The 70,497-nt window shown below is 37.0% G+C and overlaps 3 protein-coding genes across 4 annotated transcripts; all 3 read right to left on the bottom strand.

Annotated features, from left to right (window-relative positions):
* Positions 1-3,292: 3,292 nt before the first annotated feature.
* On the bottom strand, positions 3,293-4,279 carry LOC120417221 (uncharacterized). Its single transcript, XM_039579182.2, has 2 exons — positions 3,899-4,279; positions 3,293-3,832 (listed from the first exon to the last, which is right to left on the bottom strand). Exons 1-2 carry the CDS (start codon positions 4,218-4,220, stop codon positions 3,360-3,362), a joined length of 795 nt encoding a protein of 264 aa, XP_039435116.1. The 5' UTR covers positions 4,221-4,279; the 3' UTR covers positions 3,293-3,359.
* A 4,373-nt stretch (positions 4,280-8,652) lies between these two features.
* On the bottom strand, positions 8,653-9,903 carry LOC120417241 (uncharacterized). Its single transcript, XM_039579201.2, has 2 exons — positions 9,568-9,903; positions 8,653-9,232 (listed from the first exon to the last, which is right to left on the bottom strand). The coding sequence occupies exons 1-2, from the start codon at positions 9,613-9,615 to the stop codon at positions 8,762-8,764; spliced, it is 519 nt and encodes a 172-aa protein (XP_039435135.1). The 5' UTR covers positions 9,616-9,903; the 3' UTR covers positions 8,653-8,761.
* A 4,500-nt stretch (positions 9,904-14,403) lies between these two features.
* LOC120417227 (uncharacterized) lies at positions 14,404-69,435 on the bottom strand. Of its 2 annotated transcripts, none has more exons than XM_039579187.2 (5): positions 68,532-69,435; positions 40,288-41,053; positions 36,346-36,579; positions 31,957-32,359; positions 14,404-21,115 (listed from the first exon to the last, which is right to left on the bottom strand). In XM_039579187.2, the coding sequence occupies exons 1-5, from the start codon at positions 68,607-68,609 to the stop codon at positions 20,614-20,616; spliced, it is 1,983 nt and encodes a 660-aa protein (XP_039435121.1). In that variant the 5' UTR covers positions 68,610-69,435; the 3' UTR covers positions 14,404-20,613. The 2 variants fall into 2 exon arrangements, with proteins under 2 accessions (XP_039435121.1, XP_039435122.1); XM_039579188.2 differs by having other exon boundaries at positions 20,613-21,115; positions 31,947-32,359.
* Positions 69,436-70,497: the final 1,062 nt, after the last annotated feature.

The following is a 70,497-nucleotide window of genomic DNA, read 5'->3' as shown; positions in this document are numbered from 1 at the left end:
CAAAATCACCAAGCGCGTGCCTGCAGATCGAAGTTCTCCTGCAGGATATGCCAAGCGAAGCACCACACGCTGCTGCACGACCCAGGTGCACCGGACCACACTCAAGACGCAGCTGTGGCTTCCAATTCCACAGCTCCTCAACACAACCCGCCTACAACCATTGGAACCTTTGGATTAGCAAATTCTTCTGAAACCAGCCTGCCAATCGTAGCGAAGCAAGATACGGTTCTTTTGGAAACAGTAAATCTTCTCATCACCGATAACCACGGGAGAGAACTCCTAGTCAGAGCGCTTCTAGATTCGGCATCGATGTCCAACTTCGTCTCGAACAACCTGGCGGACTTGCTCAACATTCGCAGAAAGAACGTGGATGTCACCGTAGCTGGACTAGGAGAATCTGCCAAGAAGATCGACCAACAAATCACCACCACAGTCAAGTCGCTAACAAGCCAATTCTCCACCACCCTCGATTTCTTGATCATGAAACCGCCCATGGTCAATCTCCCAAGAAGCGCAGTAGACATCGCTCATTGGAACATGCCCGATGTCCGACTAGCCGATCCTCACTTCCACAGGCCAGGAGCGATCGACATCCTGATTGGTGGAGAATTCTACCATGAACTTCACACCGGACAACGCAAGCCAATCGGTGACGGACTTCCTTTACTTGTCGAAACTCATTTCGGATGGACAGTAACTGGCAAGATTCCCACCAAGTCCGACGGAGCGTCCACGTTGTGCTGCTTCTCCACCACCACTCGAACTTTACTAGTAGCTCCTCAACCCATTTTGGAGCTCGAAGCTGCCAAACCAAACGCAAGCCATTCTACCAAACAAAGTTCCTCCACTCCCACTCAAACTCACAACGGAAGATACGTCGCATTTCTTCCTCGGTCAAAAAATCCGCAAGTCACCCACGGCAACTCCCGCGAGAGTGCCGCGCATCGCTTTTCTACCCACGCAAGCCGCCGTAAAAAAGTCCCATCTACGAAACCCGCCAAGAAAGCTCGCCTCAGCCACATGTGTAAGGACAACAATACCAAGCCCCACTGTTGTTTCGGATACCCGCTCGCCAGCTCGTTCATGCATCTACGATCGTGCTTCGGTCAAACATCTCCAGCCGTCAACGGTGCAGGAAACGAGATGATCGAACGGCAGACCGAAATGCAGCTGACCAACAAATCGCCAAAGCGCACATGCCGTGCCATTCTGTCAAATTCGCTCACGTTCTTCAATCAACCAAACCTCCGCAAGTTGGCCGAAGCTGAAAGCTGTCCGGTGCCAAGGCAGAAGAAGCTCTACAAACAGCACGTCTACAAAGGAGAAGTATCAACCACAGGAGAAGGCTTGCAGAAAGCTGAATTTGCAGCATCTTCAAAGATCGGTCGAGCTGTCCGAAACATGCTCAATGCGAAATTGGAATGTGAACAGGTGAGTACCGTTCCATTCGCTCCATCTCCACCCGTCCGTTCTACCGGGTCTTTTGCTGTTCCAGATGATGCACGCGAGTCAAGTCAACCACCACCAAGAACTGCAGAAACTCCAAAGACCGGTAGAGCACTCCGAAACTGCTCGATGCGCATAAGGAATGCGAACTGGTGAGCACCGTTCCATTCACTCTAACCCAAACGTTCGGTCTACCGGGTCTTTGTTGTTTCAGATGATGCCACGTGATTCAAGACGGTCGAGGCGTCATTAATGAACCACCCACGTCCGGAATGAATGTCATCAATGGATCGTGTCATGGCGACACGAAGTCTTCCCGAACGTTGCCGAAGATAAGGAGAGAGGAGAAGAGAGTTTTGAAACAGCCACGGCTATTTCAAGGTGGCCGGAATGGTCAGATCTGAACTGACCATGAAGGTGTTGTACAGATGTAAATAGTTCGAATTAGTTTTAGTACACAATTTACACAGAATGCATTCGAAGACACACACACACACACACACACTCACATTTAGGGTTAGTTATTTGAATGTTATGAACTAAACACACAAAAAATAACTGCATGCAAAATACTGAAGTTGCTCTACCACACGGTATCATCATCCTCGCTGATATCTCTCAGTTGAGAGAATCTGTATCTCTACCGTGTGAAGCAGAATTGGAAAAAGGAGCCTAGACAGAAGATCGATACAAGACCACAAGCAGTACGAAATACATCTCGCAAGCACAAACGTCGCGTTCTTCTTGTTCTTTACGTTGCCAAATCCCAATATACAAGTCGTGCAATAACCAAATCGAGTTTGTTCTTAATCCGAAATCATTCGACAATTTGAATCCAAATCGTAAAGATTCGCCGTGTAGTGATCTGTTCTCTAGTGCCGCTGAAACAAGTCCAGCGGACTGAGTGTGATCGTTGAGGTGATCGTGAAGCAACAACGACACTTTCACGGTGGAAAGTGCGAAGTGCGAGTGCCCATAGTGTACGGTAGTGAGGTGTTACCTGTCTCCGAGGTCTTCAGGTGCCACCAACGAAGGTGGGAAGCAAAACCTCCAACGTCCGGCACAAGTTCGAGCCCCGGCCCGAACACCATCTCGAGATATCGTGGCACCCGTAAGTCAACTCGGTGTTTAGAGAAAAACGCTCGCAAAGTTTGACAGTTCGCTTTGCGCATGGCAAATTGTTTAGCTTAAATTGTCTTTAACTTACTTTAATCATTAAATATCTTCATGAAACTTTCAGGAGTGATTGAAAATCATCTTTTTAGTAAATTTAGTGAATTTTCTGTAATGAAATTTTGTGATTTTCTACATGTATGTAACCCCTTAAGCACTGGGTCGTGCTAAACCGAGGCACCTGAACGAATCAAAACCGGGGCAGTGTAAAATCTAGGCGTGCAAAACCGGTGCATGACTGTAGTTTAAAATTGGGTCCTTAAATAAAAGCATAAATTGCTGATATTATGGTTCAAAACGATAAAGCTTATTTTTTAATACAATGACCCTGTTTACGACCACAAAGGGTTCAAGGGATTTTGGAATCAATTTTTTTTATAGGAAATAGCTCTTTCCAAGGAGACCGTCCATCCATTGTTTAATATTTTCTTGACATATTTTTTTTTGCAATAAAACCAAAAAAGGGTTAGAAATGGTTTTTAGCATGTTTTTTACCGTTGTACATAAAAAATGTACATAGGGCTTTAGGACCCTATTGCAGAGAATTCTGGAGACCTTCAAGTTTGTGTTTCTCATGATTTATGAATGTGATTTTTTTTCTATTCTATTTATATTTTTCATTGTTTAAAACTGTGGTCCCCAAACAGATAAAGCCACAAAAAAATATTCGCAATTTTCGGTTCCTAGCATGCCTGTTTTATTTTGAAACGGTAACCCATTACACTGTATCGTCGACAACCTTACAGCTGGATAACTTCCGCACGTGCGTTCCACGGAATGCAAACGCCCAGATTGATATCGACCACCCTTCCCCACGGGCACTTGTTCGTGATGGACTCCAGCTGGCCGGCGTCGTTTCGGATGCACTCGTACCAGATGTACTGCGACCGGACATCGGCGAATCTGCCCTCGGTCTTACAGTCGTACACGCACTTCTCGCCATCGAACTTGGTTCCCTCGGCGCACCGGAACACCCGGACGGCGGTCGCATAGCCAACCTGCATGGCGCAGTACCCGAAGAAGCGCTCACTGGTTCCGTACTTGGAGAAAACCTCGTTGGCCTTGCAGTTGATCACCATGCACTGGGCGTCGTTCTCGCGCTTGCGGCACTCCAAGGTGTCCGGGTTGAACACGCTATCACCGGGGCACTGGTACACCTCCGACGGGAAGCCTCCCTTCTGGCAGTAGTGGAACATCTGGCACACGAAGGGATCTGTCAAACGGAACGCATTTGAGATTGTTCAAAACTGTTGGTGTCACGCCCACGACTTCAACTCACCCGGGAAGAAACCCTCGTCCGAGCACCAGATCGGCTGGGGCTGGCAGGCACCCTCGAACGTTGGAACTCCCGAGCACTGGCCGTTGTTGCAGTACGGCTTGTCCGGCGACAGCGATCCACAGTGCCGCGAGGTCACCTCGGTGCCCAAGCACACCTGCACGGTGTCACACGAGGTACACGTCGAGTAGTGGCCCAGCCCGTCGCATGGTTCCACGCTCTTCTTGATCGCCGAAACGGTCCGGTTTAGACGATAGCCGGGAAAGTCCGCACGGATCTGTGACAGCTGAACCAGGGCAACGAAAACCACCAACTTGGACAACATTGTGAAGCAAGCTCCGATACTGAATGATTGACGACCCGCTGGAGCTTTTATAGCTGATTGATATTGAACACCGTTGGGAGTTGCCTTTTTAAACTTAGGGAAAGTGAAAAATCAAACAAAATTTCGGCTTGTACAACATTGAACTCTCTAATTGAACATTTCTGATTACATTCGTAGATAAATTTGTAAAGTGTGCTCAAGGCAACCTTGCATTGTTTTATCACCGAAAACGTCTTCAGTAAGGAATTTCAACCAGCACATGTAAGCTTAATGTGGGCAGATTGTGCAAACATCAGATGGTAATTAGTGATAGGTGAATGTCCAGACAGTCGCGTGTTTAGAAACTGACACGTGTTTGATCGGGTGACTAAATTGACTGCCAAAAATATGCCATTTAGAAAGTGACATCATAGTTTTTATTGGCTATGAATCATTGAATTAGATCAGAAGCAAGTAATATAATATTTGACGCTATGATCACACCACTATACGACCATTTGAGCATATAAGCCAAATACGTATATCCCTGGCAGGTTAAGGATTCGTTCCAATTTCCATGCAAATTGTCGTTTTGATTACACAGTAAGTAAAAGATTTATTTGGCCGGTTGGAAAAATGAATGGTTGGATTTTTTTCGTATTCGTCACAATTTTACCACACTTGAAATAACTCATGAAAGATATAAATTTACACCTCCAACAGGTGAAATGAGTCTGACGCAAGATTTGAAAACGTCTGAAATGTGATGCTATCTTGATTTACTTTTCTATGCTTGTGAACAAATTATTTTGTAAAACTTTTGGTAGAAACTAGCAACTCACTTTCTACTGAGCTGTCGATTACTTGATTTCAGTTTAAACGCGCTCCAAATGAGTCAACATTAGGTGCTCGATGAGAATACATGCTCTTTTCCCATTTGTTGACAACCCAAGAAAAATTATCGAATCGTATCATTTAGCATTGATACACAAATTAATGCACCTTTTCATTTAATTTTGCTCTTTCCATATCTAAAAGTAATCCATCGGAAAAAGTAATCAGAAATAAGTTTTGGCGTGCTTTTAATAGTTACACATGAAAATCAACAGAGGGCTATTACTTACCTGAAACTTGAGTAATTCCACATAACCTTCCACTCTAAGACGAAGCAAGAAACCCTTTGCTTATTATTTAAAAAAAAATGGCAGATTTTTTCAATGACAACGTTTTCAATATCAAGTGATATCATATTTCCGGAAAATTATGAATACTTGTGAAAATATAAGTTCTAAACTTTTTTTGGGGCAAAGGTACCAAAAATGTCGAAATAAAACAACATTTTTCTGAATTTTTAAAGACTTAAAAAGAACATTGACACATTCTGGCGTTGAAACGTCAAGAAAATTTTGGCATTTTTTTCAAGATATGTCTCGTACGATATCGGGTCGGGTCCGGTGGTTTAGTGGTTAGCGTGGTAGCCTCTAAACCCCAGTATGGCCTGGGTTCAATCCCAGACGGACCCGGTGGCATTTTTCGAGACGAGATTTGCCTGACCACGCCTTCTATCGGATGGGGAAGTAAAACGTCGGTCCATTTGCGTAAAAGAGGTTTTGGGTGACTCACCACACATAACCTTCGGACGCCTAGAAATGAGCAGAAACTTGCAACAGAGACCACAGAAGACCCGGGGGTTACTTTGCTTTGCTTTGCTCGTACGATATCAAAAGCATTCCAAATCTTGAATAAGATGCCAAATCTCAAACTCAATTTTCAGGTCAACTCAATTTTAAGGTCAGATAAACATGTGAGATTTTTAATCGAGATGCGATAGAACATTTAATTCATGAAAAGACGAGTAAATATCAGCCAAAACGTGGCGTTTTTGTCAATGGAAAATGTGTCATTAAATATTACCCCTCTAGAGATACATACAAATAAAATTGACCAAATATTCGAATGATTGAAATAGAAACACCGCCAGACGAGCTTTGATCCCAAAATACACCAAAAATAAAAGTAGGTGACATATACTCATTTTATGCCTAATAAGCGGTCGTGTTTGAATGATGCTGCATAATCTGGAGTGTTCCTTGAAATTCACTCAAACCAAGTACACCAACGAGTAGAGCAACTTTTTGTGAACATTTCTGTTTATTTTCACTTTTATTAAAAGTTATGCTATTCCTTTTACAAGCATTTAAAAAAAATATTTCAAAAATGCATTCTAATCATTCGAGTGCATTGGGCCACGCCCATTTTCCTATTTTCAGCTTAGTTCTTTTTTTCTTCCAGCGCTCTTTTGGGTCTGCTTAGTGTTGCCAAGATTGATGTAATTTTAAGCGAACACTCACGAAACGTAGCATTTATAGAGATAATTTCCTGGCATCACTGGCTTACTACAACAGGCGCTGCTGGTGGTGTTGTTTGCTACCCTTTGTTTCAGCCTTCGATTGGAATGGGTCGTCAAAATTGAAACGTCAAAAGACTTAGCGCGTTTGTTTTTTTTTTATGGCGCTTGCTAATTATTTACATTTTTCGGGATTATTTTTCAAGTGAGTGACTAACTAATGTGCAAAATCACATGTTGCCGGTAGTTGGAAGCAATTTTATATCTTAAGCGCTTTGAAATCGTTAGCGCAAGTGAAAAGATATTGATGACGATTTCCGTTAAGAAGTTAACCTCTGATCTTGCGTGTGGATGTGTGTGCCACCAAAATTATGAGAAATGGTCTCGCTAAATAGAAATTATGATCAAAAGTGCATTAAATTTGATCTTTTTGACCAGTAAGTAGCATAAACTTGCGTGCTTACTCGAGGCGGTGCTGTTGCTGGTAAGTTCATAGCCTAAATTGTATTTTTGGAGCTTGAATCGAGCATCAAACTCTCCATATGACGAAGATAGGTGTTTGATTAGAAAGGGTATATTTCCCCTATTCCTTAAATTTTAAAACAAAAAAATATATGAATGCAGTAATTTTTGTAATGTCTTATCCTATGTTTTAATACACTTTATTTTCTATTAACAAAAGGGTCTTACTTACCATAACGAATAAACGAAACTTAAATTTAAAAAAGTGGATAGAAAAAAACGCAACATGGGCAAAAAGATAATGGAGTAGAGTCACCCTCTACTCCATTATCTTTTTGCCCATGTTGCGAGTGGGAATTCCCGGGAAAAAATTCCCGGGAAATCGACCATTTTTGGACCTCTCGATTCCCGGGAAATTTGGTCAAGACTCCCGGGAAAATTTTAACTTATAAATATCGAAGCAAAATTATATAAACTAATCAGAAAATTATTTGGAAAACTCTAACTTGTTTTGAACATTGGATGTTCAATGCTCGATGTTCAAGTTCGAATAAACCAATTTTTCTCTAATCTTCTTATTCAGTAAATTTTAATTTTAAATTACAATAATTATAATTGAGAGAAGCCAAAAAAATGATGAACCCAAAATTTACCTTAAAATTAACTTAGCAGTTACACCCCTGAAATGAAATTTGAAGTTTTTTAAACATGATTTTTATTTATTATTTCTAAGCGGGAAAAGCTTTTTCAAAATAAGTTCAATTTTCATATCCTCTTCAGTATAGCAATCCTCATATTTTTTTTATTATTCTAAGTCCCTAAGTTAATTTCGCTGTATCAAGCTATTTTTTTAAATGTCAATGAGTCGTTTTGTGTTTCACGTCAACCTCAATATTAAATTACTCTGGCAACCTTTGTAAAGTTATTGTCCGCCAATTGTGAACTTTTGCGTTTTCCTAATAACTGTAAATATTTCTTCAATGAATATTTACACTTGACCTTAAAAGGAAAAAACAAGTTTAAATTGTTGTTTGAGTCGTTATTTTTCATATTGCAAAAATCCCGATACTGGGAAATTATACATTATTCGTAAACATTTTAAACTTAAATTCCCAGTCAGTCCCAGAGTCCCAAAAAGCTCAAGAAACAATCTTGTATTTGCAGACATAGAAAAAAAAATCATAAGGGTGATATAGTTCCTCTAAATAATGTGGATACTTCAATAAACGTTTCATAGAAATAGTAAGAATCAATTGTAAGTAAATTCATTAAAAAAAAACTTATTTTTAACTTTTCTTTCAAATTATTGCCACTATTGCCATAGTCAAAAAAATAACTCCCGGGTCCCGGGAATTCCCGAGAAATAGCCAAATTCAACTCTCGATTCCCGGGAAGTTGAAAATCTCGAGAATCGTCACCCTCTATAATGGAGGTTGTAGAATATGCCTAATACTATCAAACAAATCACTTAATAATGCATATAAAAAAAACAAAACAAAAAAAAATAACAATGATACTTTCAACATTAGATCTAATCAAAAGTTTCCAAATAGAGACAATAACATTTAAAAAACGTTATTTGGAATTTGTACTGAATCAAATATTTCAAATAACTATAATTTTTATTTCCCAAGAATATAAAAAGCACAGCACTGCAATGCATTTTTTCTCCTGTCAAAGTTGTTTATTAAATCTTAAATTTATTTACTAAAAATAATACTTAGTAATCAACTCGGAAACAAATCCGTTCAAATCAAATATCTTCCAATTCCAATGCTGGGTACACCTTCTGCTTCGTACTCCACGTAACCGCCACCGATTCCGTCGTTCCACTCAACGTCCTTGCCTCGTTTGATCTCGTCACTGCATCGGTTGGCCGCGATTTACCAACATCGTCATCGTCGGGTTCCGTTGCCGGTGGCCGGATGTTCGGTTCCGCCGCCGCCGCCGCCGCGAGTATTCTCTTCAACAGTGCATCAATCAGCGCTGCACTTCCGGCACCATTATTGTTGGCACCACCTCCTCCGGGCTCTCCTCCTCCACCGACGGCCAACCTCGGGGCCTTGTTCGCGCCGTTCCCGCCGACCCAGTCAAACACGGACGGATTATTGTTTCCGGCATCGCTGACCACGCTCACCAGCCGGTTGTTGCTGGTGTCACCGGACAGATTGATTGTGATATCACTTCCGTTCGCCACCAGCACCAGGACAGGGGCGGGGGAGGCCTGGAAAGATGGGTGGTGAGAAAGTCAGGGAGCGCGGGAAAACCCGGATCCAATTTTCCGCTTGATTTCAAGTACGTGGTGGTAGTGTCGGGTGAAGCAATTAATTTCTAACTGATCAATTTGTTTTGCATTTTTTTTAAGTTTTGAATTTGAAAAGTGGCAATTGAAAAAAAAACAGTAATCAATAATTCCTTGTAAAGTAGAACAGTTTCACTAAATTTTGAGAGTTTACCCTAAGTGCCTGAACCCACATTTTTTCCAGTTTATTCAGGTGTCCAGGACACCCTCTATCGACATTATTTTCACCGGCACAGTACACATTGAATTCTATTTACCCAAGCCAACCCCATCAGTCCGGTGAACGTAATTAAAACGTAACGCATGGCTGGAAGTCAAGATTCGGTGGATTTCCTATCAACTATACTATTGTGGTGGTAGATCCTTGTCACCACAGGACTCTTTCTCTCTCCCAGCCAGCCAGACCGACGTCCTTCGTAATCCCGTTTCGAATTTATGTCTCACTAGCCCCAAGAAGAAGTGACCAAAACCACAGCATCCGCACGACTGAACGATACCCGACAAGTCCGGCCAAGCAACAAGTTAGAAATTTAAGCTAGAGATAGTGCATGCCCAACTGCCTTAGTAGCGCTGACTAATCTAAAGAGAGTGGTCTTACGAGAAATGGAAACTGAGTTTTACGAGGCTGGATCTAGCTCTCGAGGGGCACACTTTGCTGGTGGTACCTTGGGAACAATGTTTACTGCCCTGGCTGGCCTTTTTACAGCCTTTTTCCCCTCTGGAATGTGTACTTGGCTGCCTCAGTTGCACTAACTAGCCTGGCCTGCAGCAGAGATAAGAAGGGCAAACACGGCCAAAGGGATTTGGTTGCAACTGGCAAAAACACAAACCAATGCAATGAGTGTGTTTTCGTAGCCGGTCATCTCTTCCGTATCTTTCTGGGACCGATGCCTTTTGGATGGCCTGAAAAAGAACATTAGAGATATGTCGAAATGTGACTGGAATTAATCGACTAGAATTGTATTTCCTTTTCCATTTATCTTTGTAATTCGTGACCAAAATTTGGAGCTCTATGGAACTAGATGTTGATTTCGTCAACCAAATTAGATATTATTTTTTAAAGTTTTGCGAAAACTTTAAAAATGTAGTTCCTCAATTTCCAAAGAAGCTATTTTGCACTAAAAGTTATCTATATGAAAATGATATTAAATTGTGAGTTAAGTTCGAGGTGTGTGATCCAATAGGGTGTAATATGGTTGTATGGAAAAAAACAGTTGTCCAAATTTAGCTAGCACAGCAACTCTTTGGTTCCTTATAGGGTCCTTAACAATCCGGTTTTAGTATAGCGTTAAACTTGGATTTTTTAAATATCAAAATTCAAAAAAAATATTTTTCCCATACAAAGGAGAATGGGCAGATTTGGTCCAAGGATGTACACGAACGGGACAAACTTTATTCGAAAGATCTCGCCGAGACATGAAAAAAAGTCTTCTGAACGAAATCGTATTTTTGCTATTTCTAAAATCACTCATAAAATCCTTATTTTATTATCGATTTCGATCATCTTGACTTCATTCGACGCGTATCAGCAAAAACTATAAGTTCTAATATGTTTTAGCATGATTGAAACATGATTTCTCTTGTTTTTATCCGTTTGAACCGTTTGTGCAAGGGGCATTCCATAGAAACAAGTCGAAACTTGAAGATTTTGAAAACGGATCCTACCCAGACTGCTTCAGAGAGTATGGAAGGCTACAGTGCGTTGGTGTAACAAATTATTGAGATTTTCTGGGTCATCCAAGAACTCCTTGGATTTAAGACCCGTGGGTCTACCGCCGTAACAAGCAAGAGGTCAGTGATTTTTTACCACTGATAAAAATCGCATAGCTTCAGTGAGTATAGTAGACTACCTTTTCATGTTTTGAAATGTCCAGTGTCATCCTAGGACTCCCTGGAGTTTAGATCTGTAGGTCTACCACCGTAACAAGCAAGAGGTCAATGACTTTTCACCCCTGATCATAACCGCATATATGGACTCACTGAAGTTAAGGTCTGTTGCTGTTAACTATAGTGAGTCCTAGAATGACCCAAGACATCCCAACACATTAAAAAAGCAGTCTACCATACTGACTAAAGCACTGACCTTGGTCAAAACAGGTAGATATCTTGATTGTCACGGTGATAGACCCACAGATCTTAACTTCAGTGAGTCCTAGGATGACCCAGGACATTTCAAAACATCAATAAAGTAGTCTATTATACTCACTGAAGCTATGCGGTTATTATCAGTGGTAAAAAAGCACTGACCTCTTGCTTGTTACGGCGGTAGACCCACGGGTCTTAACTCCAAGGAGTTCTTGGATGACCCAGAAAATCTCAATAAGTTGTTACACCAACGCACTGTAGCCTTCCATACTCACTGAAGCAGTCTGGGTAGGATCCGTTTTCAAAATCTTCAAGTTTCGACTTGTTTCTATGGAATGCCCCTTGCACAAACGGTTCAAACGGATAAAAACAAGAGAAATCATGTTTCAATCATGCTAAAACATATTAGAACTTATAGTTTTTGCTGATACGCGTCGAATGAAGTCAAGATGATCGAAATCCATAATAAAATAAGGATTTTATGAGTGATTTTAGAAATAGCAAAAATACGATTTTTTGTACATTTTAACCCAAAATACTCAAACTTCAACAACTTGTAACTTTTGAACCCCGGGGTTTAGAGAGTTCGTTCAGAAGACTTTTTTTCATGTCTCAGCGAGATCTTTCGAATAAAGTTTGTCCCGTTCGTGTACATCCTTGGACCAGCTCCCATACAAATTTGCCCATTCTCCTTTGTATGGAAAATTAAATCGCTTTGCGCAAAGTGAGGACTAAACCAATCGTTCCCAAACTTTGGGGGGTTGTTTAGGACCCCAAAAGGAACAAAAATAATGCTGTGCTTGAAAATCGATTTTGATATTACACCCTAGTGATCCAAGCAGGAGAAAAACGACACTTAAGAAACCATGTTTTAATATGCCTTAATTTTTTTTGTGCCACAAGAAGAAATTGCCACACGTTGTGTAAATAGGGCGTCCGATTTTCCCAGGTTTCAAAAAACGTAACCAAAGCCTAAAAATGGGAAATTTTAAGCTTAGTTTTAACAATTTGGAAATAAAAAGCATACAAAGCGCCAAAGGGATGATTGCATGTTTTTCCTAAAAAATTCCTTAAAATACATATTTCATTAAAATGTCAATCTGTGGCTCTAAAGGTCAACATATTCAAAATGTTTTTAAGTATAACATTTTGTTTTTATTGAAATTATAAAGGTTGAATTTTTTTTCCTAAAATTGTATACACTTGTATATGTTTTTTTTAGATATAAAATATCCCCATGCTCATGTTCAAGGTATGGCATATTAGGGTAGAATCGAGTTTCATGGGATTATTAAACATTAAAATTTGTCAGATCAAATCAGCAACATGCTATTTTGGTTCTTTCTGGGGATCAAAATAACCTCCCAAAATGTTATTGAATTTTGGGAGTTTGTATGAGAAAAAACTATTTTTTGCATTTTGATTTTTATAATTTTAAATCTTAACCAAATTCGAAAACCAATACAATAGGATTGAAATTGGGGATATGCTTTGAAACTTTACCGAAAAAAGTATGGGTCTATCTTGCTCCTGTCAAAAGATACAGCTGTACTCTAGAGTACTAAAAACTGGTCTAAAACGGGATTTTTGCATTCAAAACACCATTTTCACAAATGAATTATAAAGATTTTGGAAAAATATTAAAAATTCCGAAAATACAGAGAGAAAATACGAAGAATCCCGGGATTCGGGAAACTCCGAGAATTCTCTCCGGAATTTGTCGGGATGGACGCTCCAGTTGTAAATATTTTTTTGACTTTTTATTGGGTGTGATCCAATTTCAAATCAAAAACAAAAAAAAATGAACAGGTGGAACATTTTTAGGTCACAAGGTAAAACCTCGGGTAAAACCATGCTTGACTAACTTTAAAATTTTGTATGAAGTGATTTCAGTGATTTCGTTCACCTCTGGTATACATGGTTGAACAGTGGTCACTCTTCAACAAAAACTAATCTGCTGTAAAAAATGTTTTAACTTATTTCAATGTGTATTTTCAAATTGTACCGTGTTACCATGAGGAATTTTTAAGATTCAAATTTTAAAATGCAGAAAAATGTATCAAAATAAAATTATTCCATGTCACAAGCATTATCACATTTCAAATTAAATCAAGTTGATTTAAAATTGATAGCTTTGATTTAGTTTTTCAATGTTATTGAACATCATCAAAATTGTTCGTCCATTCACCATTGAAATTGCCTTGGATTTGGTGACGAACACTAAAAGGCATTTTTCTCGGAATACTTCATTTTGCATAATAGCCGAATCTTCAACTATGGGCACTGCCATTGGCTTGGGAAATCTATTTGAAGTTTTCTTAAATGAGTTTTTTTTTATGATTTTGAAACTAATGATTGCATGACGTTTGATAATTATGCATTTTAAAACACTTTTTCATTGAAATATTGAAAACATGATTTCTAATTTCGATTTTAAAACCTTTTTTTTAAACCGAGAACCTTAGTGAGTAGTACAATCTGTAAAATAAACTTACCATCATGATTGATTGAGAAATCTCATACTTACCATTGCATTCAATATCGCATGTTCTCCCATGCAGATAAACCAATCCAATCATACAGACAGACTCTCGTAGCTCATCCAATTTTGTTGTCGTTGTCACAAGCAAACGCCCCCTTTCCTCATCCACCCTAGGGCAATGTCACCCGAGACCAAACCCAATAGACCGGTGAGCATGTGCGAGTTTGCAAGTTTATCTCAATCTTTATTTGTATTCAATGTTGACTTTATTCTCTGTTTTAGAAGTGTATCTGTGTGTGTGTGTTTGTGTGTTTGTGTGGGGAGAGTAAATACAGTAAATATATGTATTTTTTTCTTCATTAAGATACACAAGACTGGTTTCTTCATCGTTCGATAGCCAAGTACTTGATACACATCATCCTATCCTTTATGTTTAACTTAGTTCACTTGACTCGCTTCAATTCACCTATTTTTCCTTTCCATCGTTTGAATTTTTCCATCCCTTTCTGCAGTTGCCTTGTTTTCATTTTGTTTTTATTTTTCTATTGTTTTTATTTGCAGCGTTATCTACAGAACTCCACGCCGGAAACTTTTCTCGCACTTGAAAATTCATTATTGAGCAAGTTTTACTCCTTCTCATGTGGTGGGGGTGACTGCTTGTGTGTGTGTTGCTGTGTTTATGTCTATGAGTTTGTTTGCAGTGGGTGTTGTTTTGCCCAAAAGTTCAACAAGTGCAATCTGGGGGAATGATTTTTGTGGGAATTTTGTATGTGAATTTGAGCATAAAAATGAAACAAGTGCTGATGTTCGTTTTGAAAGTGTAGCTGTCTATCATAAACTGATGTATTGTGAGTTTTATTGTCCTCAGTTTGCAAAGTAGTTACAATCAGTTACATTTTGTTGTTATGCTTGATTATTGTCTTTAGGTTTTATCTATTTTTGGCTCGTTTCTTCCAGTTCTGTTGGAACATTCATTCTCGAAACGTACGAAAATATGGTACTTCTTCACGATTGATTTATTATTGTCAGGGTATTATTGTATGGTTTACATTACTTGAAGCTTTATTTTCCCATTCTGTCACCTTTTTACCTTAACTTCTTTAAGTACAACTTATTTGTTACATTTTTGGGAAATTCGAGTCGGCCAAGGAGTTTCGGTGGTGATTTTTTTCAGTAAAAATCATCCCAACGGCACCCCTTGCAGCAGATTTCCTCAAATTCCCAGTTTAAGTAGTGTATATAATATTTATAATATGTATTGTCCATTGATTTCTTAGCGCCTTACAGTGTCTAAAACTTGTACATTTTTTGTAACAGAAAAGTGAAAAATTCTCAATGATAATGATAATAACAGCAAATGGCGTGTTGAAAAATTGTCATACACAGCATACACACATTTTTTCTTGTTTCCTCAGTTTATTATTATTGATTTTGTTATCATTATGATGGTGCAATGATTTTCTCCCATTTTCCGTGCACTTTTCATCTTCTTCTTAGTAACTAGTTAAGCTTAGCTCGGTTCTAGAGTGTTTCTTTCCGGGTAGTTTGGTTGTTTTGATCAACTTCAACTACTGATTAGTTGATTTCTTAACTGTTAAATGCCACAACAAGGTTACATGAACCATTAGAAATGAGTGTATGTTTGTAATTTTGATGAAGCTTGAAAACCGTTTTGAGTATGATTTGACCAACATTGCTGTAGGTTGATATATAGTTTTGATGTAGTTCCTTCCGTTCCGCGGGTCTCGAGTCAGCAAGTTGGAGCTTTTGAGCAAATTTCATATTTTATTTTACGTGACAATGATTTCCAAATTCAATCAGCCACGATTGGCATAACTCAAAAAATGATAAACCTTTCCTCAATCATTGCCAATAAGCGTTAAAAATAGATCAATCCCCCACTCCATCGCAAGCGCTCACTCTGCTAGGGAGATTGATTACCATCATCAATGGCAAGCGAAATATGATCGAAATTCCATCAATCCAACGACCCATTTCGTAGGGCCATAATGCCAGGCTCCCCCCTTGGGGAAGGAAATAAAAACCTGCTAACGAGGCAATTTAATTCGAAATTTATTTCACTTCGTCTCTGGGACGCCTCCTTTTTATAAGGAAGGGGTGACTCTCAGTTTAATGTTTCCGAATCAGCTCTTGTCGTCCTTCTGACTTGATCAGGGGTTGTGACTTTTGAGTAAATTTTCAAATCTGATCCAGTTTAACTATTTAACTTGATAGAATTCCTAGGAAATTCAACAAAAATAAAAGTTTGCTCGGCAATTTTCTTCAGCAAAACGACAGTTCTCCCCTAAGCTTCATTTGCACACGTTGATTCATCTTTGGGACTTTTCCAAGCTTTCCAGGTATCATATCCACCTGGTAAACGCCTTCCCGGAAGTGGTTGGCTACAGGATCGTCTACGTCCCTTGAAAAGGGACAATACCACATTGCGGCGCGTAAATGTCAGACATTCCGCGCGCGGATTTTGAGGTGAAACTCGATCCAAAGGAGCGTGCAAATTTCCGGTGCTGGCCACTTTGCGAGGAGCTTTGTTTTAGGGTTGACAATACAAGACAAGCTTTATGAAAGTTCTTGAAGTGTTTAGATGAAGTTGGGATGCTCAATAAGTTTTATTTTATTTTCAGTTTATTATTTATATAAATACTTAACAAATTATTTCGAATCTTCATTATTTCCATGAATAATCAATATTTCTAAGCAGTTCATAAATCTGATTCTAACAATTGAACACAGAATGCACTGAATAATCTTTTTTGTTTACCTTCCTTATTGAGGAAAGGCATATAACAACTATAAAATCGCTCGACATATGAACTTCTAAATCAATCCACCAGATATACCTTCACGAATACATATCGAAATCAACAGTCAGACTAAGTAACGTTTTTTTCTAAACTTGGTTGTGCTCAAAACATCTTTTGACCGATTCTTCGGCTCCTTTTCAAAAAAATCCCAAGTTTTTTTCAGCGTTTTGGCTGTAGTGACACAATTAAAGAAGAAACCCCCCAATGTTATTACATATTTGAAAAGATAATTGATTTTCCAACATAGAAATGACATGCATAATGAACAATATTATACCTGTGCTTCTCCTGAAATGAAAATGTAGCGTGACGGGACAACATCGTAAAACTGGAATTTTAAAAGGCACACCAAAAAAATCGACACAGTTTTGCCAGATTGATTTTTTAAAACTTTTGCTCTTCTACACATTATCACAAATTGAAAAACGAATCTTTTGCTCCTTGAACTGAAAGATTTGGTTGAGATTTGAGTTTTTGCCAGCCATTTCTTTTCGTGACGGGACAACGAAAGGAGCAGATTTATGAAAAAACTCCTCTCCCATTCAATGACTTGCAGACCTCATTTGGTCAATATTTTTGGCATTTCAGATAAGAAAACGCATTTAAAGCACATTGCAATTATTAGATCATAATTAAAATGAAATTTTTCATATAAAAAATCACACTGAAAATTGAAAAAAGTGACATTTTGGTGTAGCTTCGCTAAGAATCGGTCTTTTGAAGATAGTTTATCAGAATAAAATAATGTATTCACCAATGATAGAACAACTTGACATTGGTTGGTGTCAGTAAACGCTTCACATTTGATAGATTTGACATTTGATAGATTTGACCTACCTGATCACGCTCCAACCGACAGAATTGAATTTTGAATAATACCCTGCTAATAAATAAAACTGGTCAAATGTCATCGAATCATCTTAACACTGGAACGCCCAACGCATGTCCAACTTACACGGACGCCCAAGCCTCCCAAAAAAGTTGGAACGGTAACTTCAACTCGCTGGATCTCGGCCATAACTCAAACAATCGGGACGATTCTTATTTCCAGCGATTTGTAAAAATGTCTAAACAATCCTAAAATTTTGCAGAACTTGATTTGAACAAATCTGTAATTTCTGCGACTGAAATCATCGTTCCAACCTTTTTTAAACCAATTTCCTCCGCAGATTTTTTGGCGATATTTTTTTTACATGCGAAAAAAAAGTTGGAACGATGTTTTCGGTCGCAAAAATTACAGATTTGATCAAATTGAGTTCTGCAAAATTGTAGGATCATCTAGACATCCTAACAAATCACTGGGGTAAATAATCGTCCCGATTGGTTGAGTTATGCCCGAGATCCAGCGAGTTGAAGTTACCGTTCCAACTTTTTGGATTCTTGGGAGTTGGAATGTTAAGCAACCTTTGCGTGGATGTACATGGTTTCTTAATATGATTATATACCATTTATGCACGAAATTTACAATTTTATTTATTGGCAGGAAATTCATTAAAATTCAATTCTGTCCAATAAAAATTGTTCAGTGAGCCTAAATTTATCATACCTTGACGAAAGTGAAGCGTTTGCTGACATCAGCTTCACATTTTCGTGCAAAACATGCAGCATCGATAAATCTTAATTAATCGAAAGATTGTTTAAATTTTTCTGTTGTTTAATCAATTCAAAAATTTTGAAAATTTGTAATAGCTTACCAGAGAAACGATTATTTATTTAAAAAAATCTGCAAATGAAATAGAAATCTGACAACTTTTTCTTGATTTATAAAACTTTTATGAAATTTATATAATTTTCAAAGATTTTTGTTCTGAATTTGTTCAAAAAAATTCCATGAGTAATAAATCTCAACGATTTCGTAAATCAAATCAATTTTTAAATTCAGGAAAACAAGTCATCAAATTTTCACAGAAGCTTCTATTGTTTTTCAACTGTTCGGCTCAGTTTAGGTCAAAGTTATAACTAACTTTAATGCAAGAAAATTGCAATGCAATGCATTTAATAAAAGGGAAACTCCATTTGCTATTTGGCAAACAAATAAATGTCGTAACCCGAGCAGACGGAAATAACTTAGTAATAAAATTTTTTGATATTGGAAAATACTAGGCCAATAACATTTTATGTTATTTATAACAAGATTTGTTATTCGTCGTTATGAAATTTTTGTTATTGGATTGTTATTGCAATAACAGACTGATAACATTTTTAGTTATTCTTCGAACAAATCTTTGTTATTACTTTTTGTTATTTTAACAACTAATCCGATCATCCAGATAACAGTTGGAAGTATTCTTCCATAACAAAAAATGTTATTCCAAAGTTGTTTTGGCTATCATCCAATATCAGACCAATAACAAATTTTGTTATGATAATATAAACTGTTATTAAACCCTTATGCAAAAATGGATTTTTCAAGAAGATTCCATAACACTTTTTGATATTTTAACAGTATTTGTTATTGAAATGGCATGAATTTTGTTATTACCGTCTGCCCGGGAAGTAACTTTATTTTAAAGTCAGTGATATCATCAGAAACATTTTTAAGTCACTCTTTCGTCGTTTCTGACAGCTCAGATTTTATAGCATTTTTTTGTAAATGCTTTTTAAAAGACAATTTATACGTTGTCTAGTCACGATATTTTAAATTCGTATAAAGCACAAATAGAATATTTTCCAAATTGCACTATGATTCTAGGAAGGAAAATCGATAATATTTTCAAATATGTAAAAACTAACTGAGGTTTACTCCGTAATTCAGGCCAATACATACGGTAGAATCGGTCATAACTGAAATTTCCTATTTTTGAGCATCCCTAACCCCACAAAAAACACATTATAACCTTGTAACCCGATCCCACAGTCTTTAGAGCCTAAACCACGTGTACCCACTTCGGAGACTTTTTGCATAACTTATCCCACCCCCAAATCCATAGCCTATGAGCTCGCTCGCGCCCATGTTTGCTTTGGTTTCTGTTTGTGCTTGGAGGAGGCACTTCCTCCCAAAAGCTGCCGCACTGCTTGAGAGTCGCTCTCTAGCTTCCGTTTTGCTGCTGTTTATTTGATTTTATTTTTTGTGTTCTGTATACACTCTGTGTAAAGTCTATAAATATATGAGGATAAAATTTCATATAATAGGGTTTTTTTTTGTGTGTGTTGTTCAAAAAGGAGGAAGGAAGATATACTTTTTTTCTACTTCTTTAAAGTGCTGCCTTGTTTTACGTTTCTTAAAAGTAGAAAAGTGTGTGAGTGTGCTTATTTTGTCAGTTTCTTTTAGGTTCTCAACTTGATATGAAGGAAGGGATATGGGAATAGAGAGATATTTTTGTTTGTTGTTGTTTTTTTTTTTGGTTAAATATAGTTTAGAACAGAGTTTTAAAGGGTAAACTTTAACCGTCTCGTCTTGATCGGCGGCTTGGTTGGCTAAAGGGGGAAGAGGTTAGCTATCTGATAAATACATCTTAAAAGGTTTTGTGTCCAGTAGTTATTGTAATCCTAAGTTCTACACTCTTTTTTTTAATACAGTAAAAATGCTTTTATAAACACTTACGAGGGGGGCTCCTGTGTTTGTTTTGATCTCTTAAGTCCATGTACAATGTATAATATAAGATTTGTTTTATTCTTGTTTAACAGCATTGGTTGAGTTTTTGTTGTTGTTACTTGTTTCCATACAGTTTTGACACACTTTTGTTTGCTCCATTTAATTGATATATTTTTGTTGGATGATGGAAACATGTCACCTTGCTTCTCAGTTCGAAATGAAACATCTAACTCTACAGTAGTGCTCTTACCTTGCTTCCTTTCTTTCGCTTTGAACCGGGTGCAAATTATTGTCCTGCGTCAGCTCGTCGTGCCTTATCGTTTAAGTAGTGCTTAAGTTGAGTTATACAGTTAGTGAGTACACGGTTTTAAAGCGCAGTTTAGTTGTATCGCGGAGCACCTCCAGCACCTCCCGGGTTCCGTCCGTAGACGGCCTGGATGTACTTGTTGTCCTGTTGGTACTGTTTCTTAAGGTAGAAAAGCAGCTTGCGCAGCCGGGCAGCGCACCGGAACTCGTCCTCGGAGTAGAACGGATTCGACCGGGCCTCACTGGTGGTGATTCCGGCGTATCCGTAGTACGGCGGCGGCGGAGGCATCGGATAGTCCTCGTGCAATCCGCCGTACACCGGCCCTGCTGGAGGAGGAGGTCGACGGTTCGCCCCGAAAACGTCGCCAGTGTAGCGCTGTGACTCGAGGCGGTGCTGAGCCCCACGTGGATCGTAAACCGGGAGCTCCCCAGCTGCTGATGCTGCTGCTGCCAAAGAAAGGGACGGTGGAGGCGCTTCGTAATCCTGTCCGGCTGTCGCTGCTAATAGTGTCGCATCGTCTACAAACGCCTGCGGTTGGTTGTCGTAGTCGCTCGGGTTGGGAGTAAAACTCGACCTTGGGGGCGGGAAAAGGGGAAAAGCAGAGATCAAAACCAGCTCGTAGCATTAAATTCAGATGCCAAATTGAATCTACTGAAAAACAAGTATCAAGAAATGGAAACAGCTAGAACGACCATTCCAAAAAAAAATCTGCTAGATAAAAAAGGTACACTTATCAAAAACATGCAAAATCCAAAAAAGTAACCGGTCATCAACCTCTCTTAAATATAAACCATGTAATTCAAAATTGCGAAGAATTATGATAACCAGCATCGTTGCGAAAACATCTAAGAATAGAATCTAGAAGCCCTCAAACAGCATCATAACAGCGGCTAAACCCTTTTCCCTAAATACTCGGATTAACTGATAGACGGAACGGTGAAGTAAACAGACTCCTGACCTTTACACAAGGTAGGGGAAGTCTACCCATTTTCAGCATGATGATTAAATCGCCTTCTAGAAGGTACAATCTAACACCAATGTTGTGTTAAGCTGCTTAAAGTATATGTGCTCGAAAAAGGCATACTTCCCCTATCTTATCTAATGTTCCTGGAGGCGTAATAGATGACAAATCGTGATTCTGTAATCTTTATATAATGAGGACAAAATAAATAAAACAAGGAAGTCTAAGAATAATGCCAGGTCTTTAGATCTTTGCAAAAATTATCCTGATTAAATTTTTGTTTTTGTTTTTTGTATGAAACAAATAAGCACTTTTGCATCTTTTGTTTCTTCATATAAGTCTCCAAACAATTTTGGGGGCTGTCCATTCAAAAATTTGTGATTCAAAGGAATTTTCTGATCGATTTGGCAAACTTTTTTGGTTATGACAAGGACCAGTCAGAATAGGATAGTTACTAGGGTGGGTACGGATTTTGAAAAGTTCTCAGATCAAGTTCTGGTGTGGTTCCCCTTGTAGGTCATACCCATAGGGACTCTCACGCCAAATTTCAGCTCATTTGGTTGAAAACTGGCTTGTCTCAAGCGGGTTCAAGTTAACATAGAAATTACTATGGGAAATTTTGAATTTTCGTTCATTCGCTCTTACAGGCCTGGGGAAAACATGTAGAAACTTCTAGGATGGCCAGAAATGAGCGGAATCGTCTGGAGAACAACTTTCCCTAAGAGACCAGGTCGATTCGTTCAACCCCCATCGAGCTCAACGGCAATACATCCGGGGTTTTCGGAACTAACGGTTTTCCCCAGAAAAGCATCAAATTTTCCTTAGCATGCTATGAATGCTAGATGAACACCGCGACGCCACATGTCAAACAGCTACCACGTGATTGTACAATTTGCACCATAACAGTTTCTTCTTATTTGGAGATTTAGAATACAGCTAAATAGTATCAGGATCACCATAAATGATAATTCTATAGTTCAAAAAGTAATAAAAAGTAATATTTTATAGGCGATGCTAGTCCACGTGGTAGATGTTTGACATGTGGCGTCGCGGTGTTCATCTAGCATTCATAGCATGCTAAGGAAAATTTGATGCTTTTCTGGGGAAAACCGTTGGTTCCGAAAACCCCGGATGTATTGCCGTTGAGCTCGATGGGAGTTGAACGAATCGACCTGGTCTCTTAAGGAAAGTTGTTCTCCAGACGATTCCGCTCATTTCTGGCCATCCTAGAAGTTTCTACATGTTTTCCCCAGGCCTGTAAGAGCGAATGAACGAAAATTCAAAATTTCCCATAGTAAATCCCATGTAAACTTGAACTCGCTTGAGACAAGTCAAATTTCAACCAAATGAGCTGAAATTTGGCGTGAGAGTCCCTATGGGTATGACCTACAAGGGGAACCACACCAGAACTTGATCTGAGAACTTTTCAAAATCCGTACCCACCCTAATAGTTACACTTCATAAAAATAACCCATTTTTTAATTTCTTTGTATTTCCAATACTCGATTTAGACAATCTTTACTCCCTTTGGTATTTTTTTCATTTTTTGATTTATTTTAGTAGACGTACCGAGCCAACTTTTGAGATATAGGGTGTGACAGACGTTTTGGTTTTGGTCAAGTTATTATTGTTTGCAATTTTTTTTTTTAACTATTTAAAATGGAAGTACGTTAGTAAAATGTTGATAAAATGCACGTTTATTTGAGAAAAAGCCATTTTAAAGATAAACTATTCAACAAAATTAAAGTTTTTTTTTATTTTTTAACTTTTTGAAAAATATATTATCAGATTATTCAAATCAAGACTAAAATTAAAATAGGGCCAAATCATATTCTTCCAAGATATAAAAACGAAGTTGACTTAATAGTTGTCGGCCACCATTGCTAGTACCAACCACTAGTGTCTTTCTTTTTATCTACAAGGACTTCGCCGCCCTGGGCTCCTAAGTGTATGAAAGTATGGCACGGAGCGACGGCGCCGAATACCCATATTTACACAAAGAATTTTAGAGCGCCCGCCGCGGGATTCGAACCGGCGACCTCTGTATTGTGAGTCCAGGGCGCGGTCCGATTGATCCACACGGGCGGGACTTCCAAGATATCATCGATTAAATATTGTAGAACTGAAAAAACTCATTTTTAGTATTTATCATTTTTTGCAAAGCCATAGTTCAGCAACCAAATTTTGAATCAACAATGTCCATAACAACAAATTTTAGAAAATTTTCTAAGCTTTTCGATCTATTTTTTGAAAGGCCGGCACTATTTTTAGAAACTGAAAAAAATAATAATTCAAAAACTGGCTACTACATTAAATCGATTTAAACGAATTAACCAATTTTACGATAAGAAATAAATTTTTCATCCAAAACTGGTTTTAAGAGCTTTTTGTCTACTAAAACATGTGAAAGAATTACAAAAATCTTATAAAAATTATTTCAAGTTAGTCCATCTGGAAAAAAGTCAAACTGGGACCGACTTTAATTGCTGTTGTATAGACAATTCTCCACAAAGTATAAAATTGATAGATGCCTGTGTCCATACAAAAATCAGAAACTTTTACATTTGTTTCAAACATTTTTATATTATTCTATTTTAAATTAAACTTTTTTCATCGATTCCTTGTATCTGTTTTGTCACAAGAAACGTTTTGACGCCTAAATTTGTTTTAATCAAGTTTTAATGTTCGTAGTGAACAAAAAGTGTCAATTTTTAAGTGATGAACGACATGTTATGAATGATTGAAAAACTGAGAATATTTTTAGCCTAATTTTTCAAACTCTTTCACAAAAAAAATCACCCGATTAAGTTTATCCAGTTTCGAGATATCTTGATGTCTACACATCGTCTGCTGTGTGCTATCTTGTGACATAGACCATTTTGGTTTAAAATGAGTTAATTCTGACGTTTATCTATACTTAACAAATGCTACAAGATGCTTTAACCCGATTTTGGGAACTCACTTCCGTTTCCCGGATATCGCAATATATACTTGTGACATAGACCAATTTATCATCAAAATGATCGACACACTTGTGACACGTCATACATGTTGTTGGAAAATGTTGAAACTTTTTCTTGTTTTTCATAAATTTATGTACACACACACTTTCTAAAGGCAATGCAATCTTTTGTTTTTGAAAATATACTGATTAAGTCGGTTAAACTATTGATTTATGCTTCTTTTAGTTTGTATGGGAATTTTGTGCACACTTGTGACACGTAGTACAGTTTTACTTTCGAAACACACTTGTGACACGTGCTTTTCGGATTTTTGTTTACATGATTTACTGTATCTTTAAACTGGTGTAACCAAATTAGTTGAAACTTGGAGCGTTTGTTAAACGATAGTATACGAACCGATTGTTTCAAAATGTTTGGGTCTATCATTCATAGTATTGTAAATATTTATCATCAAACATAAAAAATCAATTTTCTCGAATAGTACTAAATGGTCGTTGTCACAAGATAGCACACAACAGACGCCGTATAGCCAATTGTTTAACTTGAACTGTCTATAGTTTGCTCAACTCAAGGAATACCTTTATGAAAATGTCAGAAGAGACAGAAAGAGCAATTTCCAGTTGATTGAGACAATTTTCAAAAAATGGATCTTGAAACAAATATTTTCTCTGTGATGTCGTTTTCGTTAAAATTCACATTAAAATTCTTGGCTATTCTAGAATAAAATGGATTGTTGGGTCAAGTATGAATGACCTATTGAGACGAAAAAAATTAAATTGCCGAAATTTAGTGAGATCATCATTTTTTAAGTTCTTTTTGGGGTACTGTGAAACACTTCCCAAAGTTTGGGAACGATTTTGCGCAAAACGATTGGAATAGAATTTTTTTTATTTCGATGAGATATGAAATATGAAAAATATAAAATAATTAGCGTTATTTTAGAATGAACAGTTCTGCTCCAGGATGGTACATTCGCGTTGCAAAGATTTTGAGAACCTTTCAACCAAAACATAAACCTTTGCAGGAAGGATACAATGTACCCTAGGTACATATTTCTAAGTTCAGATTTTTCTAGCTGAGTGCGATAATTAAAAATTTAATGTATAAAACCGGATTCACAATCGCTCTACAACTTTCTCAAAGAGAATATGTTGCTAACATGCTCCTTAAAAATACAGCGTGCTCAAAACTGGTCTAAATCCTGTTTATTACTCGAAAATCACGTTTTAGACTAGTTTCGAGGACGCTGTTTCTTCTTTCGGGAGCCAGTTAGCACCATACTCTCTTCAGGAAAGTTGAAGAGCACCTATTAGAGTATCCGAATATGAATCTGGTTTATATATGTTATAAAACGTGCAAATATTTAAAAAAAAGTTTTCCCATGCGAATTCTTAAATTCCTTAATTAAACAGCTTTGCGCAAAGTGGGGAGTTCTCAAACTTAGGGGAGATGATTAGGACTCGATAAGGAACCAAAAAGGTTCTGTGTTAGAAAAACAATGTTGTTATTATACCGTTATGACCTGTAAGGGTCACCGCACATATTTGAAGATAAAAATAAACTAACATAACTACATTGCACAAAAACAATTCCAACTTCAAAGGTCAACAATCAACACAGCATGTCCTATGTCATCCAAGGAAGAAGAAGAAGAAAAAAAACTTTCTCAAAACACAAAAAAAAAAACAAACAAACACATTCAAAATACAAATAGAATAAAACTTCAAGGGAAGCACAGAAGAAAAATAACCCAGAGAGGGAGACACAAAAAAGCACTCCATTTCACCTGCTCCCTGTGTTTTTATTTTCAAACGGTGATTCAACGGTGCCACAGTTCGGTGTTGAGGAGGGGTGGTTGGTTGGTTGTGGGTGGTCGGTGATAATGAAATGATAAAAATTAATGGCACGAATGTGTTAGTGTCATCAGGTTGGGCAATTTTTTTCACAAGGTTCGCCCCTCTCATTTTGATGATTGTTTTTGGCGAAATGTTTCTGAGAGATGCTTATCGGGCAACACTTAACGCTATCAGTGCCAGTGTTGCCAGCATTTCTGGTTTCACGATGTGATGGATTTTTTTTTAAATGATTTCTCAGCTTTTATCTCTAATGGCATGCGGGAAGCATTTGTTTTTATTTGTATTATTTTATTTTATCTCACAACGTGGAACCAGACGCGTGATGGCGAGACGATAAACGACACACGAGCAGCGAGAGATGAAATGAAGATCTTTTTTTTCGAAGTGATGTCCGCGAGCACACGTTGCCTCCGTAGCGCGGTCAGTTCTGGGGGAGGCCATCGGTGGTTTGGGTTGATATCTAGCGGAGATTGTTCTTGAGAGTGTCTTCGGCTGAGACGCAAGTTAAGTTTTTGGTTGCTGGTTGATTGTTTTGATCAGATTTTTTAGCTTGTCGAATTAAAAATTTGCGTAAGTAAACTGAGTGTTTTTGTTACCTTTAATTCTATTTTGAATTAATATTAAATACATATCCAAAAAAGCAAAACAAAATTTTCAAATCCCGGAAAACGGGATTTTTAGCATTGTTCCCGGGCTATTCCAGGAAAATTTAAAACTTATTTAAAATGGATCTGATTGAAATGTTTGCATTAAATTATTAATGAACAGTAACTTTTATGGTTAAAATTAATGCGAATACTTGTATAACTTGTAGAATCCCACAACTTGAAGAAAATTTAAACTTTTTTTTTGCAATATAAATCGATCCGTATTTTTTTTGCCATTAGGGTGACCTACACCATGTTATGCTGATCCAAAAAAAGGGCAATTTTCGTCGCTTTTAGCAAAACCTCATTTTTCAAACAATCATAATTCGCGCCATTTCGATTATAGTTGTCTTAGAAGAAAATGAAGGAGATTTGCCCTTTCAAGGACAAAAAAGTTTAAATTTTCAAAAGTATAAAAATTGGGTTTTCGAAACGTGCAAAAACGGGAAAATCAGTTTTCTTACTAAAACTGCGATTACTTTAAAATTTCAGCGACGACCTATACTTTTTTGGGTGCCAAAAGTTGCGTTTTTCAATTACGTATATTTTGGTACCCAAAAGGACATTGCAGTTTTTGTGAAAAAAGTTGATTTTTTCCCGTTTTCGTAATTATGCCGTTTTTGCCCACGACGCGACGAAAACACAAGTTTTTACTTTCAAAAATCGTATCTCGTAATACCGTAAACCAGGGTGACTTATCAATTTGAGATTCTTCCGCAAAATGAAGAGTACAAATAAAATACGTACGGAATGGTATGGAATCATACTGACCGTGGTAGAGAAGTGTTCTAAGTACTTGTAGTTAGTTTACTATGATTATGAAAGTGTTGTTGATGAATAGTATTATTAAAATATTTTTAAAAAGTAATGATTTCTCCATGAAAATGAATTTGAATCAGAGAACGGAATGCACTGTTGGTTTCTTTGGAAAATTTTCCTTTAAGAGAAGTTTGAATTAATTTGTAATAAAAAAATATCAAGTGTTTTAGAATCAAATTCAAAAAAATCTCCAAAGTTATAGACATTTTCAGTAGAACAAATTTGATATAAAATGTGAAAACTTTTGATTCGTGCTTCTAATTCAGTTTAAAATGCAATATGAATCGATAATTTTATAAACAAAACTAGTTTCAACGAATTTCAGACAAAATTCTGACTTTTTAAACAATTTTACCCAAAATGTATGTTTATTTTCTTATAAAGCTAATAAACTAAGTTAACTACATATACACATTGACACTTTTTTTAAAACGAACTATATATACTAAATTGGACGTAAAAATAAAATTTGAGCACATTTCTCTGATTTTAAAAAGAAAACCTATGACTATCAAAGTCACCCCAAAATTCAAAATAAGAATTTTCAACGCAACTATTTTTTTAAACATAATTAAAGAAACTTTTTTTCAAATATTGTGCATGTACTACCCCTGTACATGTTTTCAAAATAAAAATCTTGATACAAACCTTTCCAGTTGGAAAATATTTCAAAAATAAATAGAAATCCTACCAATGTCACCCCGGTTTATAGGGTACTTCAATTGTAAACTTCACCATTTTTTGATATATAATGTAAAATTTTCGAGGAATCCGGTAAAAATATTTTAAGCTATTTGGTCTCGAGGCCTTCAAAACAACATTTAAAGATTTCACACAACCTTTTCAAATGTTAGACTTGGATTTTAAAACTTTAAACTTTAAACCCCCCCAACATGGCGTAGGTCACCGTAATGGCCAATCACAAACATACGGGTCTTATTATTTTGGCCAAGGAACCCAGAAAAATTTTGAACCCGATTGGAGAACAACTATTTTTTTAAACACTTATGAGAAAACTTTAATACAAAAATAGTGCATGGACCTTGTGTGGCCTACTCCAGTACGTGTTTTAAAACTTAATGATGTTGTAAAAAACCTTTACCAGTTGTAAATATTTCAAAAATAAATTGAATTCTTTTCAATGTCACCCCGGTCTTTCTTGAATTCCGAAAAAAATACTAAAATCCTCGGAAACAGAAAAGTTTTGACGGGAAATCCCAAGAAATTTCCTTTCCTTTTATTCCGTGATTCCACGTCAAACCAGCAGGATCCAGATCAAAGTGCTCCGATTTGGCAAAAATTTGGCATGGGAGCTCCTTGGCCAACATTATTAAATAGGTTTTTTTTGTATGGCGATTAAAAAAAATGGCGTTCTCAACAATTTTCACAAAACCTAAATTTTGCTAAATCATAACTGCAGAACAGCTGAACCAATGTTTGCTCGCCTTGTTTTAAAGAAGGTGATTGGTTGGACTTTTGGTAAAAATACTAAGATATTTCAAAAGCATAGCTGAATACATTTAAAAATTAAATAAAAACTAACTAAATCCACCTATGTGGTTGATGCCTTCCTCACTTTTTACCAACAATAGGTAATATGAGTGGTTTAGACACATATTTCAGCTATTTTTTTTAGTTCCAGAAAAATAAGTATACAGATATAACATAAGTGGTCAGAACACGAGAGAGGGTTGTCAGATCATCAATTTTGTGGACTCGTTAGAAAGGATTTTCGATTACCTAACCAACGATGGGTCGGATGATGGATCCGGACATCGTTTACATGCATTTAAGTGAGATCCGGCTTCAAAAAAGTACATAAATATCACTTAAGTGGTCATAACTCGAGACAGGGTTGCCAGATCTTCAATGATGTGGACTCGTTGCATATAAATGAGATCCGGATATATGTGAAAACACATTTTTAAACATAACTTTTGAACTACTTATCGAAACTTCAAACCATTCAATAGCGATGTATGGGACCATAAACCAAGTCGAATGCAACCGGTTTGATCAAAATCGGTTCAGCCAGTGCTGAGAAAACTTGGCAAGAATATTTGACACATACATACATACACACTCACACACACAAACACACACACACACACACACACACACACACACACACATACATACATACACACACAGACATTTGTTCAGTTTTTGATTCTGAGTCGATATGTATACATGAAGGTGGGTCTTCGAGCTTTTGATAAAAAGTTCATTTTTAGAGCAGGATTATAGCCTCACCTCAGTGAGGAAGGCAAAACATTGTTTGCTAGTTTGATGGTCTCGGGATAAGAGAAATCAAAGCTAAATATATTTTTCTATGATTTTCAGGATGTTTCCCGAAACTTATCCATTCATAGAGTTTATCTATTAACAGCATATTGAGATATGATTTCATGAAAAAAAAATCGGAATTGTTTACACTGATCGAACATAAAGCACCATGCGTCTCCACCAAAATTTACGAGAAACTTATTTCAATGGAGAAGTATGATGACTTCCAGATATTTCACTTTATTGGAAAAATCTTTTGTTGCCCCTCGAATAACAAGTTTAGGGATTAATATCGTTTTTTTTTGTCTTGTGAAAAGCAAAAAATTGTTTGAGAGTTATTAATACCAAGTCTTTCGCTTTTACACCATTTGGAAATAAAATTCAACGCAGATTGCTTTCGGTCTGAAATGAAATTTCATATTTTTCCATGAACTATGTGACATCATCCGCATAACAGTGGGCCTATAGCAAATCCAAAAAAAAAAACAACTAACACAACTCCCATTTTTCAAAATTGATGATGGCAGGAAATTCATTAGAATTCAATTCTGGCGATTGAAGCGTGTTCAGAGAGCCCATGTCTATCATACCTTGATGAAATTGAAACGTGTACTGACATAAAAAAGAATGTCGAGTTGTGTTATATAAAAATGTCGGGCTCAATTATATTATTGTCACATGTTAAATCTTTTCAAGTTTATTGCCATGAAAAAATAAAACTGACTAATTTTGCTTTAATTTTGCCCATTAGTACCAAAACAGACAAAAAAAATATTCACCTGCCATTATTGAAAGAGAAAAAACAAACCGTTCAACGACTTTGATAATGGTTAATTTTGCAGACAAATTGATCAGTTTTGTTTGCAGAATAGGCCACACCGGAAAGCATTGAAAAATTTATAATTTCTGTGAAATTTCGTAATGGCAGATAAATATTTTTTTATGTCTCCTGACATAAAATATTTAGAAAAATCCAACAATTCCATTTCCTGCAATTCCGAACCAGAAGCATCCTTCCGCTTGGGTCACCTACACACCATCCAAGCATTCCTTCAGACATCTCTGCCGCCGCAAGCACCTTGTAGAGCGCTACACGCTCAAAACATCTGCGTTCTCGCGACCAGATTCCAGCAGAAATGCTCAACAGTGCTGCCCATGGAGGTGGAAAATTGCTGACGGGAAAAGCGGAAATTAAATTCTGTGCTCAAAACAATCACCCGTCGCAACCGTCAACTAAACTTGCGTAGTTTAAGTTTTATTTCTGGGAAATTTGCTTCGTAGAAGTGTTACAGGAAGTTGGCAAGCTATTTTGCGGGGGAATTGTTCGTGGGGGGGTTGGAAATAACAACTAACAAATTGGAAACACTCAGAACACAGCTTGGAATGTATACAGTTAGATGGGGTGGGGTTAAGGGGATTCAAAGCCAGCGAGAGTAAGTAGTTAAAACATATTCTTAAAGGAAACAATCATTGACAGTCATTCCAGCGAAGACAATAAAGTTGGTGTCTAAAATGGGAAACTCCTAAGGAGTCTAATTAAATTAAACGAGGGGTGGCAAATGTGTACTGTAGAAGTTTAGCTTGCACAGCAGCAAAGAAGTGTGAGTTCAAAATTAGAAAATGGCTGAAGGTTAAGGTCACATGGAGGAGTTTGTTGTGAAGGGGGGAGTGAGGGTGGAAACACATTTAGGAAGACAAGCAGCCACGTGGCAGCCTTGAAAAAAACAACTTGTTTTTTTCCTCCAGATTTCAACATCAAACCATCAGGACACGACACAATCTCTGGAAGAGAGCTGTCGTTCTATACAGTACACGGGTAAGAAACGAGAGAACATCTTCTACGGTTCTACGGTAAAGCGGTTCAACTTCCTACTATGTGAGACCTCGCCCTCCCGGATCGACTGAAACGGCCCGCGGCCCGCGATGGCCGGAACGATGGCGACCAGCCGGAACGTGCTATCGAGGCAATGTGACGCTTACGGGGCGGGGATGGCTCTGGTCCATACACGCCGTCCACGCCGACATCATCTTCATCGTCGGGGTCGTCGTCGGTCACCACTTCGTCAGGCTCTTCATCACCTTCCTCTCTGTAGCGGTCGTTTTTCTGACTCGTTCTGTTATCGTTATCGTTATCTTCGTCATCATCGCCATCATCATCATCATCATCGTCATCATTACCATCGTCGTAGTCGTTCGGGCCGCCGTACGCATCGGCCACGGTCCAACCGGAACGCTTGTGGTAGAACCGATGGTACCGGTTCAGCATACCGGCCCGCGCAAGGGAACCTTGTGAAAATGGGGTTGGTTTCAGTTGAGAAACTTATTCTGAACTAGAAGATATTGTTTTGCTCTAATTTAGTTTATGCACCACAAGTTGTCCGTCTACAGAACCATTTTCAGGAAAAAACAAAAATAATTTTTTAGAAGGCTTGACAATAAATGCTAATAATATTTTTCAATATTTAATTTGGCTGCTCAAAAAATGATATATTTTTTATGTTCAAAACAAACTCTAAGTACCATCAACTGGGGCGAAACGGGACACATGGGGTGAATTGAGACAGCAGTTTTAACCATGTAGGAGCACAATATTTTGATTTTTCTGGTTGATTTCGGGTAAAACAGTCTCAGACCAACAAAATGTGTACATTCATTTCCAAATTTAAAACCATTAAATTCTCTAAACACTGCTGTCCCTATTCAGAATGTAGTCCCGATTCGCCCCAGATGACGGTACAGCTGTTTCATGTCATACCAGCAGGATTTTTCTGATCTAGCCAGGGTTGCCAGGTTGCCAGATAAATCTGGGAATGCCAGATTTTTCAAGTGTCCGCCAGAATAAAGATTCACCCTTTCCTGTGTCAGATATTGACAGTTTTTGACAGATTTTCCACTTTATGCCCATTTTGAACAACTTTTTGATAAAAATGAACGAATTTAATTGAAAATATAATAAAATAGTTTGTGTATTTCTGAGAGAAAATGAAAATTCAACATTTTTGAGGTCATACAATCAGTCAAACATTTGAATTCTACAAACTTTTGAATTAACTTATTTCCTCCCTCCCCTTCACCATACAGAACTGCTAAATTTTTGTCTGCTGGAATTTTCTTGATTTTTAATAAATGCCTTGCCAGATTTTTCAAATTTTGACCTGGTAACCCTGGATATAGCTCAAATTTTGCAAAGCAGTTTTACGGACAAAACAATTATCTCGAGTTTTTTTGTTTAGCGATTATGGTGGTCCAATATGATATTGGGTGGTCAAAATATGCATTTTTTATGGTTTTAACAAAAACCATCAATAAAACAAAATCCCTTTCTTTTTTCAAAAAAAAATATTCATCCATTTTGGATAGGTTACATAATTGTTGTTTTTATAAAAATCGCAAGAAAAAATGTCATTTTTCGGACTTTTCCTATTTTGAAGAGGACCACCCTATTTTGAATAGGACCACCCTGTTACAAATAAAAAAAACAAATCTGATTATTTTGGCTAAGGATGCAAATTTTGAGCCAAATGTTAATTTGAATCCTGCTGATTGACGTAGAATCGCTGAATAATTGTGCTGCCTCAAAATATCTTCTTTACAAAGTATAAAATGAAACGTTATTAAAATTTCAACAAGATTATTAATTGGATATTTTTTACCGTAGACCAGGAATGCCCAACCATTGGGTCTCGAGATGACGGGAAAGATATTTTACAAATTAACTTTCAATGACATCCAGTGTTGTAAATGAGTGATAGAAAAAACTATCATTCAATGATTCCTGCACCAAAATATCGGAAGGTATAGCAACCATCACTAAAGCTTGTGAGTTTTTGTCTTTCATCTTGTGACTGCCAGCATGAGCACTCTCTTTCCATCACTCATTCTCTTTCCCTCGTTCACGAACACTCGCCAAAGATTCTATTATTTGCTCAGCAAATCGCAATGAAAGACGCAAGATGGGGATTGGGAACCGACCACGCATTACGACCCATCGAACCATTGAACCCATTGAAGGGGAATGATTGTGAATGCGGGAATGAGAGAAAAAAGAAAATGTCACACGGGATTGTGTAAACACGAGATAAAGTCTGGCAATTTCTTTTGATGTCGGTATGACTTTCACGACGGTAAAAAAGGCAGTGAAAGGTGAAAGATGAGACCCCGGGCATGATAGTTGTAAACGAGTGCTCAAAGAAGTGTTGAGGCAACATTTGTTTTAAAATAAAAAAATAACAATTAAAAAAACAACTAATAATGTTTTACAAACTTGAAAATGACAAAAGTATCTATAAATTATTATAGTCTTACCATCTCGTTGCTATCCAAAATATTATTATTATTTTTCTTCATTATAGAGCCTTTCAGTCCACTGGAAACTGGTTCGGCTCTTTTCATAAATAAAAACAGTTTTATTCGTTATCATTAAATGGAGAAATGAAAAAATATTAGAAATATTTAGCTTCACGAAGATACAAAGATTCATGGAAATGAAATTTCTACAAAACTCTTTTTTTTCAAGATAGGCAAGGTTTTGAACAAATGAATGATTCTGAAAAAAATGAATAAAAACACATCTAACACGTTCAAAATACATTTAACTCCTTCCCGCCCAGAGCAAAATCGAGATTTTTTACGTTTTTCCACATTACTCCAGACTGGATCGACCAAATTGGACGAAATTTTAATGGTCATTAGTTAACATTCTATATTAACTAATGCAGGTTGAAACAGGTTGAAAAAACAAATGGTTGCAGAGAAATTTAATTTTGAATCCAAAAATTAGTGGTGCTCTGGAGTAACCATGGGCGTTAGAGGGTTAAAGCATTAATAACTAAATTACATAAAAAAACATATTCAATTGTTTTAAATGTTTGGTTCTCAAAATGTGACAAAAATGTCAAAAAAATGTTTTTTTTTTTATTTTGCATGTTTGTTACCAATGCAAATTCAACACAATGTTTTTGATTCATTTCTTTCTCATCAAAATGTTGCAATACATCAGGGAGCAAACCAAAATTCAAAACCAAAAATTAAAATTTTATTGTTAAAACAAATTTAATGGATTGATTGTTCCTCAATTGTATAACGTATATTTTGTTAATTTTCATGAAAATGTTAATTTTACAACTTAAAATAAACGTAGATATTTTGGGTCACACACCAGAAACCCTTTCATTTTCAAATTTAAAAAAATAAAAGAAGACTTGACTTGCGTCGACAAAAAGACGAAATAGAAGATAAAATTAATGAAAATATACTCACAGTACAAAAATTGTTGTAATATTCCATCTGGGAAGGGGTACAGAAAATAGTGTAATTTTACCACTTTTCTGGTGTATGCCACTTTTTTAGTCTAAATTGAGGTTAAATAACAACATTAAAGAAGTAATATTAATAATTGATAAACTATTTTTTAAGGGTGCACAGCAACGAAGGAAGTTGTTGTCTTCTTATTCCAAAATTGTCAAACTTACGGACCCAATCCTGCAATAACTGGATTGTAAAATTAATCAAACTTTGTTGTAAATTACTTTGTGGAAAGTACTTTAGGAGATGAATAGAAACATATTTTGATAGTACCCGTAGTTTTGAAGATACTAAAAAGTCTGTAACAAAATTCTGGGTGCAAAAGCTTTGGTTGATGTGCACCGTTAATGCGTAGTTTTTGGTTATTTAATCAAAATTGACAACATTAAAATATTATTCATATTAAGAATGGATAAATTGGCATTGTAACATCAACTTCTACCTTTTCAAAAAATATCTGTTTTCTTGTTATCCCTTCTAATAAATCTGAACAACTCTTGTTGTTTGAATATATTTTTTTTTGGTTTTAGTTTCTTTTTTTTTAATTAAATTTTTATATTTTCAGTTATCTTGTTTATTTTTTGCATTTGAATGAAGCCGAAATGCATGTTTTACAATCTCTAATCATTGTCTTTTGCTTTGAGCCGCTTTTCATATTTCTAAGTTTATATATTTAAAACATAAAGGAAAAGTGAAAAACACATTATAATTAAATTAAATTCATATTAAAATGTATGAACATAATTCTAAAAATTAAATTTATTATGCTTGGGACATTTCACAAAGATATTTCCTCATTTCACCTAAAAACAAGCCTATAATTGTTCCTACCGTAGCCGGACAACTTCTTGGTGCATCGTCTTAATTTTCTCACAAAAACAAACCATCCAATGTCGCTCTCTTCAACAAATCACCTCTATCCTAAGGGGTAACAGCAACAACAACACCACCACCACCAGCAAACTCACCTAGGAACCGCTTCTCCTCGATGTGATTACCGTCCGGGCCGGGCACGTAGTACGGGTACGCCTCGCTCATCGCTTCCATCAGCTCCTCGTAGTCCAGCGGGGCGGACTGGTAGACCGGTTCTAGCACTTCCGGCGTTCCGCTTTCGTCCACCCCGAGTGGGTCCTCGTCGTAGTACAGCTCGCGCTTCTTGCGACCACCCTGGGAACTCTTCAGCGATTGGATGTTTCGTTTTTCTGTCCGAGGAGAAAATGAAGAAAAACCATTTAGAACACGTTGAGAAACATGCCTTATAAAACCGTCGGTGAATTGGCATTTGTGAATTTTAATTTTGCTATGGAACGTTTAAAATACGTAAAAATTGCACTAAAAGTTTTAATTTGTTTTTTGAAGATCGAAAACAGGCATTATAATAACAAAATCACGCAAAAGCACGGTATCAACATTCCACGTGGAAATAATGGCTTCCGGTGAGCGTTTTTCGGCGGCTGTCGTTGCAAAATTTAAAGAAGAAAGTTTCCCCAAACCACACCGCGGCGAGACGCCCCTGAAATTCGCGCTGGATTTTGGCCACGGGGGCTCTTTTGATCGTAAATTGATGTCAACAGGATGTTTTCCGCCGCGGCGCGTTTTACGGCTCAGGAAATTTAATATTCCGTCGTCGCCCGGGAACGAGGATTAGTCGCTCTCTAGGTAAGTGGCGCTATGGCCGAACAATATCCCCATCCCCGGTAGGAAAGGGAGTACCGGTTGGCATTACAAGTGAAGAAGCATGTTTTTTCGGAGGGTAATAAAAAGTGCTTAAAATTGTTCAAGTTCAATAGATGGAGGCTGGAAGTTTAGTAGACCAATTGAAAAAAGAAATTTTTTCTCAATTTAAAGACCAACAAAACCAAATCTGAAGTAACTCTATGTTGGGAATAATCCGTGCATTTTTTATAAAAGATACAACATTGAAACCTTAGGCTACAAGCTTGATGAGAACTTAATTTCCCATTTAAAAATATTGTTTTCGATAATTCTTGAAACAAGCTTATATTTTCAAACTGAGCACAAAGCCTGAGTAACAATATTTTGCACACAACTAATGAACGTTTGTCCACGAAAAAAGCCTAGAATATATTTTTTTTCGGAGCGAGGTGGTACAGCTAGGACCAAGTCAGTAAAAGTCCGGTAAATAAGCCTAGAATATTAAAAAAAAATATTGTAAATCTGTTATTTTTAGATTTTTAGAAATACATTGTGACCTCTAAAAATGGCTTAATATTCAATATTCATTTTTTCCAATTGCAGTCAACAACTTAATCAACTTAAACAAAAATCTAAATACTTTTTTCCGAAAAGATTAAACAAATTAATGAATTCTTTGTTTTTGTTTTACAATGAAACCTAAGAGCGAGTCCACGAGCAAAGCATACTCTACTCATCTCGCATCGACCTCACCATTCTGCCTGAAATTCTCAGGGGTTGTTTGTACATATAAATATTTAGTATTTATTTATTCGTCAAACATACGTAGACTACATGATCGTTGCTTAGTTTCTAATTACAGGGGGGGAACATCTATCTTTGATTGTAAAACTGTTTTTTAATGGTGGATTTTGTCATTGTGAAATCGATTATGTTATTATATTTGTTATAAGTTTCCATCATTCTATTCATGGGCCCGTGTTTAGCGTAGTCAGTTCTGTGAAAATGCAATGCGAAAGGCTCACGTGCTCTCAATACGCGTGTGGGTTCATAGAAATTTAATGTTTGTAACAACTCTGGAGAATTAATTCGGTTTGCAATAAGATCATTTACGAACGAGAGAGAAGCGAATTCACGACGCTTTACAAGTGTTTCTAAGCTTATTAACATACAGCGTGCAATATACGAAGGAAGGGGAAACACTGTCCACCCTAGTTTACGAAGAGCAAATAGTAAAAATTGTTTTTGCACTGATTCAATACGGGTTTCGTGTGTTTTGATGTGTGGACTCCACACGACGCTACAATATTCAAGAATAGAGCGAACATAAGCTATGAACAATGTTTTCAATGTATAGGGGTCCTTAAAGTTATAACTGAATCGTTTTATGAAGTTGAGCATATTAGTTGCTTTGAATACCATCGTGTTGTAATGTTCGATGAAAGTCATTTTAGAATCAAGTATGACTCCTAAATCTCTAACATTTGAACAGGTTTCAACTGTCTGGTTGTCTAGTTTTACGTTTATATTTGGCTTATTTATTTTTCTGCTGAACAAGATCGATGTACACTTTTTAATGTTAAATCTAGCATCTGGCCAAAATATGAGCACTCCAGGTCAACGGGAAGTGGGGCGAATCGGGACACAAAGTTTAAAGGTTCAAAAACGTCAAAAATCTTAAAAAGACTTAAACTTAGGCAAAATTCAATTTAATTTCAAAATTCAAAATGCATCTGAAAGGGCTTAAAAAATTCAACAAAATGCAGAAAAAAGCATCCCAATTGGTTAAATCTAAAGGGAGTTTTTTGGCATTTTAGTGAAAAAATATCATAATTTTCAAACTCAAATAAAAAAGTGTTTCCAGATATCAACTCGCTTCTACCTGCAGCTTGTAAGGGACATCTGGGATTATCATCTGAGACTGAGAACGCTTTGGGTGAGGCAGTAGTAACGACGTCCCGTACAAAGGGGTATGCCCTGTTCGTAAACTCGCTCTTAAATCATTTGTTTCTGAAAAGCTCGACACCTGATTTTATAATAAGGCAATCTTCCTGTTTCTCAGCCGAATTTTTTAAGAATTTTTTTAATGTCTTCATAAAAGGGCAATATTGTTTGAAATCAAAAATGTAGAATTGTAAGAGGCAAAGGTGCGCATCAGCATTTTTTAAACTTAATTATAACCTAAAAATCGCATATTCGGGTTTTCGACTCATTTTTAAGGGTCAATTTTAAGTATTTACAAAAATAAAATGAATATTTGAAGTTTGTTAAAGTTAATGGGAAAAGTCACTTTTGTGCCATTTAGATCTATTTGTTGTAAACTTCTAAATAAAGTTTACAAAACTTCAGATTCACGAAATCTTTGAAACCTTTTAAGTAGTGTTTAGCCTAGCCAATTATCTTGCTAACGCCATCATTTTTCAATAAAAGAAATTTGCGGGGCAAAGGTGCGCACTGAAATTCCCATACATTTTTGTACCAAAAAAGTACAAAAACTTTGGATAACTTTTTTTTCTGATGGTATTGATTGAAAATCACTAAAATAGTATTTCTGCCGAAATCGGACCAAAAAAAATTAAACTTATGCGAAAATAGTAAAGTACTAGTTAGTTGAAATAAGTCAGTTTATCTTAAAGTTATTTTGGGGTAAATAACAAATGTATTGAAAACTAAATAAAAAAATAAAAGTAACACTGTGTAAAATTCACTACACAAATTTTGCTTCTAAGTTTCACTTTGTTCCAAAAGCTTGTTGTATTCTGAAAACATATCTGGAATTACTCCTTGCATTTGAATTTTTTCCGCAATTGTTCTAATCTAGATTTTTTGCTATCCGTCTTTTTCGCTGAATTTATTGAAAACAAATCAGCAAAACTTAGTTGCTGGTTAATATTTTGCGTAGCTCCTGGTGTAAAATCAGAAAGGTCAAACCAGGAATATTCTCTGCTGATTTTGCAACGGCTCTCCTTTACGTGTCAAAATATCCAATATTGCCTATTGATACCGTACAAACGAATAAATTTGTTAATATCGATAATAAAAACACTCAAATACATTTTCTAAAATTATCTGTTTCAACAATAGTTGTATATTGAGAAAAGAATGCCACCCACGCTCTACACTTGTCACATTCCTCTCCCACCTCAAACCACCCCCTTTCATTTGCTATTCCATCCAGCAACGGTGAATGACAACCAACACATCCATTCTTCATCCTGGTACATCATCCTGCAGTATTTATGCATCCCACTCACCATCAACTCCACTGGCGCCACCTGCCGCCCCGCTGCCACCCCCTCCCTGCTGCTTGGGTAAATTCCAGTCGCGTACCAACGTTTGTATGTTCCGTTTGCTTTCCTGGCCACCCCCGACCACGCCATAGTGCGGCAGTGAGTTGTCTCGCGCCAACGCTTGCATGTTCCGCTTGGGGGCAATCGATGGCATCATTCCACCGGTTCGCAGCAGCGATTGGATGTTCCGCTTGCCGGGCAGTTCGTACTTCCGGGCTAGCGAGGCAATATTCCGCTTGCCGTTCAGCATGTACCCGGACCGGAATGCGGAGGCCACGTTCCGTTTGTCGGCATCGGTCCAACCGCCGGTGGCCGCGCCCGAGCTGCTCTCTTCCGAGTCTGGTTCCCGGGACGGGAGTTGGCCGTTTTTGGCCAGGGTAGCAATGCTACGCTTAAGGTAGTCACCGGCTGGGGGTGCCCGCAGCAGGCCGGCTCGGGCTAGCGAACCGAGGTTCCGCTTCTGGCCAAAGGAGGCCCCGTCACGCAGCAGGGAGCGGTAGGACCGTTTGTCCTCGTACGGGCCGGAATTTTCGTAACCGCCGTACTCGTCCATCGACTGGTAGTTGGCACCGTCCGAGGGGTCCCGTTCCAGGATGTGTCGGAGTTGGTTCCGCAGGGCGGCCGCATGCATCTCGTAACCTTCCTCAGGGTAGGTCAAATCCCGCAGCAACGATTCCAGCTCGCATGGCTTAAGTCGGCGACCGCCTTCCGGACCGTACTGACCGTTTGCCTGCAAGAAGAAACGGGAAAAACGAAACAAATATTAACATCTTGTAGCTAGGTTGACACGACGACCCACAGAACCCGGATGGGGTCCAGAATACTAAGTAGGGTGGAAAAAAGTCAACATCGTGTGTCAGTGTCACCGTTTCGACGTGAAATTGGCGAAAGTGAAATTAATTTTGGCTTTGGAAAACCCTTCAGCCTGAGTTGGTATAGAACAGCTCGAAATTTATGTGGTGGCAATATTGAATAAAATTATAATAAATTAAAGCCCCGACCCAAAACAGCGTGACAGATGGTAGGATGATGTGACAGGATCCGGCGGAAATAATGAACAACTGAGAAGTAGGGGGGATGGACAAGCTAACTCTGAACAGGGGAGATTGTGAGGCACACAACGTTTGTTTGATGGAATGTTTTTCATTGTTTCAAAAAATTCTGCTGTTTTGCATTCAATTAAAATAAGCACAGTTTTCATTGTTAACAGCAACTTATAGAAAATGAAAGTCAGTTTTAAACTTTGCACTCTAAATTTTGCATAATTTGATATTTACAATAAAGTGTCCACGTAGTTTATAGATGGTCAATTGTACACTTAAACAAATCAATTTTTCAATTTCATTGGATATCATGTTTTCAATGGCGATTTTTTCTCAATTTACCCCCATTTTTAACAAGACTCCCACATATTTCGCACAAAGTCGTAAACACTTCAATTCAAAGGGGCGCGTGTTCTTTTTTTACACCACTCAAAGGCCCCTCCTTACGTAGCGTTTATTAGCAAACTATCAATATCGGAGGCGGAAATCTCGCACCGCAATAAGATCTAGGCACTTGCCAGCCTGAAAGAACACACTAAAAAAATATGAATATTACATCAAACAGAATCCAAAAACAAACGTAGAAACTAGTCATGTAATATAAAATCAAATGTAATATTATGTTTGGTTTGACGCAGAATGACCAAATCCACATCTAGAACCTAAAGTAGAAAATTTAATCTTATAAAATTTAACATTACATCATCTTTAACTGAACATTAAATCAAATATGATGCACATGATTAGAGCATCTTTTTTCGTGTAATATTCTGTGCGATGATTTAATCCTACGTCAAAATGAACTCAATTCTCGATTAAATTTTCAAAAGGTCCTATCTGCATAGGAAACCCATGAGGGATAGGTTGTTTTGAAAATTTAATCTAGAATTATACTATGATTTGATGCTTTTCACTTCAAAGTGCAGCAAACGTCAGCCATGATGAACCACTCGAAAAATTGTCGCGGATAGAAAAAATTGAGAATTTCTCAGCTTTTCAAACTTATTCTGCTGAAATAGTTTAGTGAATCAATAACCAAGGTAGGTGTAATGATTTTCTGTTAAAATCTGGACAGCGATTTATAATATGAATGCTTCGTTTCAGCCAGAAAAATTTCCTCTTCCGGACGGAAAAAAACTCTTCCTGGATCCGGTCCGTGATTGAGGATGGCCACACGAAGAACTTGCCGGAGACGGAGTTTGCCAAGCTGCTGGCAACGGACGATTGCCGGTTGATGTCGGTCTGTGCTGCAGACAACGGTTGATAGTGTCGTGGAGGTTTGCAGTAGTCAGTTGGTCCACGCGGCGGCATTCCGCGATGAAGGCCGCTTTCGGTACTAGCCACCGACGAAGCCATCCGGGACGCGGTACTCGATCCTGGTGGCAAGACAGAGTGCTTCGTGGTCCGGTCAAAAAAAGGTCTCAAACGCGTAGATGGACCCACGCACGAATTTCGAATCGATCAATTAAGGCAGGTTGGTCAATCATGGGATTCTAAGTGTAAGTGCTAGGTTTATTATCTGTTCCTGACGTGGCCAAAACACTTGTGCTACAAAATATATTTGTTTAAGATGATAATGTGCAAATAAAAAATATAAATTTAGACATGAATGTTGTGATTTTTCTCTTCCCGAATAATCCCAAAATCCAATAAAATTCAATTCCAATAGGAATCCAATTGGAATGGATTCCAATGAATTGCGTTGTTGTAATTTTACACGACCATATCGGATGACGGTTTGGTTCATGTAATTTCAAAATCAGATGTAATTTTATGTCTTATTTGACGCTCCAGTTATGTGCATCGAAAAGACAGAAAATTACACGAATTTTTCGAAGTGTGAAAGCTTTCCCTGCGCCTCTTCAAACGCGTCGTCTCGTTGACAAGTCGATCAAAGTCATTTTTTCTCGAGAGCAGCTCTTTTCGAGCATCCTTCAGCATGGCGATGACGGTGATGGTGTGAAAGCTTACGATGTGTGGGAATGTGCCGTACGTGTGCACAGTGAAAATCTCTGATAGTTGATTGCTTGAAAATTTTAGATTTGTTTATACCAAATTTTGCTTGCTTGTAAAATGTAATTTTTAAATAAACTTGATGTAAGCTCATCTTAACCTTTTTCACAGTGTCAGCACTGGGTGAGGGTGGTTCATTCGCTCGCAGAAATTGCGTTGGCGGAGCTTTGAGAGAGTGTATGAAATCTCGATTCAACAGCGATAAGTGATATTGCACAAAACAAACCAACTTTTGAGAAGTGGCCTCGCAGACAGTGTGTGTCTTCTAGTGCGGCAAACTGAGCATCCCAAAGTTACGAGTACGTCATTATGGTGTCATTATGAGCTCGTGTTACCACCAGTTGTGAAAAGATAAAATATGACAATATTTTATTTTCTTGAGATTTTTGCCTCCCATCAACGGGGCAGTCTAATGCACCACCTTAAAATAGCGAGCAAACAAGACTTTCATAGGCAGGACTAAATACTTTTACGCGTGGGAAGCTCACGATCCGTGCTTAAAAGAATAAGAGGCTTATTAAAAGAGGACCTCCCACGTGGCCTGCGTGACGGTGGTTAATTCTGTCTAGGGACTTTGGGCATGGACTTGCTCTGAGGAAGTTTTTTTAATTGACTTCAGTACTGATCAGAGGCATTCGATTCGATGACCTGTCATTTTGATTGACTTCTCAAAATATGATGCAAATTCTTTGCCTAATTTAATATTTTGATAGCACTTGTTACTTCGAAATTCGGTCGATTAATTGAAATTAAAATTAACTCACGGTGTATTTTTCCGAGAACAGCAACTTCTGAAGAAATATCCCATAACATTAAAAAAAATTGATCTGGTCAACTCAACGATATGTTTCGATGCCCCTCGTAAATTGACGAGAAAGAGCCCTTTTTTATGGTGCAAAATATCAGACTTGCCGATTTTTCAATCTAAATTTGATCTGGGTAATTCTCTACCAACTCACACGAAATCGAGAAAAGTTGCCCCGACCCCTCTTCGATTTGCGTGAAACTTTGTCTTAAGGGGTAACTTTTGTCCCTGATCACGAATCCGAGGTCCGTTTTTTGATATTTCGTGACGGAGGGGCGGTACGACCCCTTTCATTTTTGAACATGCGAAAAACGAGGTGTTTTTTCGATAATTTGCAGCCTGCAACGGTGATGAGATAGAAATTTGGTGTCAAAGGGACTTTTATTTAAAATTAGACGCCCGATTTGATGGCGTACTCAGAACTCCGAAAAAACGAATTTTTCATCGAAAAAATCACTAAAAAAGTTTAAAAAATTCTCCCATTTTCCGTTTTGATTGTAAAAAAATTTGGAACGTGTCATTTTAAGGGAAATTTAATGTAATTTTCGAATCAACATTGACCTAGAAGGTTCATTTTTTCATTTAGAACAAAATTTTCATTCTAAAATTTCGTGTTATTTCTAACTTTGCAGACATATTTTTTAGAGTGTAATAATGTTCTACAGAGTTGTAGAGCAGACAATTACAAAAATTTTTATATGTAAACATAAGAGGTTTGCTTATAAACATCACGAGCTATCGCGATTTTACGAAAAAAAAAAGTTTTGAAAAAGTTACTTAATCGTTTCTCTTTTTTTCGTCGTCCGTGTCTGTCGCGGGTGACCATGAACGGCCATGATCGACGACGACCAACTTTTCAAAACTTTTTTTCGTAAAATCGCGATAACTCGTGATGTTTATAAGCAGACTCCTTATGTGTATCAAAATTTTTGTTATTGTCTTCTCTACAACTTTGTACAACATTATTACACTCTAAAAAATAGCCCTGCAAAGTTAGAAAAAACACGAAATTTGAAAATGAAAAAATTTGTTCTAAATGAAAAAAATAACATTTCTGGGTCAATGTAGATTCGAAAAGTACATTAAATTTCCCATAAAATGACATGTTCCAAAAAAAATTACAGTCGAATAACGGAAACAGGATTTTTAAAACTTTTTTAGTGTTTTTTTCGATGCAAAATACCTTTTTTCGGAATTCTGAGTACGCCATCTAATCGGGCGTCTAATTTTACATAAAATTCTCTTTGACACCAAATTTCTATCTCATTACCGTTTCAGATTGCAAAATATTGAAAACACCTCTTTTTTCGCATGTTCAAAAATGAAAGGGGTCGTACTGCCCCTCCGTCACGAGATATCAAAAAACGGACCTCGGATTCGTGATCAGGGACAAAAGTTAACACTTAGAACGAAGGGTCGGGGCAACTTCTGTGTGAGTTGGCGGAGAATTACCCATCTACAAACCACACCGTGTAACCAATTCAACAAAATTCTTCAATTAGTCAAACTAAAAGCACCAAATCTACAATTTTTTATATTTTTTTTATTTGTAAGCTAAGTTCAAAGCTTAAAATGTCTTGTAATTAATTATGTTCACTTTATTATACGGCCACAAACACACAGTAATATTACATCTAAATTGAGGTAAATTACATGATAAAAATCCAAATTAACACAATGTATTACTGTGTATTTTAAATTGGCTTTTCAAATAATTGAAATCAGCTTGTAATTCCAACGTGCCTCTAATGTTGGCATATCAGCACTTTGACCTTCAATTACCACTCATTTTCAACTGAAATCGAGTGGTAAACAGCTCAACAGAAAAGGGAGCATGCAAGTTTCTATCAAAAAAAATTACAAAATATGTTATTTAAATATTGGCAATCATCTAATTGGATGCAATAAAGAGCGAGAACTTAACAAGTTCAGATGTCTTTTGCGTTTTTTTCCTTTTTAATTATACTAGAATCAACACTATTGTAAATGGATTATTTGCAAGTAAAAAAATAATGAATTTAATGGAAAATAAAAAAATCAGCACAGGTTTTTAAATGACAATTTTTTTCAAAAACTTTTCAAAACCTAAAAATTTGTATTGCTCCTGCAATTGAATTGAATTTCATTAAATTTACATTCAAACGAATGTTTCAATTTTATTTGCAATACTTTTTTTATGTTGATGTCTTTAGATCAATACTTTTAAAAGTTTTGATTTGAATTCCAAATTTTGAATATCATAATGTTTAGCTGGTAGTTGATCTACTCTGGTTTTATTCTGAATTGAAAGTACTCTGTAGGTATGCATTTGTATGCTAACGAGTTATCGTTTTTGAAAAATCACGCGAATTCATTAGGAATGTCAAAGTTCGTGAGAACATTTCGAGGATTTCCGGCTATCCCACAAAATGATAATGAAATAATAAATCATACACGGAGAAAAAAGAGTTCCCAAAATCGTGAACAAGCGTTCATGAAAATGGGAACCCCGAACAAAGTGTTCAAATTCCATGGTACGTTTTTCAAAATCGTACCATGGGATTTGAACACTTTATTCGTGGTTCTCATTTTCATGAACGCTTGTGTAACTTTTGTCCCTGATCACGAATCCGAGGTCCGTTTTTTGATATCTCGTGACGGAGGGGCGGTACGACCCCTTCAATATTTTAGCATGCGAAAAAAGAGGTGTTTTCAATAATTTGTAGCCTGTAACGGTGATGAGATAGAAATTTGGTGTTTCGTTTCGAAAAGTTTATTATATTTCCCATAAAATGACGTGTCCCAAAAGTTTTTACAGTCGAGTAACGGAAAATGTCAGAGTTTTTAAAACTTTGTTAGTGCTTTTTTCGATGAAAAATAATTTTTTTCGGAATTCTTAGTACGCCATTAATTTGGGCGTCTAATTTTACATTAAATTCCCTTTGACATCAAATATCTATCTCATCACCGTTTCAGGCTGCAAATTATTGAAAAACACCCCTTTTTTCGCATATTTAAAGATAGAAGGGGCCGTACCGCCCCTCCGTCAAGAGATATCAAAAAACGGACCTCGGATTCATGATCAGGGACAAAAGTTACCCCTTAGGACAAAGTTTCACGCAAATCGAAGAGGGGTCGGGGCAACTTTTCCCGATTTCGTGTGACTTGGTAGAGAATTACCCATTCTCTAGAAAGGTTAAAACATTTTTTTTAAAGTTTACCAACAAAAAAAAGATTCAGCGTGCAAGGTAGCACCATACTTTTCTTGGGAAAATTTTAGAGAATTTTCTCAATGTTAACGCTATTGTGTTGAATTCAAAATGAAATTCAAAATAAAACTGCAAAAGTTAAAAAACAACAATGTAGGTTTTCTCATATAATAAGAATTACATACAAAATTGAAATTTAATGCGCAGTGTGGACGCAACCCAAAAGGCACAAAAAATATCTGGTTTGATCTGATTATTTTTTAAATTTTCTATATAACGGCGAGCTAATTTCAGCAAAAATTGTGGATCCGAAAAAATACAGTTCAATCTACAATTAACTAACATTTCTATTCAAAAGAAAACTGAAGTGTCATTTTCCCTTGCCGGAAGGACACGTTACAACTTGATAAAAGCGCAATTTGATCACGCCCCCGTTGCCAAGAACAAAGGCCTCTCGTACAGTTATGACGAACTCCTTATTCATCACTTTGCGTCAAAAAGACTAAAAATATGAAAAAGCTCCACCGTACCCGACATCATCATCATCATCACCGGCTCCAGCCCCATCTAGTCACTTATAATCACTGCCACTTTCCCAGATACTGAATCTACGTGTACCCGGGCACATGAGCGGACACGTACGGAGGAAAAGGTCCTTGTGTAACACAATGGAGATTATGTTACATCTGAAAAGTTCACACGATGAAGTCTCCGTTCGGCGGGAAATATCCATTTATCACCCCCTTGTAACTGTTACAGACATCATCCCCGACGCGTGATTGCAAGTCGACGCTCTCGTACTAACTTGTCGCACGTCGCTTTTTGACGTTCCGAGAAAAACGCGTTTTAATGTTTGACCTTGAGTGAACAAAAACGAGAGCACACAATGTAAACAATAACAAACTGGTTTTGTTTTGTTGACCATTCTGTGCATTGTCCTGAAGTTTGGTTGAATTTGGTTGCTGGAGTCCCGAGTTATAAATACAAATGTTTACGGTAGTCGAGCTCGTACTTGTGTCAATCGCGTTCTGACCTGAAATCCCTTTGGCCAATTGTCGCACTAATATCAATTTTCAGGCTGTGTCAAGATAGCACGACAAGGTTGAAACTTCTTTCATATGAAAAGTGACAACAATGCAGGGAGTTTTTTTCGGTTTTTATTGATTATCTTAGAATTGAAATCGAATTTTGATGATCTGTGAAGGTCAAAAGGTGAGGCATTGTGAGCTGCACTAAATGGCGATATTAAATCAATTTCGCTTAAAATGCACGTGTGACAAGTTAGCACGACAGCGACGAAGTGTGAGTGTAGTAGAAGTAATAATAAATGTGTTTGTGAGCTTCAGACTTCAGCGACAACAAATTGAAAATTGATCACTTTAACATTATTTTTTTACTTTGCCGGGAAAAGTCATAAATTTTACCAATATCCATCTCTTCGAGTGAAAACACTTCAAAGTTCATGGGGGAAAATGAGTTGATCGGAAAAATTGGCAGCCTCAATCAGACGTGGCGATTACAGTGGGAGAAAGCTTGCTGGTGTGCTTGGACACATACAGGCAACAAATCACCTTCTGGAAAATATTGCTGTCACGTTGGAATGAAGGATGTGGTGAACACTAGATTCGGCATCAACTCTCATGGGGAGAATTCCATGGTGGATAACAGTATAGTTCAACATCCAACAGAAAGGATCAAAATGTTGTATTTATTGATTCAAATTGTTGACATTTTAGCCATTGCCATGATGTTTCATTCAAAGAAATATTTTATTCCCTGACAATATTTTGGCATTCCTTATACAACATGTTTTGAATAGGACTCTACACTTGGTGATGCATTTTTCTGTTTCTTGGTTTGTGGTTGTCCAAGACTCATATTTCTTTTCTGGACAATTGTGCACAAGGAGGTCTGAAATTTCCGTAAAAGTGTCCACATGGTTTATGGATGGTCCATTTCCAGGGAAACCATCATGAATGATTTGAACTTTCTTATCCCATTTATCCTTCGGCATAAATGAATGAAAATTTAAACAAAAGCTTATACATTTTCTAAATGTCACTTTTCCTTCATTTTCCTAGAAAACTAAATCTATCTCAACTACATTCATTTATCCCAGAAAACGTAAACTACTAGTAGTTTGCCCATTCAAAACACCAAACAAACTTTAAACAACTTTTTCTTCAACCATTCCAAGGAAACACCTGCTTTCCCACAGAAACTTTCCCGACCGAACAATGAACCCTCGTTCAAAGTGCTTCCATTCATCAGAATGTCATCTTAAGATTAAACCCCAACTGGACTGCCGCTCCACCGGGGACGGAAGAAGCCCCATTAAGAAGGGTTTTCCTAAGGCCAAAGGTGAACCTGTCAACTTCCAGCAGCATCTTTGAATAACAATCATCGCCGATGGTGGACCTTTTAAACTCTGTCAACGACCGGCATCGTTCGAGCCTTGATTGAAAATCATGAATTATTCAAACTCACGACTCGAGTCGGCGTGTGTACCGAGAGAGCCTTATCCGAGACTGCAATTAATCACAAGTGGTAGAAGCAATTTAGCTAAAGTTTCCCCATCGCCAACAAAATTAAACATCTCGGGGATAAGTTTCAACTAATTTAATTACCCTCGATGCATTCAGGGCACTTGTTCCAAAAGCAAGCTTGCAATTGCACTCTGTTCGGAATGGACCGAGAGTCGTCGTCACCGTCGCCGAAAGTCATGAAATTTCACTACTTTCTATACATAGAGCTCCAAATGGCCAGAAGATACTCAAATAAATTATGCTCTGCTGCAGGGTTGTCCCCCGAGCCTGGAAGACAAGAAGCCAAAAGGATCTCTCTTGGGATGAGACAGGCAGCACTTGGCGTTTAATAAGCTTTTTTTTGTTATATCTTGTCCTTACCGGCCTGGCAAGCTTGTTCTAGGGTAGTGGGGTAAGAGTTTGCTCTACTTTTGCCTGGGCTATAGATGGCCACACTGCGTGGCCAGGGCACCACTTTGGGTAGAGTCTTTGGAGCCAGTACAAGCAAAGAGGAAATTACATTAAAGCGATTAAATGTGGAGATTATTTGTCATTTGATGCCCTCAGGATTGTGGCCCTTTTGCCGTTCTTGCAATGAGTTGCTGAACAGATAATACTTGGAAAATAAAACTTTTAATTTCTTTACTAGGTTACTTTGCTGAAAATTCGAAAGAAAAGTGCAAAAAGAAGATTTTTCATTTGTCCAACTAGGTTTGCCACGCCGGTTAGGTTAAAGTTAAATACACTTTATTTTGATCTATGTTTCAAGGTTTTCTCTTAAATAAAAAATAATTACAGGCTCTTCTAAAACAAAAGTCATTTTTCTCTATTTTCTATTTATTTATTTTTTTGCTAGAAGTGGTCAGCCACGGATGGTCCATTAAGCGGCTAACTGACCTTTTTTAATGTCTCTCCCACGGGTGGTGCTTAACTGCACCTGCCACGCGTGACCCACTGTGATTTAATCCTTTTCCTAGCGAGGATTTACGAGGAGAGTGGAAAGCGCCATCATTATGACACTTTTTTCAGGTCAACTTAGTAACACGTTTATACTTGATATTATTTTCCAGAGCCCTTTTTTCTAAATTTAACTTTTTTTTTCAAACCAAAAAAATGTCAAAATACTGGATATGTTTTCAAAAGTATCAAAACGAAATTTTATTGTTCTAAAACGTAAACCAGAACAATGTAAAACATTTTTACATCGACTACCGATTACAAAACAAATTGCACATCAATTTTCAATCCTTTAAATATCTATTTCTAGATATAAACTCATTAAAAACCTCTTACCGCACAAATCCCAAAACTGCATAATTATTCTAATTGTATCCCATATAATTTAACCCTCCAATAAACAAAATCCCTTTTTTCCTCAACCCTACCCAGATTGGGCTTGGGCAAACATCATCACGGCCGTCCTTCACAATTTGCGTTTGCTTGCTTATTCGCGGAAATAAGCTGGAAAGCATAACAGCAGCATAACACCAACGGTGGTCCAAATTGCTTTACCCGCCCAACTGTCAAACCGCTATCCACAGCATAACGTGGCGAGGGGTGCACAGTAGGAATTAGATTTTGAAGAAATATTTTATAATTATGTTTTTTTAGATTATGTATCAATACTTTTGAAGCACTGCATCAAATAAAATGTGTAAAATACATGATAAAATAAAGGTCAAGACGCAAAAAAAAATCGATCCTCTTAACTTGAAAGTTCATATTCCCCAAGTATTTTTCAAAATTTTTATTTTTTCAGGTTTTCTTGTCAATAAACAATCATCCACACAGTCCGAAGTTTGGAAAACTCAAATAACCAAAGTCATGTCAAAAGTATTACTTTCCGAAACATGTGCTGAGAAGTTCAACTTTTAAGCACACACATGAGTGCTATAATGAACTTTTTGCAATTCCGTCGTGAAACTACTTACTTTTCCTGTCATTCTTGAACAACGAAATAGCCTACTTTTCTGTACCAAAAATAAAAGAATCGAATACACTTTTCAAAATAAATGCTGAAAAGTTCTATTTTTCAGCACTGATAAGTTGAACTTTTCAGCACTTGTTTCGAAAAGCAACAATTTTTTTTATTAAAACGATTTATTGACAAAATTTGACTTTAAATTTGGCTTAAAATTTCACTCAATGGGTGTTTTTCGGAATTGCAAAAAATGTTGTATGGAACTCGTTGCAAAACTTGATATATAGCTCGTCAAGAACCTCGTTGGATAAATGTACGACTCGTGCTGAAAAAAATCCTCTTATTGGAACTTGTTGCATAAACTACTATTTAAGCACTATTATTATATTATAATGATAAGTAGTCAATACAGAACGATAGAAAAAGTATCTCAAAACGAAACTGCAAAAAATATGATTAAATCATTTAACTTTTTTTTGGTACACGTCGTATTTTTAGAACAACCATTTGAAGAAAAAAAACCATTTGAAGAAAAAAATTATCATATAACCATATAAACCATATAAATGTAAAACCATATAAACTTAAACGATAAAAAGCGACCCCTTAACCTTAACCGATTTGGCTCAAAGTTGTCACAGTTACTTATTATTGCCTAAAGAATCAAGCCAGAGGGTTTTTCATAAGATTTTCCAAATTATCAATTTTTCTTTGAAGAAGGAGCAACGTTCTTCTCAACTAGTGGGGCAAGTCGAACAACCCGTTGGGGCAAGAGGAACAATGCATTAAACAACATGTTAATTTGCTAACAATTGAACTGTTATCACTCAGATACATCAGATTAGCATGTATTTGAAACGTTTCTTTCATTTTTAGATTAAATAATAATATTTTACTAAAAATTTGATCGTTTTTACGAAAAAAAAAATTATTATTTAGATAAAAAAAAGGAAATTTGCATAATATCACTATATTTTGCATGGACAATTTTTTAAACAATTTTTTATCAGTTTTTAAGTACTTTTATGTATTTATTTCCCAATAAAATATGTTGTTGCAGCAATTCGTAATTGTTTCCATACTAAAAATCCATATGGTACAGTTGCCCCACCTGAACAAGATTTTTTAAAAGCTCTCAGCAAAAATAACCAAAACTTAAATCATACTTTATAATAGGTGCAAGTCATTGGTAAGGACACTACTAATCCAGGAAAAATAGCATTTTGATAAAATGAGCCTTAAAACGAACTCTAAGCCTTATTTTGTGCTATCCAAATATTATAAGAAAACAAAGGTTTTGAAAAAAAACTTCATTAAATCTTATGCCCCGTGGCGTTTACGTCGTTTTGGCGGTTATGTGGTAGTAGAATCAGCTAATTGCATTGCTAGCAACAATTCCTCATACCGTAAATAATCAAAATTGAAAAATTACGGCCGTACGAGCGATTGTTCCTCTTGCCCCATATGGTCGTCTTGCCCCACCTTTCCCTACCTTGCTCTTGCTCACAAACATCTGAACGAACGAACGCAACGCAACGCAAAAACTCTCATACAGTCATTTGACTCTCCTACCTCTCTCATTCGCGCAGAGCTCTTTCGTTTGAATTCTACAGAAATGTCTATTACCATCCCCATGACAGCATTCAAATGACTGCTCTCATCACACTTACAGCCCGGCTGTTTGAATGTTGAGTTCGGAATTTTCGCGGGTCAACTTCGTCTGTTTCAAATGACATTTCCATCCAAAGAACGATCACGCTGTCAGTAAAAGTTCAACGAGCTATAGTTAATTTCCGAGCTCTATCAAATAACACCGTTCCCCTTTTGAGCCTTGGACATAAATTTAAAAAAAGTTTGAATCGCAATTTCCAGACATGCTTAAAATGGCGTATTTAACGCAAGAAACTGCACCGGATAGCATTTCAATGCCTTTGTGCACTTTTATACTAACTAGATAGGAATCCCAAGCTTAGTACAAGAGAGCACAGAGGCATCGATTTCTAGCGGTTGCATGTCTATTTACATTGAAATCTGGATTTTTTAAATATCTTATTCATTTTCCAGGCGCTATAATTGAAAGCTGATCAACAAGTCTTAATTTTTGATCTAAAAATGAACTGCATGAATCGATTCTACGTCCTTTTTTAAAGATTAGTTCCGAATAAACCTTCTACGATAAGTGGTTCTGGAGACAACGCAGTGTGAAAATTGAAGGATTTACACGAAAAAGGTGGTGGGAACGGTTGGATGAAATTCGGAATTAGTTATGTGATTGTATCAACAGTCTACCAAATTTGAGATGATCAGAAAATGATGATTTCGAGTGCTATGTACGTTTGAGGTGGAATAACTCATGTTCATATTGATAATTTTTTGATTAAATGATCAAGAATTGTGGTTTTAAAATTTTCAACACCTAAAAAACTTTAACTTTTCCTACTTTATACTTTTAAAAAATATTTCTCTTGAAGACTGCTATTAGCTTGTTATCCAATTTTGATTACAAAACAAGATTTGTTTGCATGCAATCGGGTAATGCCTAGTTATCAAATTATTATATTTATGTGGGTGCCCATAAAAAATACCCCCTGCTCCACAAGCGCAAAACTTTATATGGATTATGGTCAACATAATATGTGCACGTCGCTCCACAAGCTGAATATTGTTCCTTGGGCTATTTTAGGACTCTGGGCCAAATATGAGCAAAATCGGTCAACTTTTACCCATTGATACTCGATGATTAAGTTTGTATGGGGAAAATCGACAAAAATGTATGGAAAACCCAATTTTCTTACGGACCAAACCGTAACACGTGCACGTTGCACTACTTTCTTCCAAATATTTCCAAAAGTGAGATTCTCATTGAAAATTTAATGCTCTACAACTTTGTAGAACATACCAAAGCCGTAAAACTTGATCTTGAAAGGTTATTAGCGATTAAAAAAAGTCATTTTTGCATGAAAAACATTTTTTTCAACAACTATAGGCTCAGGTATCAATGGGTTAATCTCAACCAATTTCGCTCAAAATTTGCACAGATGCTTAAAATAACCCAATAAACCGTTTTCCGCTTGAGGAGCAGGGGGTCATTTTTTCTGGGCACCCTACTGCAAATGCAAATTATTTGTGCCAATTTTGAGCGTCATTGTTTAAGATTAACCTATTGAAACAAAAGCCTGATGCTGTCGAAAAAAAATTTGTTCATACAAAAATTACTATTAAAATTGCTAATAACTCAATTTTAGAAACAAACTGCAGACAATCCGAGAAAAAAATGGGTTTTCATACATTTTACCGATTTTTCCAATACAAACGTCACCTTCAAGTAATGGGTAAATGTTGATCGATTTTGCTCATATTTGGCCCAGAGTCCTAAAATAGCTCAAGAAACGGTATTCAGCTTGTGGAGCGAGGATTTGAAAAAAAGTTCTATATTCTGAGCGCCCTAATATTCTTTCATCAAAGTCTATCTTAACCTAGCAAAACTACAACTGTTTAACCTATTCAAAGCACACAAGTAATTTATGTAAACAAACAATATTTAACTTTTATTTATTTTATGTTTAAGTTGTGTTCAATAACCAAAATAAGGATAACATTCCAAGCAATTCCATTTAAAAAGTTTTTTCTTATGTTATTTTGCATACGCAAACTTTAAAAAAAATCAGAAATAAAAACAAAGTAAAAACATTGACTAATTCCTTTTCAACGCTGCAAAATCCGGAAGCGAAACCGACTGCCAGTTTGCCGGTGGGTGGGCTGGCCGGTCGTTAGGGATAATGAAATGGGAAGTTCCAGCTGGTCCACGCTGCGACCATACCTCCCACAATCCACCTTCCATCCCACCCACCCACGGTCGAAAGTTTAAAGTCAGTGCTCGTGTGGTGGCACGGCCAACGACCAGTCACCAGTGTGTATGATGCTGGAAAATGCAAAAAAAATGTGAGCGAGAGGACAGCAGGATAATTAATGATTTAATTTAAACAACGCTGGATGCCGGCTGTATATCCAAATTAAATTATACTTGTATTCCTCTGAGAACGGGGTTTCGGCCTGAATGTGCGACTCGTTTTTTTCGCAACTGTTGGTGAAATGCAAATTAATCTTATTAATTAGCTTTTATTGGATATCCTCCACACAAAAGCCACATTTTGAAGGGCGCAATCCAATAAGCTTGAAAAACTTTCTGAAACTCAACGTCAACAAATTAACGAAGTGCAAATTGGCACTAATTTGGTTATTTCCACTCGAAACCCACATACAACACTAATTTAAAGAGGGAGTTATGTTTGCTGCAGTGTCCGCGGTCAGAACCCCCTTAAATTAATTAGTGCATTCAGGACCAATTAAAAGTTTACTTTCAGGCGGAGGAAAGCTTACAAAGTGGCGAAAATCTACGATGCACAAATGTCGGATCGGGATCGGAAAAGTTTGCGCCGACGACAAGTGCAGCTTGATGATGTGGTCTTGAGTTGGCACGTTTGGAAATGTGTGTGGAAAGTGTGGGCAAAGTGGGGTTAATTGGGACAATATTTGTTCACATGATTTGTTTTATTTTTTCATAAATATAAACACTTGAAAAAAATCAATAATATTTTTCATCTTACTAACAGCTCTTAAAACTCTTGTTACCCACAAGTCGCAAGATATTCCGAAGAAATGCTAAAAGTCAAACAACAGCAAACGGTTCAAAGTTCACATCAGCAGACGACGCTCAGCTATCAACTTGGGGGCAAATTGAGCAAGTTTTCCAACCAACCAAACCAAGAAACGCCCCCGCTCTTGGTGCAGAATGGCGTCAAACTTGTCCCTTTCCGGGCAAAACTTGTCCGTTGAGCTGAAAAGCGCAACCAAGAGTGCCAATCAATTAGTTCGTCAAGGCGTCTTAGCCTTTGGCAAAATGGAAAATTCGACGATATAGTTGGTAAAGTTTTGCGTAGCTGCAATTTTCGCGAAAAAGTTCGTGCAAAATCAACTAAATATTTGCGTGATATCAATCCTCTTCAATAATAAAACCCTAATCAAAACGGCAATCAGCTCCATTCCAGTGAACTTTGTCGAAATCAATCTGAAGCCCGAAACTGGCTTTCGTATCGCTGGAAAATCCTATTAAAATGTAGGCAAGCCACACACACCATATTCATATTTTAGCCAGCCCATCTCGGTAGAGATTTTCCCAGACTTTTTCCCCTAGCACAACAACTGCAAAATCCTCTTCATAGGGACACACTCGCACATGCAAAAAAGGGACCAAATTCATCATATTTTCCCACACACAAAATACAATCGTCCCCCTACAAAAACTAATCCAATCCATCACTTGCCAAAGCCACACACGCGAATTTGACTTAGGGATTTTCCCCTTTTTTAGAAAATAGGGGAGAGTTGAGAATTTTTAACTTACCCAAAAATATCTGTCTTGAAATTTAAATCTATTCTGTAAAAATAAAACAAAATCTAACAAATGAAAAAAAAATGAACAAAATTTAAAACGATTACTGAAATGGAAAAGCGTTTCTCACCAATGTGTTACTCTCACAAAGGCATTGGATGAAAAAAGCTTAGGAATGAATAGAATACGCGGGAAGTATTTACCTAGCTGCAAATTTAAATACCCGCAAAAATCACACAAAACACACAACCACCGCCGCGGATTTGCGTTCGGGTTTTTCCAAAGCTGGTGATTACTGTTTTTTGTGTGAGCTAAATAAATGATTGTGGGGTGGAAATTGATTTTGGCGGATTTTCAAGTTGTGGTATGCAAAAAAAAATTTGCAAATACTGATAAAAATTGTTGGTTGATTAAAATCATGGCAAAATAAATACCACGTTGGGGAATACAAAAAAAAATTGGTAAATTAGTGAATATTGAAAAAACAAGAATAAGATCTCTTATTTTTGGCATTATAATTTGCCTAAACTTGAATTGTATTTTAGATTTATGTTAATACCTTGTTTAGTGTGGAACAAACAATGGATATTTGGCAGAAATTTTCTATAAGGGGCGCACAAACAAAAATCTTGATGCAAAAGCTCTGGTTGATGTGCATCGTTAAGGCATTACCACCTTATTCACCCCATATCGGCTGTATCTGCTTATATTTGCGTTATGTTAGAGCAATTCCAGCCAAAAACAGATTTTTTTATCACCACTTTACTTTTTTACTCGACCCTCTCTGATATCAAAGAAACCTTGCAGACAAGTTATCCTAGGCTTATTAAGCCATGTATGTTTATATCGAGAATGACATTTGAGAAGGTCGTAAGGAATTTAAATATTTTTGTATTTCGTAATTTTAATTTTACTGTATCTCGTAGCCATTGCATTCTATCAAAAAGTGGTCAAAGATTAACTTGTAGGTAATTTGACGGGCTTTCTGAAAAATAACACTGAAAGAAAAAAATCCTCGGATACGAGATTTTTAGATTTTTTGATTTAAAAGTCAAATTTGGAGATGATTTTTTCTTCGTTTTTTTTGTTGTGGGAATAGCCTTGATTTTTGCAAAAAGCCTCACGTAAAATTTAGGATTGAGCAACTAACCTTAAAAAAAAATACAAAAATTATTTACTAAAACCGTTTTCTTTTTAATGCTCTAAACATTAAAATTTTCAAAAACCAATCGCGGGAATTGATTCTCCAGAAAATTTCACATAAGAGTCTTTGCACAGTGGTCCAGATGGCAAAATTAAGTTGAAAATGGATTTTCCGAAAAATTGTGAAGTTTTGGAGCTTTGGTGTCTTCAGAAGAGTTGTTGCAAATGGAAAGGGGCAACTTTTGGTTTGGTTGAAAATTAGGGTGGTGCACAATCAGGGTGATTTTAAAAATTTAACTTTTAAGGTTTTTTTTTGGGATTTTTTGTCTTGCAGAAAATTGTTAGGCTTGCCAAAAACTTTGTCGAAGACACCAAAATTAAATCTTGCCATCTACGTCTTCTACGACCAAATTTAAAGAAATTATCTGAGCAAACTTTCAAAAATAAGTTTTTTGAACGTAGCAATTCTGGGTTACATTTTAGAGAAAAGTGATGTTCGGAACACTTTTAAAGCTCTAAAAGACAAACATTGTTTTGACAAGTCAGTTTGGTCTTAAGGATCAAAAGTTACAGTCATTTTAAGGTAAAAAATATGCAATATTAAAACTTGAATTTCTCGAAAAAGCGCAAGCCTAATTTTAAACGCCAGGGTTGCATTCGGAAGGGGAGTGCTAGATCGACAAGCGCTAAAAAATATCAGGGGTGTTTTTCTTTAAACTCGAGATATCTTCATTTGAAAATGTCTAATTTTCAAGGAAAAAGTTTGTGGAACCACCCCAAAGAAATTCGAAAATTGTCCAACTATATGATTTTTCATGTAATTTTGCCCGTTGAATCTGAATCTGCTCTCATAATTGAGCCTTAGTGTTAAATTGTCGATTTATGGTCATATTTTGGGTTTGCATAATAATATTACATGGGCTCGCCTTCAAAGAAGAACGGGCAAATTTGTATGGGAGCTGGTCCAAGGATGTACACAGACTGGAGAAACTTTATTCGAAAGATCTCGCCGAGACATGAAAAAAAGTCTTCTGGACGAACTCTCTAAACCCCGGGGTTCAAAAGTTACAAGTTGTTGAAGTTTGAGTATTTTGGGTAAAAATGTACAAAAAATCGTATTTTTGCTATTTCTAAAATCACTCATAAAAACCTTATTTTATTACGGATTTCGATCATCTTGACTTCATTCGACGCGTATCAGCAAAAACTATAAGTTCTGATATGTTTTAGCATGATTGAAACATGACTTCTCTTGTCTTCATACGTTTGAACCGTTTGTGAAATAGGCTTACAATAGAAACAAGTCGAAACTTGAAGATTTTGAAAACGGATCCTACCCAGACTGCTTCAGTTAGTATGGAAGGCTACAGTGCATTGTTGTAACAACTTATTGAGATGTTCTGGCTCATCCAAGAACTCCTTGGAGTTAATACCGGTGGGTCTACCGCCGTAACAAGCAAGAGGTCAGTGATTTTTTACCACTAATCATAACCGCATAGCTTCAGTGAGGTATGGTAGACTACTTTGTTAATGTTTTGAAATGTCCTGAGTCATCCTAGGACTCACTGAAGTTAAGAGCTGTGGGTCTACCACCGTGACAATCAAGATTTCTACCTGTTTTGACCACTGATCATACCCGCATATGGTAGACTGCTTTTTTAATGTGTTGGGATGTCTTGGGTCATCCCAGGACTCACTGGAGTTAACAGCCACAGATCATAACTCCAGGGAGTCCTTAGGTGATCCAAGACAGCCCAAGTCATTTACAAAGTAGTCTAACCTACTCTGAAGCTATGCGGGTATGATCCGTGGGCAATACCGGTCGACATCTTGCTAGTTACGGTAGTAGACCCACAGATCTTAACTAGTCCTAGAATGATCCGGGACATTTCAAAACATTAACAAAGTAGTCTACCATACCTCACTGAAGCTATGCGGTTATGATTAGTGGTAAAAAATCACTGACCTCTTGCTTGTTACGGCGGTAGACCCACCGGTCTTAACTCCAAGGAGTTCTTGGATGAGCCAGAACATCTCAATAAGTTGTTACAACAATGCACTGTAGCCTTCCATACTAACTGAAGCAGTCTGGGTAGGATCAGTTTTCAAAATCTTCAAGTTTCGACTTGTTTTTATGGTAAACATCTTACACAAACGGTTTAAACGGATAAAGACAAGAGAAGTCATGTTTCAACCATGCTAAAACATATCAGAACTTATAGTTTTTGCTGATGCGCGTCGAATGAAGTCAAGATGATTTAAATCCATAATAAAATTAGGATTTTATGAATGATTTTAGAAATAGCAAAAATACGATTTTTTGTACATTTTAACCTAAAATACTCAAACTCCACCAACTTGTAACTTTTGAACCCCGGGCTTTAGAGAGTTCGTCCATTAGACTTTTTTTCATGTCCCGGCGAGATCTTTCGAATAAAGTTTTTCCAGTCTGTGTACATCCTTGGACCAAATCTGCCCATTCTCCTTTGACATTCCAACTTAAAAAATCAAAAAATCTCACAGAAGTAGCATATTTTTTTCGTTCAATATATTTTTTAAAAGCTCGTCAAAGTTCCTACAAGTTTGTCTTTGATCTATTTAAGATAGAATGACGCGGCTCTCGAGATACAGCAATATTTAAATTACGAAATACAAAAAAAAATTCTCAATTGTAATTCTCGAGTACAACTAGCTCCACACATAAAAAATGGCTTTATAAACCTAGGATAACATGACTACAAAGTTTCATTGATATCGAAGAGGGTCGAGAACAACCGATTCCCTATTTGGCATGTAATTGCTCGTTATTTTCGTGTTAAGTTCAAAATCCTCCATATACTTGTAAGTTGAATAAACATTTGAAAATAATTGAAAAAAAAGAAAAGTTAAATTGCAGTAAAAATAAAACAAATAAAAATAAAACGCTAAACGGTAAGCGTGTTAGTAAGTGAAAACTAGTGTTACCGATTCCTCTAATTGCTTTTTTTATTCCTTCCTAAAGTTTAATTCAATTCCACACTACTTCCTTACACTCATAAACAGTTATAGCGGAATATCGTTTCAACATTATTACAATTACAATCACAACTTCATTAAGTTTCTGATGTAAAATTAAAAAATCTGTCTAAAAGATATTGTGTCAGAAAAATTAGTAAGTTCACATCAGAAGCTTATAAAGCTCAATATTTTTTCCGAGTCATTTGATTTTATAACTAATCCAGGTGAAATTTTAAATTTTCATGTTGCAACTTAATTCACTGTGTAATAAATAAAACATTCCCAATTCCCAATGCATTTGCAGCAACCACAGAAAGTGCGTATCGAACACTTCCTCCCAGTAATCCAATTTCCATAAATCTCCTCTTCTAACTGACCACAAAGGTTCTGTCCTGCTTCTCGAATCGAACGAAACTTTCCTTTCTGCATCGCCAAATTGGATGCACTGGTTTTGCGGTTTTTACTCAATTTAAAATCTGAAATGAACTTCACTCCACGCCAACCGAACGAGAAATTTCAATTTCCATTTCATCTATCATTTAACCGGACCGAAGCAAATCGAAACGAAATACTGTGCATTTCCCAGAAGGACGAAAAGCACAACTTTTCACCCCATCCACGGAGCTGAGCTTTTTCTCTAATCCTTCCTAGCTGGCTGGAGCTGCTCGATGTGATGACATAAGGGTACGTACTCACACACACACACACACACACACACACACACACACACACACACACACACACTTTGGAGGTGATGTACGGGCAGCCCGGGTTACGTTTCGACCAAGTTTTGCATACAAATTGAAGCTGTAAATTGTGAACACGTGGGCGACCCCCCCTTACGGAGGTGGCAGATGAATGTCGGAGTGGTAGTACGTGCGAGCATGTCCCTCCAGCTGCGTCCCATAAAAACTAGTTGACGAAACAATCCTGAAGCTGGAATTTTAAAGTTCATTTTCAAAAACAAGACCCTCTTCCTGGAAATCCAATTAGAAAGCAATTCGTCCGAAATATGACTCAAATGGAAAACAACCCAAAAACCCCAAAAATAGAGAGAGAGAAGTATCCTGCACAAAATTCATTTCCAGCACGTGGTTTGCATATCCTCGAGCAAGACTTCGGTTTCAGGAATTGTTGCTCATCTCTGCTGACCACAGTACGTGTAGCCACTGAGAATGCAGACTGGATTGCAGGGAATGGCAGAGAAATTTGAAACGTATATCAACACGGGCATGGATGCACAAACATGCGAATTGTGCACATTTTAATATTTTAAAATGATGGCAAAAAAATACTCAAGGAAGAAAAAAACATAACCAGCAATAAGCAACTTGATATTGAGGTTATATTCAAACAATATGCATTTTATTTTAGTTGAATATAATATTGTATACCCATTGTTCCAACATCAACCTGAGCGATGGAAAAATGATCCTATTTGGTAGGTAGGAAAAAAATATTGACTTGAAAACAAAGAAGAAAAACGTCAGTTTTTCCCTTTCATAACTGATGATATCTCTTACACACACAAAATACCGATATTAATTTACCCTCTTCCGGGCAAATTACTGAATGTACCGTTCGTCGCACGGGTAGTGTGGGTGGCAAATATAATTACTCCACCTACGATCTGATTACAGCTTTGTGCGCCAAATAGCCGTCGCTTTGTTTGCATTGATTGAAGCTTGATTGCTCAAACAAAAAGTCAAACTGACGGTTTCACGGGAAGCTATACTGAATTACATCGAACATTGTATGCTTTGAAAGTTACCGGAAATAGCCCTTTTACATTTTCAAAACAATTTTCCCGTCCAACATCACCCCGTTTACCCTATCCCTTTCATGCGAGTCCACACTTTTGAATGGTGGCAATAAAATGGAATCGATTTGGGCGTCGCGCTGCGGTAAATGGAAAATTGATTTCGACCATTAACATTTACTGCGAATGGTGATTGTGCCGGAATGGAACGGTTGCAGCTAAATGGTTCGTCGAAGCCTGGGTACTGCAACGAGTTTATTTGAGTGGGGAATTCCTATGAGACCACAATGGACCCAACCAGGCTGCAAACTGGAAATTCTTGTTCAATTTGCTCACTGATGAAGATTAAGTTAGATGGAATTGTGCGTTGAATAGTTGTTACACAACTAGACTTCAATCCTAAGGAAAAGTTAGAATTTTTCTTAAAATCTTAAAAAAAGCGCTTATTTTGCTTCGATTTTATATTTTATTAATTTTTCTAGCCTGTAATTAACAGTTTTGTATTTTTCACATTTTTTTGCGAGGTCCTTCGAAATATCTCGTCAGTTTTTTTTTTGTTTTTATTGGATTTTTCTTCAGAAAAGTTGCTGAAAATTGATGGATTCTTATACATTCATGTATCAAACTTCTTATGATAATGACCTGAGGGACTCAAAATTACATATTTGACCCATATTTAACCTCAAATAAAAAGATTCCGAAACTAATTTTCCAGATTTATAGCTTTCTTTGAAAGAACCCCAAAATCCAAGCTGGAAACCCCAAAACGATCGAACAATTTCTATCGGAAAAGTATCAATTTCGGTTTAATATAAGCAGAGATATGCCCAATTTCGTATAATGAAAAGTGACGTTCTCCAAAATTTATGGATTTAATACCATTCAAACACAAAATTCCCCAATCTCGAGAAAGTGGACAAAGACAAACTAGAACGTCAATTTTTGCTTTTTGAAAAAATACACTGAAAGAAAAAAATACGCCACTTCAATGAATTTTATTTTTATTTCAAATGTTAAAATATAACATTTTAAGGTGATGTCACGATTTTCTTCCGTTTGATTTTTTTTTGTGAAAATAGCCAAAGATGTTGCAAAAAGCCTCACGAAAATTGCGGGAAGCGACTCTCCAGACAATTTTACAAAAAAATCCCCCTCCACAGATTTTAACTTTTAAGCATATCCGGTAACTCTACGAAAAAACGAAAAACCGAGCGGATAGTCCTCCCGAAAAGAAACGTGAGGAAATTTCTATTTTGCATGAGTATAGTCCTCTCGTGTGTTCATTCGTTCATTGAAACAGTTCATCCCATTGAGTGGCTTATACGGACAAATGACCGCCACTTTGTCACCGAACCATGGTGGCCCATACGGCAAAGGCACGGTTCACAATGCCGAAGGTCTTGGGTTCAAGTCTCGGTACGGGCACCTTTTTTTTTTGAAACCATTAGTAAAGTACTCTCGGTAATTTTGGGATTTATCCTCTCCGTCCGCAAACAGAACCATTTTACTACCGAATCGTGCTCTTTATCCTCTCATATGCCGACGCCCAGTTCTGGGTGTATGCTTTCGAATTCGTAAACATTGCAATGTTTCCAAAGTCGTCAACCTTTTTACCCATTTCGAACAAAACTGTTTTTGAAAACATTTACATCGAAATTGAGAAAAATGTTGACAATTTTGGAAACATTTCAGTGTTTTTGAACTCGAAAACATGGAATTACCGGATATGTTACAAGATTTCAATTCGTGTATTGGCACCATTGTCCTAAGTACAATCCTTGTGCATATACAGCGGATTTAAAAATAAAAACGTTGAAAAAAACGGGGCTTGGCCATTTCTATATAACAGACTTGATAATTCAGTCTCGTAATAAGTTTCACCATAAAGCTCGACCGATTTCCCAAAAGTTTGTAACGTATCTATTCCAATGAAACCCTTTTCAGATCCATCTATTTAAAATTTCAACTGCAAGCCAAAACCATTGAAACTAATTGCAAAATTAAGCACCACACCGGAATGCAATTAATAACCAAAATATGTGATCATTTGCTGAACCAAAACGCACCAACGCTCACCAAAAACCAATCGGACAGTTGGTTTCCCGCAAACTAATGTTTCCGCAACAATTTATATCCCAAACCAGTCGATGCAATGCGTTCACCACAAAACTAATGCTCCACGATGCTCTGCTCATATTCTTCGGCGTTGTGCAATCTTGTCGCAAATCAATTTAGAATTAAAGAAATTTGAAAATAAAAAAAAGTCCGCAACTAACAGTTTGAATGTCTGAAGTTTTCATTGATTCGATTATATTCGCTTATTAACCATTTCTAGACTTCTTTTTTATTAGATCCTATAAACTTGTAAAACACAATAGTTCATTGGACCTTTTCAAAAAAAGCTCTAGATTTGTTATTGCTTTTTTTATAAAAGGTTATGCTAATTAAAACAAAAACAATCACTAAACCGTAGAAGTTGTAATACAATAAACCGCTGCTGCAACTTCTAAACTGCATATTTGCATTTAAAAAAAAATATCACAAATTACAAAGTACACTTATAAACATATATTTTTACTTTTCAAAAAAAATGACGTTGTTTAAAGATTCTTTTTAAATCATTTAAATTAGACGAATACAAAAATTCATTTGAAATTATTGCAAAAAAATCAAGTTCTCGTTGTAAAAAAGTTGAATTTGGGGCGCACATTCCATATAAAGCAGAACACCACACGACATCAACTTTATCTGATCATGCTCAACTTTGGTGTAGCGCATTTTCATCCAAATTTGACCATCCCTTTGTTTTTGCCCGATCAGGGGTAAATAACACGGAAATACTAAATTTTGGTATTACTTGTGCAAATAACAGTGACTAAGATGTGCCCTTGGTTGTCCAGTAATAAATGGTAAGAAACCATGAAATCATACCAAAATCTTGTATGTGGAAGACCACAACAATACCAGAACATGTTATTCCAAGGGTAAAATAATGCCACAAAATAAAACCAATTCAAAACCAAGTTGAGGTATTCTGGATGTTTATGCTTGAAGTTCTTAAAGCTTCTAAAAAATAGCAAGATTAAAAAATAAATGTTATAAAAATAAAACTGGATTCAAGTCACCAAAATGTTTAAACAGTCCAGGTAGGTATGACCCCTAAACTACGATAAAATGATTTAGAATTTTTAAATCCAAGATGGTGACCAATATGGCGGTGATGCAATATTAAAAAATGCATTTCATTTTTTAATATGCATTCAACAACTCAAATTTAACTAAAATGTGGTCGCAGAACTCGAATTTTATGTTAAAAACAATAAAATTAAAAAATAACAAATTTTTGTTTGTGATTCGATTAACCGATGTCCCATACAAACCTTCGGAAAATCAATATTCGGATAATCGAAACTTCGGATAATAGATGCTTCGGATAATCGATTCTGGACTGTAATACTATCGGTTGACTCGTTAATCAAAGTATTTGGTTAGCCCAACTTAGAGAAATTTAAACGATTTTATAAATTTTCCTAATGGGTATATCACAAAATTTAAAAATCAGCTTTAACATTTTTGGTATTCAAGTCCTTTTCGCGCAAAATTAATTACCTTGTCAAAATTGGTCAAAATTTTCCCATAAATTCACAGGAATTTGATAAAACACTGTTATGCCAAATGTGGTGTCCTGACTTAGAATTTTTTCACAATTTCAAGTCATTTCTTTAGGGAATATATTAAAAAAATTGAATCAAGTTTGAATTTTTCGGTTTTGCCTTCCTCACCTTACCGAGGAAAGGCTATAAAATCACTCAGAAAATGAACTTTTAGATTAGACCTCCTAGACCTACCTTCATTTGTACATATCGACTCAGAATCACCAGCTGAGCAAATGTCTGTGTGTTTGGCTGTATGTAGACATGTGTACCAAATCAATGTCCCTGGAATATCTCGTCACTGGCTGAAACGATTTTGACTGTTTTGGCCTCATTCGATTCCTCTTGGGGTCCCATAAGTCCCTATTGAAATTTATAAGATTTAGTAAAGCACATCAAAAGTTATGCTTAAAAAGCTGCTGCATATAAATTTCACAATTTGCAAAAAAAGGGCGGTTCTTGCATGGAAACCTGTCATATTATATATTTTTCGAAAGGTTCTGAAATGACCTTTCTTGTGGATTAAGAATTTTCAAGATCTGACTTACCTATCTAAAATTACAAGCAGTTTAAAAAATGGTCTGAATTTACATAACCTCAAATGGTCGGGTCTGATCGCCACGGAAAAGCCGTGTAGAGGGATGCCATTTTCCTCAATGGCAGTGTCTGTATAATCTTGACAAAAAGTCTGTAGGTAGTCTGTTTTTTTTTACTCATCACTTATTTTTATTAAGACCTCTTAGGTGCTGCAGGGGAGATCCATAAACCATGTGGACATTTAAGGGGGTTGGAATCACTCTATAAATGAGAGGAAGGCACCAACCACCTAAAGGTGGATTAAGTTACGTTTTTAATAAAAGCATTCGTTTTAGACATCATATTAGCGAAAAATTTATTCCCTTATCAAAATTGGTCAACATTTTTCCATAGTTCATTCAAAATACCAAAATGTGGTGTCTGATCATTGACAAAATCTGCAATTTTGCAATATCAAAACAATACTTAAAATTGGTATAACACCTAAACTCCCAAGCTCGAGAAAAAGGGGGAGTTTTCATATAAATTCCCCCTTTTTATCGTGCTTGGGAGTTTAGGTGATAATACCAAATTTTGCTCTTGAATAATCCTTTAGAAAAATTTAAAGTGTTCAGCAACACCAAAATTTGGTATTGATACCAGATGGTGCCATTCCAGAAATTGGCATTTTGTGTTATTTTCCAAAAAAATCATATTAACGTAACCAACGTGCTTCCCTGATAATTTTAAATAAGGCAAGACATGAATTCCTCTTGAGAATATTGCTCCAATTATTTTTAACGAATATGAACAATTTAATCTATATAAATCTTTCAGGCCCAATGCCACCTCCAGCGAAGATATAACTTATATTTTTGGAGAATACTGAATAAATGTCTCATATTTTAGTAAAATTCAGATTTTGTCATGCAAATTTTAAACATTTCGATTTCAAATCATTCACATGTTAAACAACCTTTTTTTTGAAAGCTAACATTGTGTTGTGTTAAGTTCTAAGTTACAAGAACATAAAAACTTGATTTCATTCTACTAAAAACTAATAAATCACTCAAAATCCGTTTGTTTCGCCAAATTTCAGCATAGGATGAAATAATACAACGCTGGCATGTGCAATGTACTACCCCTCCGGGAAGTTATTTGCTTTAATTTGTTCAAATATTTCACGCGGGGTGGTCACAATAATTCAAACTATTTGCAACGCACACAACACTAAAATCCCCGCAAATACTCACATTGTGCACCACCAGAAACAGCAGCGTGGACATCCGCAGCAGCAACTTTGGTGGCAACAGCATCCCGAAATTTCCCATTTTCCACAACGATAACAGCGAAAATATCCTTGAAGTGCAGGTGCTTTCACTCACTCACAGACACTGATTTCTTTAAGTGCTTTTCCTTCGTTCCTTCTGCAAACACGCAGACACTGAAACTTTCCCAATCAAAAGTGCATCAACGGATGGATTTTCCGTTTTGTTGCTGCACTTTCCTCTCTGTTTGTTTTTCCCACCCTCTCCGTGCTGCAAGATTCTTGAATTTCCAAGGAAATTTCCCAGACACTGCTGCTGTTTTCCAGCAACGCACGGCCTTACGCACACCAACACCCGGGGAAAAACAACAAACTTTCCCGAGAGGACGATGAGAACCGTCGACGAGAAGAGGAGACGAGGAAAATTCAATTAAATTCCTCCGCCCTTCGTCCTAAGGGAAAACCACAAACTGTTGCAAAGACGTCGTCGGGGACGATGATTGAATTCCGATACTGGCTAGGCCACTTTATCCTCAGTCACGTTTTACAACCTCTGTTGTTGATTTGTGTGAGTGCCTGCCACACAATCACAATCTCACGTTCACCTGCTGCGCTCGCAGCAGCACCACTTCCGGTGCAAAATTCCTCACGATTTTCACGCACGGTTGCACGATTTCGCACCTGTTTTTTCTGCGCTCCAAACTAATCCGAGAGTCCTTTCCGGCTGCCTTCCCGTAAGTTACACACGTACACTCACACAACCAAACACTGGCCTTGCACAATAGGAAGGGAAGAAAAGTGGAAAAGTGTTATTTATGTGTGCAATATTTTCCCTTTGAGCAAGAAAACACGTCCCGGTTGTTGCTTGTTGCTCAGTCCTGCGACAGGAATCGCCTGAAGAGTGGCCCGTTCGGCTGATCCTTTTTATAGCAATTGTTCGGCCCCAGCATCATGAATGAAAACGGTGTGCGTGCGCAGGACGGCTCCGACTGCGGGCTTCGGGTTTCATTCAACAGCACACGGTGAAAGTGTTTGTAGCTACTCTCACGTGAAAGGAGCCGAAGGAAGTGGGCTGACTGTGTGTTGGTGGGATTCGAAAGCTCCAGAGGGGAAAGCTTTTCTGTGTTTTGCAGGGGAGCTTTCGGGGAAGATGCTGTGTACATGGTTGGCATGGTGTTGGAATGTTGGGAAACACGTGGAGTGATAAAAGGTGATTGATAAGGCAGTTCAGGAAAGTTTTGGCGAGCGAGTTTCACTTTCACTCTGCGATGGTTTGTGAGACAAAATACAATTGTGCCTCAAGTACGATTACTATCATCTCACAAATTAGGAACACCCACAAATTGGGAACACTTTTGTGTGTGTGTGTGTGTGTGTGTGTGTGTGTGTGTGTGTGTGTGTGTGTGTGTGTGTGTGTGTGTGTGTGTGTGTGTGTGTGTGTGTGTGTGTGTGTTTTGTCACTAACTTTTTTTTGTTTAGAGACTTCTCATACCAGTTAAAAAAACCTTCTTTAAAAAACTGCACTTGGTAGTCATTTGAAAGGACCAAAGAATCCTTCGAAGAAGGAAGGAATATCAAGAAATCAGAGATCGTCAACTTAAAAGTCGACTGTGTTTGATCTTATGTAGCCGCTTCTTACGAATAATTGAAGGATTATTTTTAAACTTTTGAGTAATCTTTTAGGAGTATTTCATACGAAAAATCGAAACATTTTTCGGATAGATTTAACAATAAAAAGAAAACAAAATTTCAAGTTTCAAGCCTCATCTCGAAAAGTCTTAACATGAAGTATCATCAAATTCTATTCAAATGCTAAATTATGATTGAGTGTCACAATTTGGTGATTTTTCTGCTAATTTTGTATTTTTAATTAAATTTAAATTAAAAAGATAAATTTTAATTAAAGTGAGTTCTTCTCAGCTAGCAAAATCTAAACTTAGAAACATGTACCC

Source organism: Culex pipiens, chromosome 2, assembly GCF_016801865.2.
Source record: "Culex pipiens pallens isolate TS chromosome 2, TS_CPP_V2, whole genome shotgun sequence".
Taxonomy (NCBI): domain Eukaryota; kingdom Metazoa; phylum Arthropoda; class Insecta; order Diptera; family Culicidae; genus Culex; species Culex pipiens.
This window is presented reverse-complemented; position numbering and strand designations above follow the sequence as displayed.

Excerpts from the sequence above, each read along its gene's own strand:
- LOC120417241 (XM_039579201.2), bottom strand. The coding sequence starts at position 9,615 with ATGCGTTACGTTTTAATTACGTTCACCGGACTGATGGGGTTGGCTTGG. Across the intron at positions 9,233-9,567 it reads GACTGATGGGGTTGGCTTGG|GCCTCCCCCGCCCCTGTCCT; the intron begins GTAAATAGAATT and ends CCATCTTTCCAG.
- LOC120417227 (XM_039579187.2), bottom strand. The coding sequence starts at position 68,609 with ATGGGAAATTTCGGGATGCTGTTGCCACCAAAGTTGCTGCTGCGGATG. Across the intron at positions 41,054-68,531 it reads TGTTTCTGGTGGTGCACAAT|GCAAACGGTCAGTACGGTCC; the intron begins GTGAGTATTTGC and ends TTCTTCTTGCAG. Across the intron at positions 36,580-40,287 it reads TGGCGCCAGTGGAGTTGATG|AAAAACGAAACATCCAATCG; the intron begins GTGAGTGGGATG and ends CTCCTCGGACAG.
- LOC120417221 (XM_039579182.2), bottom strand. The coding sequence starts at position 4,220 with ATGTTGTCCAAGTTGGTGGTTTTCGTTGCCCTGGTTCAGCTGTCACAG. Across the intron at positions 3,833-3,898 it reads GGACGAGGGTTTCTTCCCGG|ATCCCTTCGTGTGCCAGATG; the intron begins GTGAGTTGAAGT and ends TCCGTTTGACAG.